At 57.4% G+C, this 69,051-nt stretch overlaps 1 protein-coding gene across 2 annotated transcripts; it reads left to right on the top strand.

Annotated features, from left to right (window-relative positions):
- The first annotated feature begins 13,153 nt into the window (after window positions 1-13,153).
- On the top strand, window positions 13,154-52,355 carry ATL2 (atlastin GTPase 2). 2 transcript variants are annotated; one of them, XM_056110502.1, is made up of 14 exons: window positions 13,154-13,311; window positions 36,553-36,797; window positions 41,531-41,665; window positions 41,736-41,840; window positions 43,893-43,943; window positions 44,179-44,235; window positions 44,866-44,958; window positions 47,194-47,332; window positions 47,871-47,998; window positions 48,535-48,591; window positions 49,143-49,214; window positions 49,546-49,977; window positions 50,984-50,998; window positions 51,084-51,283. In XM_056110502.1, the coding sequence occupies exons 1-14, from the start codon at window positions 13,194-13,196 to the stop codon at window positions 51,189-51,191; spliced, it is 1,755 nt and encodes a 584-aa protein (XP_055966477.1). In that variant the 5' UTR covers window positions 13,154-13,193; the 3' UTR covers window positions 51,192-51,283. The 2 variants fall into 2 exon arrangements, with proteins under 2 accessions (XP_055966477.1, XP_055966478.1); XM_056110503.1 differs by lacking the exons at window positions 50,984-50,998; window positions 51,084-51,283 and adding an exon at window positions 51,440-52,355.
- Window positions 52,356-69,051: the final 16,696 nt, after the last annotated feature.

Genomic DNA, 69,051 nt, shown 5'->3' on the forward strand with positions numbered 1-69,051 from the left:
CACCAGGAGTGATCTCTGAGCACAGAACCAGGAGTAAGCCCTGAGCACTGCTGGGTGTGACCCAAAAACAAAAAAAGAAAGGAAGGAAGGAAGGAAGGAAGGAAGGAAAGAAGGGAAGAAGGAAGGAAAGGGAGAAAGGAGAGAGTAAGAAAGAGAGGGAGAAAGTAGCAAAGTGCAGCTCAGGGTTTGAGTGATGTGGCCCGAGAGTAACAGCCAAGGAAGTGGCCTTAGCTGGAGCCTGTCCTTCAGGCTCATAGTCCAGGGCCTGCCCTGATAGCATGGCCAAGCCCAGCCAAGGACAGCTGAGAGGGCAGGAGATAACATACAAGAACAGCTTTGTAAGCTCTCCGCACTGCAGGAACTGCTCAGGTCCCGGGCCGGGCAGAGCTGACCGGGCAAGTGGGGCAAAGGGACCTCTCCTGTCGCCTGAGAGCTCTCCATGCTGGCTTTCGTGGTCAGGGTTGCTGGTTCCCGAACTCGGCCTGCGCCAGGCCTTGATAAGAATCTCGGGCGTGTGGCTGCAGGGACAAAGCAGAGGTTCAGCAGAGAAAACAGGCGCCTCCCTCCTTCCACTCCTCTGCCACGGGGGACAGCCACGGGGGACAGCCTCAGGGGACAGCCACGGGTCCCGCCGAGTCCACAGAGCAACTGTGCCGAGACCGGGGCCGGCCCAGCCTCTCTGAGTCTGGTCGCTCTGGACTCTGCCCCGTCCCCAAGGCTGGGACAGCGGCCTGCAGGGAGCGGCCTGGGGTTGGCCAGAGTGCGTGGGCCCTGGTGTCTCTGCAGCATGGCGTTACCCCGGGCTGGGAACGTTGAGCAGCTCGGGCAACACTCTTCTTCCCCACAGCACCTCTCCATACCGAGGAAGTGGAGGGTTTGGCTCAACCACTTGGGGGGCAGCTGGGAGAGCATGTGGACGTGCTCGTGAGGTTCGGTATCCCAGCCCCACTCTTGGGGAAGGTGCTTCCTGCTCTAGCTGAGCTGCCACAGTTGCTGGGCTCAGCCTTGAGGCCTGACCCACTCCCCCCGCCCCCCTGAGCCCATTCTCACCCCAGCTGTGCCCAGCCACCCTCCCCTTAAGATCCATCTCCCCTGCACTGGGGTGTCAGATTAGGGGTGTCTTTCTCGCCACTACCAGGCTCAGTGCCTGGCACATGGTGAGTGCCAAGTTGTTTGTTGAATGACTGAATGGCCCGTTTCTCCTGCATCTTTTCAAATGAGGGCGCCATCTCCCCAGCGGTGCTCAGGGGGTCTGGGGACACTCCCAGTGGCGCTTGGACAATTGGGTCAGGCTAGAGTCCCAGGCACAGGGCCACACCCCACAGTGTTTGGGGGAAGCAGGAGGTGCTGGGTATCGCCTGGCACGCCCCCCAACACCCAAGCTTTCCAGGTTTTCCAGGCCAGTTTGTTTCTCTCCCACAGGCCTCATCCTTCTTGCCCGCCCCACTGCTGGCCACCAGGTTTGCAGAATCTCCTCCCTGGACAACCTCCCTGGATGTTTTGGCTCCTGAAGCTCCCCAGCTGGCTGGCCCCTCGCTGGAGGGTGCAACCGCTTTGATAAGGTCACGGTAGCTTTTCTGCAGGAGAAATGTAAAGTCTCTCTGGGTCAGGAGGGCAGAATTTACCTGGAGGAACCGTGTCTGGGTGTTTCCATCCCCTGAGCAGTTCAGACGGCGCAGAACGCCCCTTCTTGCCACGTGGTGGGGGGACCTCTGGACTTGGGGGTCACCCGCATGCCGCCCAGCTCCTGGAAGTGCTGCTGACTCTCCCTTTGCCCTTTAAGATTCTGCATCTGGGGGCTGGGGGTAGGACGGGGGCTGGTGATCCTGAGTAGGAGCCCTGGGCCCTGGGGGGTGGCCGAGACCAAAATCAAACCAAAGAGGTAGGACAGGAGGGAGATAGCACAGTGGGCGGGGGCGTTTGCTTTGCACACTGCGGACCAGGCTGTATCCCCGGCATCCTGGATGGTCCCCCGAGCACCACCAGGAGTAATTCCTAAGTGTGGAGCCAGGAGGAACCCCTGAGCACAGCCCGGTGTGACCCAAAAAGAAAAAGAAAAAGGAGGGTTGACAGCATTTGCCTTGCACGTGGCTGACGTGGACTTGATTCCTGGCACCACGTAGGGTCCCCCCCACCCCCGCCACTCCAGGAGGGAACCACAAACTCTCAAGGGCTGTGGCATGAGTCAGGAGTAAGCCTTAACCAATGCCAGGGGAGGGCCAGAGACAAACAGAAGAAACCACTGGGACCTTTAGCTTGGGAGCTGGGAGACACACTCGAGGATGCGAGAGGCCTAGAGGCCTGACGCTCTGCAGGACCTTCCCGGGGCTGACAGCAGGGCGAGGCTGTCCAGCCGGAGTCAACCTTAATCGGAGCACATGGCCGTGGCAGCAGGCAGGTAGCCAGGGACCAGCTCCCGGGGCTTTGGGTGTGGAGGGAGAGTCTGTGCATGGCCTTGGAGCAGCGCACGCGCGCGCGCGCGCGCACACACACACACGGCGATCACATCTTCTAGGGCAGGACACGCTAGCCAAGATGTCCCCGAGGCTTTACACTGAGCTATCTGGGTCAGGAGGGCTGGGTGCGTCCCCAGGGCCGGAGAGATGAGGACAGTGAAGAAGAGCGACCACTTCTGTGGGAAGCCCTAGAGCTGCTGAGGAGATTCCCCCTGGGCCGCCCTGAGGCCACAGCACCGCCTGGTCCAGCTTCAGAGCCTCTGACCACCTGCTCCAGCTTCAGGGCCATTGGCTGTCAGCTCCAGCTTCAGAGGTGCTGACCGGCAGGGCTGACACTTGGGGGCAGCACGGGTTGGTGCGGGTTCGCCCCTCTCCTCCCTCCGTTCTCCCTGGCACACTGGCCACAGGGGCTGCGGGTGTGCTGGGAGCTGCTCTCTGGCATTTTGGTCCCTAGGAACCTGCTGAGGGCAGCTCGGCTGGGATGTTCATGTCCACTGGTTCTGAGCAGCATGAGAATTGATCTCTGCCGCCCAATTTCTCAGGGAGTCGTAGACTCCAATGCCGGCTGGAGTGAGGAACTGCTCTTTGCAGGAAAGGAGGGTCAGTCCCAGGCCTCACCCAGGCCTCTCGGGTCCTCACCTTCCAGGAGGGGACGAGCAGGGAGTACAAACAGGTTTTATTTAGAGAATCTGAGGAAGAGGAGGGAGAGGAGAGGAGAGAGAGAAAGACAGAGACAGAGACAGAAAGACAGATAGAGACAAGACAGAAAGAGAGAGAGAGAGAGAGAGAGAGAGAGAGAGAGAGAGAGGTTTCTCCAAAAGCGAAGAGAGCCTCAGAGCCTTGAATAGGCTAGAGGACAGACTTATATATAGATATCTTCTTGGGTGGCCTTGATCTGGAATGTTCTGGAGTTTTCTTAGGGCTGAACTGCAAAAGTTATTCAGATGAAGAGAGGGGTTGCGAGTTCTGGAGGATTTTCCTTCAGACCCTTTCTGCAAGGAGGGTCCAGTCTCCTCGGGGTCAGCTGCTGGAGAAGGTCTAACAAGATGGGTCAGCCCTAGGCCTGGTGGCTTTACTTCCTGGGAACTTCACTGCCGTGAGGCCCTTCCCTGGCTATGGACCCGCCTATGGTACTTGGAGCCCGCAGATGTAGACGGGGCAGCCTGAAGCCAGCAGAGGAGAGCTGGGGCTGTCCGGGCCCCCGAGCCCTGCCCCGGCCGGGTCTGCGCCCCTTCTACCCCCATCCTTCCTTCCTCAGTCCCCACACAAAGGCTGCTGGATCGTCCAGGTTAGCCGGCCACATGTCAGGTTCCAGCTCCTGCTGGGGCCAGGGGCCCTTGGTGGCCAGTGGAGGTAGCCTTCAGGTTGCAGTTTCCTCTCCATGTCTGTCAGAGAGAGGCACGCGGGTTGTGATTGGGACTGCAGGTACCCAGGAGGAGAGGGAGCTGGGCCGAGCAGGAGTGCCACCATCAAACCCAGTTGGCCATGTGCCAAGCCAGCGCCCTCCCCGCCTCGAAGCTGGCTTCATAGAAGGGAGTTTCCCACCGTCTGTCTAGCCTGGCACTGTCAGGGGGAGAGGCTGGACTCGGATGCCCTTCTTCAGATTCTTATCACGATCTTTAGCTTCCTGATGGGTCCGCCCTTCTCTGGGTGGTACCTCAGTTTCTACTCCTTCAAAGTGCTCAGAATTTCCGTCTCAAAAGGATCAGCTTTCCTGTGTTTGGGCAGCTTCGGGAATGGTGACTATGCAATTTTCTCTCTCTCTCTCTCTCTCTCTTTCTCTCTCTCTTGTGGTTTTGTGGTGGAGGGCAAGCCCAGTGATGCTCAGGGGTTACTCCCGTGCTCAGGAATTACTCCTGGTGGTGCTGGAAGGAACATAAGGGATGCCTGGGATCAAGCCTGGGTCAGGCAGATGCCCCACTCACAGTTCTATCTCTCCAGTGACCAGGCAATTTCCTCGGCATCTTATTATTAAAAAATAAACAAACAAACAAACCCTAATCACCAGCAATCTCCGATCCCAATCTATCGGCCTCTTTTGGGGGGCAAATGGCTGCTCTGGCGGGGGTGAACCCCCCCTGGAGGGGTCCAGGGGACCACTGTCCTTGCCGGAGTTGGTTCATGGCAGCACCCCCAAGGCCTCCGGACTCTGCTGAGGTTTGCAGGTAAGAGGGAGCAGCCCCCAGGGGACTCTGCTCACTCGACACCTGCGGGTCTGGGACATGGTCATCCCAACTCCCCTCTGGATCAAACCCTCTGGCCACCGTGAGGACCAGATGGTCATTGAGGACAGGAAACCACCAGCTTCCAGCCAATAAAGTTCTTTCAAGGGCGGAAGACCACGGCAGATGGGCACTTGCCTGGCAGACGGCCAGGCCTGGTTCCATCCAGGTACCACATGTGGTTCCACAGCCTGCCAGGGTGAGCCCCGAGCACAGAGCCAGGAGTGAGCCCTAAGCACAGAGCCGGGAGTCAGCCCTGAGCACAGAGCCAGGAGTGAGGCCCAAGCACAGTCCTGGGAGTGAGACCTGAACACGGAGCTGGGAGTCAGCCCTGAGCACAGAGCCGGGAGTCACCCCTGAGCATGGAGCCAGGAGTGAGCCCCGAGCACAGAGCCGGGAGTCAGCCCTGAGCACAGAGCTGGGAGGGAGCCCTGAGCACTGCCAGGCATAGCCCTGAAACTCAGAAACAAACCAACAAAGCAGCAAACCAATAGAACTCTTTCTCCTTAGTCCCATCTCTGACTGACGGGCCCCAGGGACAAGGACCAGGCGCCTCTGGGCAGGAGGACGCCTCCAGTGGGGCTGTGTGGGAGTAAGCCCTGACTGTGTGTGACACAGTCCTGGGCTTGTCACCTGGGTCACCTGTCAGGATGCTGGCGAGGAATTCTTATCACTGTGTCACAGACAGCAGCTACTGCATGTTCACCATGTGGCATGTATGGGGGGGGGGTTGTGTGTGGTGTGTGAGTGGTGTGTATGTGGTATGTGTGTTTTATGTGTATACGCATGAAAGATAAGGGCTGGCTTCTGTGTGTTGTATGTATCTGTGGTATTTGTATTGTGTGTATGTGTGTTGTATGTGTTATGTTTGTGGTGAGTGGTATGTGTATCGTGTGTGTGGTATGTGTGTTGTGTGCATGTGGGATGTGTATGTGTGGTGTGTATGTGTGTGGTGTGTATGGCATGTCTCTTGTATGTGTGTGTGTTGTGTGTATGTGGTGTGAGTGGTGTGTGCTGCATGTATGTGGGGTATGTGTGTGTGTGTGTGCTGTGTGATAGTTTGTGGTGTGTATATGTGTGTGGCTTGCCTCTTGTATATGTGTTGTGTGTATATGTGTGTGGTGTGTGTTGCGTGTATGTGGTGTGAGTGTGTGCGTGTGTGCCCAGTCCCTGGACTCCATCCCCTACCCTTAGCAGCAGATCTGCCCGGGGGCAATGAGGAAACGCACCTGCACTTTTGCAATCACACTTTTTTTCTTTCTTTCTTTTTCTTTTTTTTTTTTTTTTTTGTGCAGGGGGTCACACCTGGCGATGCACAGGGGTTATTCTTGGCTCTGCACTCAGGAGTTATTCCTGGCGGTGCTCAGGGCACCTTATGGGATGCTGGGATTCGAACCCGGATTGGCCACGTGCAAGGCAAACGCCCTACCCGCTGTGCTATCGCTCCGGCTCCCAATCACACTTTTCTAGATTGTCCAGAGAACCCAGGACGCATCAGGGTCAGGAGCCTGCAGTTCAGGTGGCTGAGACGGTTGCGCGTTCACTGCTGCCATCCCCTGGGCCTCATTTCCCCACCGATGGGAGCAGTTAGGAAACATGGGCACGCTTGCAGTATTTGAATGTGGTTCTTGGCTGCGTTTCACTTCCAGGTAGAAGCAGGTCTGTCTTACTGGGCAGCTCCCTCCCCCCGCCCTCCCATACCCCCACAGGTCTGTCTTCTGTCTTTCCGGGCCATCCCTCCCCCTGGCCCCACAGGTCTGTCCTCCCCCGGGCCGCCCCCTTGTGTCAAACCCACCCCATGAGCTGAGGCAGCTGCTCGCTGAGTTCCACCATGAGGAACAGTTTCACCTGTTCTGTTCCTGTTTGTCTGTGGCCACATCTGGCAGTGGCGGGGGCGGGACGGCTCCTGCCAGCTGGTGGGGGCGGGGAACCAGGCCTCCTGCATCAAAGGTGAGCTCGGGACTTTTGCTCATACTTGCTCTTGAACTTCCCACAGCCGGAACTCCCAGTGCCTGCCCGAGCTCAAAGGGGAGGGGCTCTCTTGCACACGGCCCCCTGGGAGCTCAGCGGGGCGGGCTCCCTTGCACGCCGCCACCCTGGGCTCAATCCCTGACACCCTGCACTGTCCCCCGGGCACTGCCAGGGGTGGTCCCTGAGCACCACCAGGTGTGACCCCCAAACAGAAAAGGAGGTGCAGAGTGTGGGCCTTGGGGGCTACCTCTGCTGTGTGCTGTGGTGCTAGACCCCCGTGCCTGTTCTGGCTCTGGATCAGTGACACATCGCCCCCACGGACAGTCCCCCAAGGGGCTTCCTCTTCCTTCTTTGCTGAAGGCACGTGGGTTTCAGCTTGTCCGGGAGTAAGTCCAGCCATGGCATTTCGGGATCAGGCTGGAAACGGACCCTCGAGACCTTTGCCAGGTGGAGGTTCCTGCTTTCCGCCGCCCTCATGGTGCGAGAGAGGTCTCATTCGCCAGTCCTGGGTGGCCTCGCCTTCTCATTTGATTGTTTTTTGGTTTTTGGGTCACTCCTGGTGGTGCTCAGGGCTTCCTCCTGACTCTGCACTCAGGGTTCACTCCTGGCAGGACTCAAGGGACCACACAGGGTTCCAGAAGCTCTGCCTGCTGGACTATCACCCCAGCCCCAAGCCATCCTGTTTGAGCCAGAAGGGGCTCTCATGGACCTCAGGATGCTTAAACGATCAGGGGTCCCACTGGGCCCAGTCCCGTCAGCGTCTCTTGGAGGGGACGGAAGCCCAGAGGAGCCGCGTTTGGACCCTGGATCAGGCCTGGCTCCTTCTGTCCTGCAATGTCGCTGGCACGGAGGCGGCGGTGGGCACTGAACTCTGTCGCTCTAGGGTTGCCGCCGCTGCTGCTGCGGTCACGTGACACAGAAGGAGGCCACGGGACCGAGTTTGCCCAGGGAGGCAGCCCTGAGGCCCGTGGGAATGTCCTGCCCAGGCTCTGCAGAGTGGGGGGGCGGGGGGACCCTCCAGAGAGGAATGGCAGGAATCCTTGGCCCGCCCCAGCCCGCGCTTGCATTCCACACTCAAATTCCACACTCTGTGCTCCGCATTCCGCACTCCGCACCTGAGGGAGTCCAGAACCTTCTAGGGCTCCACGGCCCTGGGCCCTGGTTCCTGCCCTGTGAGCTGGGCCAGGATGGCACTCCAAACTCAGTGTCCGGCCTCCCTCCACTGTGTCCAGAGGGAGAGAAGACGTCCTCTCCGCCACAGCATCTCCAGATAGCTTGTCCCCTATTTCACTGATTTAAAAATCTGTCCTAATTTTCAGGACTATTTCTGTCCCTTCCTGAGGGAGAGGGTCTGATGCGGTGGCCCATTTCAACCTGCCACGGGCTGACGCAGGTGCACCTTCTCCTGGTGCCCAGGGCAGGCCTTTCTGTGAGAACCTCCACATGCCCGGAGCTCAGAACACATGAGGTTCTGCTCAAGTGCAAGGGGGGGGGGGCAGCGCCCCTGCCCGGTGTCCCTGCCCAGTGCCCTGTCCAACTCCCCAGTCCAGTGCCCTCGCCCAGCGCCCCTGCCCAGTACCCTGGCCCAGGACCCCCAACCCAGGACCCTGCTTTCCCCGAACTGGGAAGCAGCACAAGGGTAGCATTTCCTGGCGTGGGGAAATGGACAGGAAGAAAACTGGACCCTGAGAAAATGTGGGTGCTGGGACCCTGGACTAGGTCCACACTACCTCTGCACTGGCACTTAGGGTGTATGTGACACACCTGTGTATGAGCGTGTATGTGTTCATGTGTGTGTGCTCACATGTGCGTGAGAGCGTATGGATGAGTGTGTGCTTGTGATGTGAGTGTGGAGTGCATGTGTGTGTTGGGCGTGAACGTGGTGTGAATGTGCGCTGTGTGTGCACATGTGTGAGAGTGTGTTGTATGTGCATGTGGTGTGTGTGTTGTGTGTGCATGGGTGCGTGTGTGTTATGTGTGCATGTGTGTGTTGTATGTGCATATGGTGTGTGTGCACATGTGGTGTTGTGTGTGCACATGTGTGAGTGTGTGTGTGCATGTGCAAATAAATAGAGGTCACCTCAGGGATGGAGAATTCTGAGGGCGCTGTCGGGGGGGACATTTGTGCTGCCAGGGAGCCAGCGTGGGGGTGGGGGTGTCAGAAGAAAGCTTGGGTGTGAGCGGATAAAGGATTGGCTGCTCTCCAGGAGTCAAGGAAACAGGCTGATTGTTGGGAGGCTGGTGTAGACATGATCCCCATCTTCAAAGAGGCCGAAACATGCATTTCCCGGCCAGTGGGTTTCCCATCGCTCCTGAATTCTCCCCAGGGTAGAGTGTCGGGAACGCCCTCCGCTGAGGGGCCCAGAGAGCAGTTTTCTCAGGCCATGTTTGCTTTTCTGATCCGGCTCAGCTCAGGTCTCGGTCAGGAGACTCTCCAGGGGGCTTTGTGACCTTCATTCCAAATCCAGCTGTGAAGAAGCCACTTCCCTGACAGGGGGCTTCCCGCCACCCCCACCCCCCAGCCCTTAGATCCCTGGAACTGCAAATGGTCCCCTGAGCCCTACCACGAGTGATCCCAGAGCACAGAGCCAGGAGTGACCCCAGAGCAAAGAGCCAATAGTGATCCCTGAGCACAGAGCTGGGAGTGAGCCCTGAGCACAGAGCTAGGAGAAGACTAAAAAATAAGTAACAATAACAACACCCCCAAAACAACAACCCCCCAACCCACTTTATACCTTTTTTCTAGTCTTTTTTCTTTTAACCACTTTTTCAGGCCAATAACAAAGCAGAGATGCCCCGACAAAGTGAGAGCCCAAACCACGCAGACACATGAGTTGGCCTCCTGCCCGGTGAGCTTCAGCCCATCCCCAGTTCTACTGGGGATACTGTGACCTCTCAGGCGAGCATCTCTGCGATCACCTCACTCCGTGGCCTCCTCTTCTCGGTGGTGATTGATAAGCAGCACAGAAGAAAGGTGAAGGCATGCAAAGACCCTTCTTGTCATCCCATTCTGAGATCTGAGTCTTGTCTGAACTCTACTGTATGATGACAATGTTCCAGTGCCAGAATTGGTCTTCCTGCTCACCTGGGAAACTCAGCATGATGCTGACCACAGAATCCTCCCTTCGCGTCTTTATCATCCATCCATCCATCCATCCATCTATCCATCCATCCATCCATCCACACACCCATCCATCTATCCATCCATCTACTTATCCATCTGTCCACTCACCTACCCATCCACTTATTCATCTACTCACCCACTCATCCACCCACCCATCCATTTATCCATCCATTGACTTATCCACCGTTCATCCACCCATCCATCCATCCATCCACCCACCCATCCATCTATCCATCCGTCTACTTATCCATCTGTCCACTCACCTACCCATCCACTCATCCATCTACTCACCCACTCATCCACCCACCCATCCATTTATCCATCCATTGACTTATCCATCGTTCATCCACCCATCCATCCATCCATCCATCCATCCATCCATCCATCCACCCACTCATCCATTAGTTGACTTATCCATCTGTCCATCCAACTACTCGCCCACCTGCCCACCCATCCATATCCATCACCATCATCATCATCATCACCGGGATAGATTCCTTGATCCCGATTTCCCTGAAGACCTAGAGCTATCAGCCTACATTGTCTTGGTGCTCATTGTTTCAGACGCGGCCAGTGGGAGCCTTTCAGGCTGACCGTGTGTCTTCTCTGTTCTAGTTTGCTGTTTGGAGTCCTTCTGTAAATTTGCCACAGAAACGCTGCTCTGGAAATGGCTTGTCTCTACCCTGGAATCTGTCGTCTCCACGGGACCCCTGCTGCCTCTCAGGGGACAGTGATCTGAGTCTCAGCCCGGGAGATTCCTTCCTCTCTGTCAGGGCAAGTGCATGTTGCATCTCCGTGGGGGGGCGGGGAAGGGACATGCCCGCCTCTCCCTGCAGCCTCACCAACAGAGTCCCCAGAAGCTGAAGCTGGCAAGTTGGCAGTTTCGCCAGGATTATGGGCAGCGGTGGTATCTGGGTGTTCCCATTACTGTGTCTCTTAGCATGACTGAACTGGAACATGTGTAATTTCCATTTTTATCTCTCTCTCTCTTTTTAAAATTGTCTGTGGATGACTTCAGACCATTTTAATAGGTTTTGAAGAATTTAAAGTTAGTTGGCAGAAAGAGTTTTTAATATAATTTATACCAACTGAGGCAGAGTCCATTGTACTTGCTATGAGTAAACTGTGCATTCTTCCTGCCAGGAATTCCCCCCATCACGGCTGGGGGGACTTTGGGACCCAATTGCTAGCCTGCAATTGGGGTAATTGGCCCAATTACAGTCCTGCTGCTTGGGGCTAATTCATGCTTTAAATGCATTTTATTTCACATCAGAGACCTGAGCTGAGCCGAATCAGAAAAGCAAACATCATTTTCTGTCTCATCGTGTAGCTTTTGGGAGGGCCACACCCAGAGTTGCTCAGGGCTTACTCCTGGGTCTGTGCTCAGTCATCCTGGTGGTGCTCCAGGGCTCTATCTGGTGCTAGGTATTGAACTGGGACTGGCTGCAAATGAAAAGTGAGGAGTTTCACCCCCTCCTCTCCTTCTGGCTTCCCCTCTAGGACTTTTGAACTCCTGGTGCCTTTGTTCCTCACTGCAGGAGAGAGGAGAATGGCAACAGCACTTAGTTCTTGGGACTGTGAAGTGCCTAGTCTGTGAAGTGCCCTGTGTGGGGGACAGTGAGGATCCCCTACAAGTGAGCTAGTTGCAGTCTGAAGGCACTCAGTATTCCTTGACTTCAGAATTCTGTTCTGGGGTTGGTTCTAGACACGGAGAATTTTGCATCTGGCAGCATTTGGTGAACCAGGGCTAGAACCAGAATCGCCGGCCATTCTTCCATTCGTTCCCTCCAAACAGATTTTCGAGGATCTCCTAGATAGAAGATGCTAGTGAGGGCACTGGAGAGAGAGAGAGAGAGAGAGAGAGAGAGAGAGAGAGAGAGAGAGAGAGAGACAGACAGGCAGACACGGGGGGGTTGTGGCAAGAGAAAACCCAGGAAACCATTTGTGGTTTCCCTTTATCCTTATCTGTCTCCTCAGCACCTCCAAGTAGCAAAAGTAATTGGTTAGATCAAAAAGTGAAGGGAGAGGGGCTGGAGAGATAGTATAGGGAAAGGGAGGGTGCTTGCCTTGTGGGTGTTACCATATGTAGTCTCCTGAGTCCCACAAGGTACTCAGCAATACCCTGAGCACAGAGCCAGAAATAAGCCCTGAGCATGGCTGAGTGTGGCCCCAAAACAAAACCAAAAAAAGCAGATAAAAAGAAGAGAGAGAGAGAGAGAGAGAGAGAGAGAGAGAGAGAGAGAGAGAGAGAACAAAGTTCTTTAGGGAAACTGAAGATGGAAATCACCACCAGGGAAGGCTATGTCCTGGGGCCTACTCAGCTACTGCCAGGATGCAGTGGGCTCAAGAAGAATTAGAAGACAAAAACCACGAATAAACCACTAGCCCACCACAATGCCTAGCTGCAAGCGTCCTGACACCCTCACTTCCCAGTGACCAGGTGAGGTCAAAGGTGTGGTCTGGATTCTCTCTTTTCTGGAGAAAAGGGTTTTGAATGCAGCTGATGACCTGGGCAAATCATAGAATTGGAATCAGATTTCATGCAGGCCTCCCTCATAGCGTCCTGAACTTTCTAGAGGCGGTCCAGGGGCCCCCAAAGAATCTGCCACTGCAAGGAAAGACCAGCAACAAGTACTGATCTAAACTTGGTGTCCTCCGGCCAGTGCCAGGCGCCAGTGGTGTGCAGTTGGCAAGGGTGGGGAGGGTCTCGGGGGCTGGAGCGATAGAACAGCGAGTAGGGCTTTTGCCCCCGGGGAAGAGCTCTGCGGTGGGGTGGGACAGCGCGAGAGCGGGCGCGAGAGAGCAGCCTCAGGTGCTGCGCGCGAGTCCACGAGCACGCGGAAGAGATGCAAAGAGAACTGGGTTACAGGGGGCAGGGACCTGCCTCGCACGCGGCCGGCCGGGGTTCGATCCCCGGCGCCCACGCGCACCGCGGGGAGGGATCTCTGAGCGCAGAGCCAGTGGTGAGCGCCGAGCATCGCCGGGTGTGGCCCGAAAGCCAAAGGAAAAAAATAGCGTTAAAAATCGGGGTAACGAGACAAGAGCGAGAAACTACTCCAGCCTTACAAGGGGGTGTGGCCCGAGTGGGGCCGTGGGAGGCTCGGCCGGGGGCTCGGCCGGGCGGCCGCGGGTGGAGGCGGGGAGAGCCGCGACACCCGAGGCCGGGGTGGGCGGGGCTCGGACGCAGGGGGCGGTGCCAGGTCGGCTTGGGCGTGTCGGAGGAGTGTCGGGGGCGGGGCTTCGACGGCGCCCGGGCGCGCGGCGCGGGCGCGGGGCGGGGCGGGGGCGGGGCGCGGGCGGGCCCGGAGGCGCGGCGGAGGGCGGCGCTAGGACCGGCGGGCGCCGCGCCGGCCCCCGGGCGCTTGATAAAGCGGCGGCGGCGTTTGACGTCACGGGGAGTTAATTTTAAATCAGAGCAAGATGGCGGAGGGGGCCGAGGCCGCGCGGAGGCAGCCGCCGCTCCCGGGCTTGCGGCGCCGGCGGCCGGCCAGCGAGCCCAGCGCCGCGGCCAACCACGTCTCGTCCACCAGCAGCCTCGGTACGGGCGGGGGCGCGGGCCGCGGGGCGCGCGGGGCGGCGGCGGCGGCGGGGCTCGGGGCCTATGGCGCGGGCCGCGGCGCTCGGGCGGCGGGGACCGGGCGGCGGGGACCGCGGGCGGCGGGGACGGCGGGGACCTTGGGCAGCGGGGACGGCTGGGACGGCGGGCGGCGGGGACGGCGGGGACGGTGGGGACCGCGGGCGGCGGGAACGGCGGGGACACCGAGGGCAGCGCCAGGACCGCGGGCGGCGGGCGCCGGGGACCGCAGGCGGCGGGGACACCGCGGGCAGCGCCAGGACCGCGGGCGGCGGGCGCCGGGGACCGCAGGCTGCGGGACACCGCGGGGACGGCGGGCGGCAGGGACGGCGGGCGGCGGGTCGCGCGCCGTCACCCGAGCGGGGTCCCGCGCCCCGCGCTCCCGGCGGCGCAGCTGCGTTGGCAGCGGGCGCGGGGTGTGTCCTCGCGCCCTGACACCCCTATTTTTAGGAGTTTGGTATCTGATCTCCCGGGCCCGGGTGGGTCGGGCGCCCGCGGCCCGAGGGGGAATCTGGGCGACCCTTGAAGGAGAAAGTTTCTCCCGGGCGTGGGGGTCCCGGGGGCTGGGGCGGGGGGCGGCGCGGGAAACGCCCCGAAGCCCGGAGCAGCTGGCAGAGGTGGGGCCACGCGGTCGAACCCGGCCGGCGTTTTCTGTCCCGTCCACCCGGCAGCCGCTCAGCTGCCCTGGGCCCGGAGGCCGGGCGGGCTCCCGAACCCAGACGGGTGGCCCCTCCCCACCCAGGGCGCCGGGGTGCCTCTACTCTTTGCTTTTCAGGTCTGTGTTTCTGTTTTCTGTCAGTCCTCCCTCCTCCTGGCCTTTGGGCCACGGCTTTGCTCAGGACTTCGTCCTGACCTGAGGCCAGGATTGACCCAGGCCGGCGGCCAAAGAGGGCGTTGCTCCAGGCTGGCCCCTTCCCTCCTGCACCAGCTCTCTGGCCCGCGGATTTATTTATTTTTTCTCAAGGCAGCGTTGTGGGTGCAGTTTTTGTCTTTTAAGTACTTGCCTTATTAGGAGAAGCATAACTTTGGGGCTCCGTCACCGCTCCCGGCCCTTCTCTATGCGTGGGACCTTGAGCAGAGAGATGCCTTTTGGAGATGTCGATGAATCCAGCACCTCACTTATTTCTTAATTTTTCAGTGTTTGAGTCACACCTGGCGGAACTCACGGTTGACTCCTGGTGGGCTCAGGGCACCCTGTGCAGTGCCAGGGATCTAACTCGGGTCAGCTGTGTGCAAGCCTGACATCCTACCCCCTGTGCTTGCTCAGTGCCAGCTTTCACTCTTCCTGGAGCCTTTCCCAGATGACTTCCTCTCCTTGACAGCCCTTCTTCCTCAGAGCTGGTGTTAATATGTCACAGCGTGTTCGTGTGTTGAAGCAGACACATGCACACACACAGAAGCACTGATTGTGGAGGCAGCTTCTCTTCTGTGCTCTGCCCAGTTAAGGCCCAGATTTTCCAGGGGGGTGGGGGGGGGCCACTCCAGGGCTCTTGGAAGAACTTGTGTCTTGTGAGAGAATCCTTGGGCTCTTAGGAGTGGAAGATTTTTGCCCCGATGAAAGGGGCATTATATGACTTCGTAGGTTGGTGAGACTCTATGAATTCTGGCACCAAATCCTTTATTTCGGGGAAAGAGAAAGGTAAAAGATTCTGATTTTATTTTGCCTTGGAGTGTGGTTATTTCTATTGTGAAGGGGCTTTAAATTCAGGTGAAAGGTTTTGGCTATTTACAAGTGAAAGTGACTTTCTTGACATTGTTAGACTTTTCTAACGGAAAGAAAGGCCTTTCTTTGCTTGTATTCAGCAGTTGCTAAGAAAGCCTGGATGGCTGTTGGCCTATTTGTTGGTAGAGTTTAAAACAGGGCTTGGGAATTTAGTTGCAAGGTGCATCCTTAAGAAAATAGTTTCTGCTCACTTGGGGAACCTGTCAGACCCACACAATTGCCAGCAAAGCCGTTTGGCAGGTTCTGGAGCCACAGGCGGAAATGCAAGGGGCGGGCACGGGCAGGGGAGGCGAGCCAGAGCTCTGGCGAAGACGCTGTCCTGGCCGCGGGCCGTGCGCTCTGCCCTGGCCTGGCAGTCCACGATAGGACAGCGGGGAGGGCGGGGAGGGCAGGCAGGGAGGGCGCTGGCCACGCACACTGCCAACCGGGTGCATCCCCGACGGTCCATATGGTTCTCTGAATGCAGAGCCAGGACGTGACCCCTCTCCACAAAAGCAAACACCGGACAGTCGCCAAGGAGGGTGAGGTGCTGAGTTTCTAGCCAGTCCAGGTGTGCGCTTCGCATTCCCGGCAGGAGCGTGGGAGCGGTGAGCCCCGGGCAGACCCTGCCACCCCCTCAGCTCAGCTCTGCATCGTCCTCAGCAGCCTCCTGACTTCTCTGGGCCTCAGTAACGGAGCCAGAAAAACGCACTTGCCTGCCAGAGGAAGGCGCGGGACCGTGCTTGGTGGAGCCCCATAGAGCATGTCTTTAACATCACGCCTTGGTCTTGCCTTGAAGGAGTTGAGATGGGGGGTGAGGGCGCTGGGATGCGCCTTTGGGTCAGACGCCTCACTCAGGTCACTGCTGGCACTCGGCAACTTGGGGTGTGCACGGACCTCTTTGGTTTGAAATTTTCGTGGAGATGGTGGGGGAGTGGGTGGGTCTGACTCAAGTGGGTCACGCAGGAGAAGTAGGCGGGGAGTTGTGCAGGGGAGCGGGGAGGGCGGCATTGGAGAGAAGTGGGAATAGTGCAGTCAGACCTCAGTTATGCTGATGTGGAGGAGAGGAGGGTCAGAAGTGACTGCCCAGACAAGTACAACTAATTCTTCCAGGTGCTTCTCTTTTGGGGAGGTTGGTTGGTTGGTGGGGTGGGGTGGTGACGGTTGGGGGTAACTCCAGGCTTTGCTCTCAGGAATCATCCCTGGCAGTGCTCGGGAGACCGTATGGGTTGCTGGAGATAGAACCTGGGTTGGCTGTCTGCAAGGCAAATGCCCTACTTGCTGTGCTGTTGCTCCAGCCCCTCTTCAGATGTTTCTGTGTATAGCTGTGAGGTTGGTTCTAAGTGTGGGTGATAAGAACGATCAACATTTTAGGAATTACTTTTTTCATTTGGACTATACCCAGTGGTGCTCAGGACTCACTCCTGGCGCTGTGTGCAGGGTCACTCCTGGCATGGCTTGAGGGATCATATGGGGTGCTGAGGATCGCACCTTCTCTTCTACCTTCTGGTGTTCTGTGGGGAGGAGCCCTGGGGAGAAGGCTGGGCACGCCAGTGCTTGGCACCTCTCCCTGGAGGTACTGGGGATCAAACTTGGGACCTTGCACAAACACGGCGGCATGCACTTTGCCCTCTGAGCTGTCTCCCTTCCCTGGAAGCTCATCTCTATGTCCTCCTCCCAGGTGGGGGAGGTCAGCGCCTTGACTGGCCAGGCCACTGCCTTCTGACCACTGCAGGCCCATCGGGGCATCCCTTGCTGACCTGCCAGGAGAACCATCGTACAGTTTTTATTTTTCTGGCACCAGAATCTCCAGCAGTTCCTGAGAACTCGCTAGTGAAATACTTAACTGTTGAAAGATGCTTATCTCGGCTCATACGTCCATCATTTCATTGCGCAAATTATAGTACTTTGATTCTAGGCAAGCTGGATGATGGAGGTGGGGAGGAGGCGGCCGCATAGTCCCCTCAGGGTCGGATGAGCTGGCGTGCTCCAGGGTTTGGTAAACTTGACCCTTGTCTGCAAGGTCGAGGAGCAGAGAGGCTGCCAGCTGGGAGCCACGCGCTCTGCTGTGGGCAAAGGTTCCCTGCAGAGCTGGGTGAAGGTTTAAGTGTATCCCTGCCTGGATACTGTGTTCCTGAATCCTGCTGTGCTACGGGGCTCCTTGCAGGGACAGTGAGTGCTACAGTGTGTCTGTTTTTGACTGCTTTTGGCTGGGGCTCACAGTATAGAGCCCAGGCTCCTCTGTTGTGTCTCGAATAGTAGTTTGGGTTTTGGATCACATCTGGCTGTGATCAGCACTTCTGACTCTGTGCCCAGGGATCAGTCCTGGCAGACTTGGGGCCGGGGCATCAGCCTGGGTGGGCTGTGTGCAAGGCACGCATTTCACCCTCTGTTCTGTGGCTCCCACTGTGTCTTTCCAAAGGTGAGACCGTGAGGGCTGGAACTGGTAAGCTGACAAGGTGCTCCCGTGACTCTCCCAAAGGGTCCCCCAAACACCACCAGGAGTAAGCTGGAAGCCCTGAGCACGTCTGTGTGTGGCCAAAGAAAGAGAACTTGAACTAAGAAATTTTAAATTAAAACTTTTTGGGTCACACCTGCAGGTACTTACAGGTTCCTCCTGGCTCTGCACTCAGGAATCACTCCTGGTGGTGCTCGGGGACCATATGGGATGCCCGGGTTAGAACTCAGGTTGGTTATGTGCAAGGCAGACACCCTTCCCGCTGTACTGTTGCTCCAACCTCCTTAAATAAATGATTTTTGCCCATGAATAAAATGTCCAAGCATCTCATCTGTTTTCATTTTGATAAATCTGCATCTTACAGGCTCATTTCGGTCATGTCGCAGAACAGAATCTCACAGTGCCCACACCAGGGCTGGGATTCGATGGGGCTCAGCTTCTTAGTTTGAGGGTAAGGCAGCTTCCAAGAGGAGCACTAAGGGAGGGGAGAGGTGGAGCGAGTGGGGGGAGCGGGGTCCAGCGGGGTGAGCAGGGGTACGGGGGGCTGCCTCTCTTTGTTGAGGAAGCACATGGGCGCTTGGCGGTCTGTGGCCCAGAAGCGTGGCTGAGTGATGGGCAGGACGCACTGGCCTGCGGGGCTGCCGGGGCTTCCCCTCCCGTGAGGCGGTGGGGAGACCGTCTTTCACCAGACCCGTGGCTTTGAAGTCTGGACGCCTGTGACCTTCGGGAGGGACTCAGTGTGAGGACCAGGGAGTAATACCGGCCACAGGAAATGGCAGATCGATACCTCGGACGGCAGTTCCTTTGGTTTCTGTATTTAAACTATAAGGTTTATCTAAATGGACTGGGCACATATGAATATATTTTACACTGCATTCATTCTGTCATCATCATTTTGATTCATACTTATTTCTTATGTTTAGAAAAGAGAGAAATACTCTCTAACATTTGTTATAAAACAGACATTTTGTTTTTGGGCCACACCAAAAAAGTGTGCTCAGGACGCATTCCTGGTTGGCTCAAGGGACCATATGGGTCACTGCATACAAGGCAAGCACCCTGCCCTCTGCACTACTGATCCGGTTCCTATTATGAAACTTTAAAAACAAATAGCAAAATGTTAAGAATTGAACAGTGTAGACCCTCTGTTCCCAGCGTCAGCCCACTGCTGACCTTTTTTTGGTGACAGCTGGCTCTATGCTCAGGGATCACTCTAGGTGGGGCTCGAACCTGTGCCAGGGAGACTCCCTCCCCGCTGTCCTGGCTCTTGGCTGCCCTGCCTTCCTGCAGAGGGCCCTGGTCTGTCTCCCTGCCGCGGGGCGCCTGGCCCACTGCTGCCCCAGCTTGGGTGGGGGCCTCATTCCAGGTTGAATGGCTCCTCTTGACATGCTGGAGGGGCAGAGACATATCTGGAAAGTCACCCTGGTCCTTGGATTTGGGGCAGAGGGATGTTATCAATAATATCTTTAACACTTCTTTTTGTCAGCTTTTTAACTCGTTGAACTGATGGGAACTGGCCCTGTGGGGTTTTGTCTGGGGCTTGGAGGGCAGGAAGGTGGCAGGCCCCGTGATATGCCTCCAGAGATTCGGAGGGCGTAAGAAGGCTCCACCGAGGAGGGCCGCGGGGCCCCTGCCCACGCCAGCACGTGGGCTCTTGCCTTCTTCTCAGGCTTTTTGCTTTTTATTTCAAAAGCAGCAAATCTATTGTCAACCCTCTACAAACAATGTTCAAATGTAAAAAAGTCCTTTTCGCTGGACCCGTGCTGGCGGCAGGATGGGTGCGTGGTGCGGCCAGTGCAGTGAGCTGGGCACGGCCCTGATGGCCAGCCCTTTGGGGAGCTGCTGTGCAAAGGGGCTGCCTGGAGGAAGCGTTGAGTCCTGCCCAGCCGGCCTTCAGAATGGCTGCTTGGATGTAATTGAGGAAAATGATGAACTTATTCTGGTTGCTGACGGTGACACCTCCAGGGTCCTCTGGACAGTTCTCTGAGTAGCCAAGTGTTGCCCTTGGTTTCACTCCTGGCTCTGTGCTCAGGGATCACTCCTGGAGGGCCTCGGGGACCGTATGGGGTCCTGGGGATCAAACTTGGGTCTGCCATGTGTAAGGCAAGTGCCCTGCCCACTCTACTGTCTCTCCAGCCCTGCGTTTGGACTTAACTGTAATTTTTTTATTTACTTCGTAGCTTTCTTCATTATCTTTTCACATGTGATTAAGTGACCTCTGCAACATGGTTATTAAATGACATTATGGATTTATTTTTTTGTGGTTCTGTAATCATGTATTATGGTTAATATATGTATTAAATCCTGACCTTTAGGACAAGATCTCAAAAGTGGAGTTCTGGGGGAAGTAGCATAGCTATTGGCTTTCAAGGAGAGGCTGTCCATCAGCAGATACCTTCAGAAACGTTGAACTCAGTTCTCTGCGGGGGTGAGGTTGGGCTTTGTTTAAAGTATCTCTGTCGGGGCCGGAGCAATAGTCCAGCCGGCTGGGTGTTTGCCTTGTACATGGCTGACCAGAGTTTGTTTCCGGCATCCCATATAGTCCCCTGCACGCTGCCAGGAGTGATTCCTGAGTGCAGAGCCAGGAGTAACCCCTGAGCATCACCGGTGTGACCCAAAGAGCAAAACAAACAAAGAGAAACCAAGCTCTATTTACACAGTGGGTGTTACTGTTTAAAAACAAGTATCATCAGAAAGGGGAGCCTTACTGCTTAATTTTCATTTTGGGGGTTACGAGTTGATTCAGAATTTTATTTTATTGTTATTTGTTGTTTGTTTCTTTGGGTCATACTTGGCAGTGCTCCAGGCTTACTCCTGACTCTGCCCTCAGGGATCACTCCTGGCTGGGCTCAGGGGGCTCTAGGCAGTACCAAGGATAGAACCTGGGTTGGCAAGGACAGCAAGCACCCTGCCCGCTGTACTACATTTCTGGTTCTTGATTTAAAATTTTAAAATGGTAGCTAAATGTGGTTTCTTTCTTTTTGGGGGGAGGGGGCCACACTTATCGATACTCAGGGCTTACTCCTGGCTCTGTGCTCAGGGATCACTCCTGGCGGGCTCGAGGGACCATATGGCATGCTGGAGATTAAATTTGGGTCAGCCGTATGCAAGGCAGACCCCCTACTCTCTATACTATCTCTCCAACCTGTGGTGTCTTTTAATTAATTTGAGTTTCAGATTATTTGGCCATCTCTGTTAGTGTTTCTGTTACTGTTTTGTTAAAAACCCTCAGGAAATTTTTTTCTGATTTGCTTTTAAATTTCGTGGTGTTTTACATGAATATGTCTTTTATAGGAAATCTAAAATGGTTTCTTATGAGTGTTTTTCTTAAATTGGTAAAGACTTTCAACTTGCTATTTTAGTGCCAGTTTCTTCTGAATCTAGATATATTTCTGGAATGTTTTTGTTTTTTGCTGTTTTAAATTCTTTGTGGAAATTGTATTTCCCTGGTGCTGGAGTGTGGGGACCCGCCAGCCCCACTGGTGTGGAGGGAATGCCAAGGTCAGTGTGGGGAGGGCCAGAGACGTCAGGGGGCGACTTGCTGTGCTGGACCTGCCCTTTCCATCCTGCCTGCAGGGTCATCTGAGTGCAGCCCCGCCCCCTGCCCCCCAGTAATCTCCACCAAGCTTCATCTCTCTTAACCTTAGACATTTGGTTTTGGGGTTGCGCCACCCCCTGGCGTGCTAGCTTACTCCTGATTCTGTCTCAGGGATCCCTCCGAATGGGGCTCAGGCCATACGGGGTGCCGGGGATTAAACCCAGGTGGGGCACGTGCAAGGCAGACGCCCTCCCTGCTGTGCTGTTGCTCCAGCCACAAACCCTCCACATGTGTTTTGTTTTTAACAATGTATTGAATCACCGTGAATTATAGGCACAAAGTTATTCATGATTGCGTTCCAGGGGTCCAGTGTTGGAGCACCAGCACCAGCCCTTCACCAGTGCCCCAGCCCCCCGCCAGCTGCCCCTCTGCCGGCACTTTCCCCTGTTTGTTCCTGATAGGGCTTCAGGCGTGGCTCTTTCCTTCCCTTCTCACCTGGTCCTGGTCCAGAGTGACTGCGTCCCTTTGTCATTGTCGCGGTGGTCCCATCCCTGACCTAGACCCTCCTGCACAGGACAGACTTCCCACTCAGTCCCGTCCCGCTCTGTTGTCTGGATTATTCCCGCCCCTCTCCGCCCCCCTCCCCCGCTGTGTCTCTTCCTGCAGGGGCTCTTGACAGCTGCCCAAGCCAAGGCAGCTGTCCCTGTACTTGCGGTCGCTGGGTCCCTGTGCTAGGAAGTGCTACCGACTGTCCCCAGAGCACTCTGGGAAGTGGGAAGTTCCTGCATCGCCCTTTAGGAAGCCTGTAAAGAGGGATATGGGAGTGCTGGGCCCAGAGAGATGGCTCCAGCCACCCCCCCCCCCCCAACCCCAGGCTCAGCACCCACCCCCGCCCAAAGACTCCGTCTCACTGTTCCGCATGGTCCCCCGCGGGTGCTGACTGCTGCCTTCTCTGCCTGGCCCTGCCGTGCAACTGTCCCTTCTCTGGCCACCCCTGTCTTCCTGCCAGTTCCTGGAGCACAGCTTGGATGCCCTGTGTCCAGGGACGCTGCCCGGCACCCTCTGCCTCAGGCCGGAGGCTGGCCTACCCCAGGTGTCCAGTGGAGAGTGAAGCTCGAGTTCGCTCACTGCCTGGGAGGGCTTGGGCACAGCCCCTGGGACAGCGTGGGCAGCACCGGGAACGGGCTGTGTGAGCGCCTCCCAGGGAGGGGTTGTTTGACAGCAGGAGCTGCCCAGACAGGGTAGGAATGGACAGATGCCCCCCATGGCTTTTGGTTTGGGGGTCGCAGCGCCAGGACTTCCTGAAACAAGGCTGACTCCTGGCTCTGTGTGCGGACCCTTGGCCGCTTTCTAGCTGTCGACTTGCCGCGGCCCACCTGTTCCCTTGGCAGAGCTGGGCGCTGGCTGTGCGTCCTGACCCGGCAGGCCACGGAACGTGGGTCCTTGCACACACTTCCTCGGAGCCGGGGCCTCCTCTGTATCCGCAGGATGAATGACTTCCGGGATGTCTGGTCCCCAGGCCTCAGGAGTGGTCTTCGAGCCTGATGTGACGAGGGAGCAGAGCCCAGAACCCCCCGGCCCCCACCCCAGATACACAGGTACAAAACTGTCTGTGACTGGGTTTCAGTCATACAGTGCTCCAACTCCCGTCCCTTCGCCAGTACACGTTTCCCACCACCAGTGTCCCCGGGTTCCCTCCCGCCACAGCACCTCTCCCTCCCCCGCCCCTCTTGCCTCTGTGGCATACACCTCTCTCTCTCTCTCTCTCTCTCTCTCTCTCTCTCTCTCTCTCTCTCTCTCTCTCTCTCTCTCTGCGCCCCCCTCCCCCGGCACTGTGTTTGCAGGACAGATGCCGGAAGGGATCATGTGTGTCCCTCCCTCCTTCCAGCACTCAGTTCTTGTCCAGTGTGATCCGTTCCAATAGCCACTGCCCTGGTGCTCCCTCCTGTCCTGAGCGCCCCCTCGTGGTGGCTTCCTGCCATGGGCCAGCGCCACGCTGCGGCCCAGCTACAGAGGGTGAGCTTGGACCATCGCCAGTTGCTTAGTGCTCACTCCTGGGGGGCTCTGTGGGGACGATACATGGCCCAGGGCCAAAGCCGGCTCTGCTGTGCGCAAGGCCACGCTTCCCTCATGGAACTGTCTCTCCAGCCCCCCAAAGGGGTTTTTAAGAACTCGTACTGCAGGTCAGTGGGTAGGTAGATGCCTTGCACACGAGGTTTTGTCCCAGATACCCCAGGTGGTCCCCCGAGCATCTCTGGGAGTGACCCCTGAGCACAGAGCCAGAAGTCAGCCCTACCTGATCATCCCAGAGCTAGGAATGGGCACTGTGGCCACGGGACAGGCTAGGTTGGGCGTGATATCGCTGCCCCTCACCCAGCCGGCTTCCCTGTGGAGTCAGTTCTGACCCAGTTTTGGAGTGCTTCATTAAAAATGATTGTAGCGTAGTTCAATCTTGTAAAATGGCAGAGAAAAATGAAGTTGGTGCCCGCATGCCGGTGGCAGGTGGTCCTACGCCCTCAGATCTGCTCCTGTCGGGCCGGAGCCACCCCGGAGTGCTCAGGGCACTTGTCTCGCACATGGCCAGCCTGGTTTGATTCCCGGCACCTTTGGTCCTCTGAGCCCGCCAGATGTGACCCCGAGCATGAGCTCCAAAGCAGGAACAGAAAGAGCCGTCACAGGCCTTCGAAAGGACAGGAGCAGCGGAGTCCAGCCGGGGGTTCTGGCTGGGCTGCAAAACCTGTTTTCTAGTTTTTAAAATCATCTTAGCATTTTTCGTGTCCCCTCCCCCCATGAATAATAACATAATATTGTGTTGCTTTTGAATTTTATTAGTAAGTGGCTTTAAACTGTGTGTTTGTGAATTTTCTTTTCCATTCTGTAGTGACTTTGAGGCTTTGAGGTTTATCCAGTTGTACACATTTAGATTTACTAATTTCAGTTTCTTATTTTGTGGTTTACTCAGGGATCTTTAGATTGTTTCACGGTGGTTTTTTTTTTTTTTTTGGTGGTGGGTTTATGTTTGTAATTACAAACAGTACTGTAGTGAACCACCAGCCTCGTCTTCCTGAGTGCATATGTGAGAATTCCTGTAGCACAGAAATATTTACCCAGACAGGAAATGAAAAGTTCTGTGGGACAGAACAATAGTATGTTCTTCTCCCCCATGTTACTTAAGTCAGGTCAGGAGAACCCTCCACGGTGACCTGGGAAGAGATTTTCTGTCAGACTTCCCTTTAGACAAAAACCAAGAAGAGGGTCCCAGAGCTGGTACGGGCTGTGGCCACCTACAACCACCCCCAGTTCAGTCCCTGGTGTGTATTTTCCCAAGGGCCGTGGCACTCTGTCTCTCTCTCCTGCCGCTTGCGTTCGGGGTCTCCACTTCCCCCACCCTGGGGAGGCCGACAGTGATGGGCAGGCGAAGGAAGGAATGAGGGCCAGGCTGGTTGGTATCAATCGCAGTTTATTCCAATCTCCTCTCCATTCTCCTCTGATTCTTGGTCGGTCGGTCTGTCTGTCTGTCTCTCTCTCTTTCTCCTCCTCCATCTTGCATCCCCCTCATTCTCCTTCCGGCCTAGTTTATATAGCAATCAAGTAGGGTGGGGATACAAAGGTGGGTTAAGCATTAACAGATCAACAAAGAGAGGTAAGGCCACTCCTCCAGGAGACAAACTCAAGAACACAACCTCATCTAAGAAGATTACTAGGAGATCTGATCGTCGATTTGCTCGAGCGGGCCCAGTAACGTCTCCATTGGAGACTTTGTTGTTACTGTGTCTGGCATATCGAATACTCTCGGTAGCTTGCCGGACTCTCCGAGAGGGGCGGAGGAATCGAACTCGGGTCGGCCATGTTGGCCGCTTGTAAGAAGGTGAACGCCCTACCGCTGTGCTATCGCTCCAGCCCTTTTATCAGGGCCTTATCTGCTGCTCGAGGGTGGGATTCCACTCAGGGTGTGTTGCTTTCTTCTTTCCCCAGCTAGTAAATCACTTAAACAGTTGTAGTAAATCTACTTCTAATATTTCTAGCAATGTCATTCTGTTTGAGCACAGTAAGTGATATATCAAACTTAAAGTTTGGTTCTTCCTGAGGACATTTCACTATATATATATATATATATATAGATATATATATATATATATACACACACACACATATATGTATATATATATATATATATATATCTCAGACCTCAGTCCTCAGGCCAGGTTAGTCTTCCCAACCTCAGCTGGGCCCTTATCCAGTCACCTCTTTTGGTTCATGACAGAGTTTGTCCATGACTGTGCTCTTGACTTATAGCTAAGTATTGTGGTGCTTTGGCCTGGCCCATTTCGATGCCAGGGTAGCTCATAGCTTGCCCTGTGTCCATTTAGTCCCTCGTCGGGACCCTGCTTTTGGGGTGCTAAGGACTAAGGGCAACTGAGTTAAGAAAGCAGTAAATATTATTTGGAGTCAGTTATTATTTGGAGTAAATATTATTTGGAGTCAGTTAACTTCCAAGTTACAAAAGCATAGCATTAACTGTCTTCCTGTGTCCATACAAAAAGGACATTGCTTTAAAGTTGTACCGTAGCACTGTTCTCCCGTTGCTCATTGATTTGCTCGAGTGGGCATCAGTAACATCTCACAACAAATTGTGAGACTTGTTGTTACTGTTTTTGGCACATCGAATACGTCCTGGGTAGCTTGCCAGGCTTTGCCGTGCGGGCAAGCTACTCTCAGTAGCTTGCCGGGCTCTCCGAGAGGGTCAGTGGACTCAAACCCGGGTCGGCCATGTCGGCCGCAAGTTCAGTGTCCTTAGAAGGATCTGACCTTACAAGTTAACAGAATGTGATTAGGGGAAAAGGCGAATAACTGGTTGGGGAGGAGAGTACAGAGAAGAGTTTAGATAAATGGGAGTGACTCAGGAGCACTGTGATGAGTGTAACCCAATAAACCTAAGCTCCCTGTGGCAAGGGAAAAAGGAAAAACCAATGTTATCCTGCACCTGGCACCAGGTAACATCCTCCCAAGTCCCACCAGGAGGGATTGCTGAGCACAGAGCTAGGAGTAAGTCCTGAACATTGTCAGGTGTGACCCAAAACAAAAGAAAAAAAATGTCGAGAAGAGTATTAGTGAGGATTTGGAGCCTCAGAACCTCAGTAGAATTTTTGGGATTCTGTCTTGCTCTCAGAGTTCCCCCAGCTGTCACTTATTCTGGCTTCTCTTAATTACTCAGTGAAATTCACTTTCACAAGCTGCAACATCCTTGAAATGTCTGATTTCAGCCTCCAGCCTGAGCCCTGAGTCTTTTGCCCATCACCTGCCTTGGATGGAGAGTCAGCCCAGCCTCACCCAGGCCTCTTGGGGCCTCATCTTCTTGCAGAAAAGAATTTCAGGAGCAGTGAAGTAGAAACATTTTATTTGGAGGTTTTGGGAAAGGGGAGAGGGAGAGAAAGGCAGAGAGACTGCGGGCTTCTCCAGAGATGGAGAGAGCCCCAGTACCCGTCTCAAGAGGGGAGACGCGGCTGCCACATGGGCTCAGGGCAGTATATGCTGGTGAAAGTCTTATCAGGCCTTAGTTCCTGTGTCTGCCGGGTGGGCTGTCTGCAGCCTTGGGGCTATTGGTTTTATTACTTGCTAGGAATTCCATTGCCATGGGGGCCCTTCCCTGTCTGCCTGCCTGCCTGCCTCTACAGCAGCTTACAGGAGTGTGTGTGTGTGTGTGTGTGTGTGTGTGTGTGTGTGTGTGTGTGTTTCTTGGCACACCCAGCGTGCTCTGGGCTGACTCCTGACCCTGGCAGTGCTCTGGGGTCCTTATGGGATGCTGGGGATTGAACTCGTGCAAGGCGAATATCCTCCCTGTTGCTCTGGCTCCAAAAGAATGTTTTTGGGGCCTTCCCAGTAGCACTCAAGGGATTGTGGCGGTGCCGGGGGCTCACGGGGTGACATCTGCCGTGCTTAGAGGCCCAGGGTGCAGGGTCCAGCCGGGGGTCTGCCGCAGGCCCCCAGGCCCCTCAGCCATCCCCCTTCTCCCAGCTTCACAGTTTAACCCCTCAGTACACCCAGGCTCTAGCGTGTGTCTAGAAACTGGTTAATGATTGATAATAAGTTTGAAAAAAAATCTTTTTGTATATTCCCTTGTAGTCTGTTTCTCAGGTTATTTCGATAAATGCATTAGAGCATGTTCAAGCAGACTGTCTCCGTGTCTTTAACTGGGAAGAGCGAAAATCGGTGACATCAGCCCTGTTACTATGGAAACAGGAGTAGAGTTCTGGTGGAAGAGGCCGCGATTCTTACAGGAGCTCCACTTTGGCTCCTGACTGGATAGTAGTGAAGGCAGGGGCGGAATTGCACCGAGGATGCTTCACCGCGTTTAAAGCCTGCTGATGTGGTCGTGTGTCGTGGCTGCCTGGGGGACAGCTGGTAGCCGGCGTCCCCTCACCTGCGTGCCCTGCTCTGTGCCCGAGAGATCTTGCTCTCTCAGCTCTTGTTCTGCTGGGGTTGTCTCCTGTGGTGCTCCACAGGCCTGGGGCCCCCCCGCTCCCTCTGGCTGCTGGTGCTCACCCCCCTCATCCCCCACTCCGGGCTGGGATGTGATGGGACCCGCTGCCGCAGGACCCTTGCACTCCATCGACTCTCTCCCTTTGGCTTTGGGGCCACACCCAACAGTGCTCATGGCTGACTCCCGGAACTGTGCTCAGGGACCACTCCTGGAGGGGCTCCGGACCATTTGCGATGCTGGGGACCAGACTGTATTATCTCTCCAGCCCTATCTGGTTTTTTGTTTTAATTTTTTTGGACACACTGGGCGGTGCTCAGGGCTTGTCCTGGCAAGTGCCCTACTCGCCATCCCGTCTCTCCAGCCGCCCTGTTCTTAATGGCATTGTTTCATGGGCACAAATGGTGAGCTAAGACCTTCCATTGCAGTATCTGATTGTCTAACAACTGCTTCTGTGCTTTCAAAGAAGAAGTATTTTCTTGAAGTGCGCGCTTGCATCTGAGTGTTTTTGCTGAAAGCCGTGCCTTCTGGGATGGGGTGTGGCGCGGCCTCACTTGGCTCCGCTGTGCGAGCTCGCTCCGGCGCCGGGTCTGGGCTCACGTCTGTGAAGCCGCACGTCTCGCCCTGCTGCTCTGCTGAGGCCTCCTAGCAGTGCTCCCCACTCCTTCCTGACTGGGCCAGTGGCTGCTGTCAGCCCCCCCCCCAGCCGGACCCCAGAGAGCACGTGTCCGTCAGTTGCCCGCCCGGCTCTGTCCAGACGGACACGTGTTTTCCTTGCCCTTAAGTGTGTCAGGTCAGCCACATCCCCTCCAAAGCCTTGTGATGATAGGAGAGATTGAATCTTAAGTCCTCAGACTGAATTTTAGCCGTTTGCTCTAGAACTGGGATGTTCCCACGTGTCTTGGTGTACAGGCCCTAGGGAATGTTGCTTATTCTGTTGCTTAGAGTACGCGTAGGGCCGAAGTCCTTCTTTCCCAGCGTGGAAGCATCTTGGAGTTCTGTATGGGAGCGCCAGTGACTCCATCAGATCTTTTCATACTTGTTTCTCTTTGGGCCACATGTGACAGTGCTCAGGGCTTGCTCCTGGCTCTGTGCTCAGGTCACTCCTGGCGGGCTCGGGGGACCACATGGGATGTTGGGGATCTAGCTGGAGTCGCTGTGTGCGAGGCAGGTGCCCTTTCCCTGTGCTGTCTCTGGCCCCTCTCTGTTTCGGGTTTGTAAGCAAAATGTCCTCGTGTGGTTAGGTACTGAACATCTTATCAAAGAGCAAATTTGTCACACTGAGAATTCAAAACCCAGTTTCCAGAACCTATTGAGGTTGAAAGGAAGGCCCGTAGTGTGCTCAGTGCTGTGGGGCGTGCAGTGCTTGGCGGAACCCGGTCTCCTGCACCGAAGGCCTGCGCTCCAGCCCTTGGGCCCCTCTCTGGCTCTAGGAAAAAGACGCTAAATTGGATTTCAGCAGTATAGACTTGGTGGAAGCCCCAAGTGTTTCATCCGTTGATTATGGAATCTGACCTTCCTGTGTAATTATTCGCGAAGGGCATATTAATGAGAATTTCCCCCCTGGAAAATAATAAACTGGTGGAATTGCTTTATCTCTCTCTCTCTCTCTCTCTCTCTCTCTCTCTCTCTCTCTCTCTGTGTCACAGTATGTGTATTTTTTATAATGCATTTATAGAGCCCGGCAAGCTACCGAGAGTATTCGATATGCCAGACACAGTAACAACAAAGTCTCCAATGGAGACGTTACTGGGCCCACTCGAGTAAATCGACGATCAACGGGAGGGCCTTTACCTTTATTATATATATAAACACAAAATTTACATCTATAAGTAAACATGTGCCTGCGTGTGTGCTTGGTTTGGGGCCCATACTCGGCAGTGCTCAGGGGTGACTCCTGGCTCTGCACTCAGGGATCACTCAGGGATCTGCTTGGAGGACCCTGCAGGATGCCGGGGATTGAATCTGGGCCCATTGTGTGCAAGGCAAGAGTCCTACCTGCTCTACTATCTCTTCAGCCCCTGGGTTTTATGTTTTTTAAATCTGCCTTGTTGAAATAAAAATTATATAAAATTCACTTTTTAAAAGTACGGGCTGATGAGTTTTGACAAATGTACAGTTTTGTAACCGCCGCCTGCGCACTCGCACTCCTATGGGACGGTTCTGTGGCTTCATCCCTCCCCAGGCGCTGCTGCCTGCCTCAGAGCCACTTCTCGGGCCCCGGGGGTCTGTTTCTGGACACCTTAAGCTCTGCCGGGGCAAGAGTGTGTAAGTCAGCATTAGTGCTTGCAAGAGCACGTATTTCTGAGTGTGGGGTGGGTTTAGAATGTTTCCTTCCTTGTCATACTTGACCTTGTATTAGATGGACATTCATAAAGAACCTAAACTGTGTATCTGACACAGACACACATGATCATGTAACAGTTACGTGTACTATTGATCTGTTTCCTGACGGAGTTTTTCTTCATGAAATGGAGTTGATGGAGAGCCTCGTGTCAGGCCGTTCAGAGAGTGGGATCAGGTACATGTCAGGATACGCCCTTCTCCGGTAGAATGTGCTTTTGCCAGCAAGTGTAGGAGGCCTACATTATCCAAAGATTATGCCTGAGTCTGTTATCATCTGGCGTCTCCTTCCCTCCCTGGTGCGCTCTGGCTAGTGCCAGCGCTCGTGGAGAAGCGTTTCTCTTCAACACTGCTTTGCTTTTCCTGTCAGAGGCCCAGGCTGCTCTGCTCAGCTCCTTTGAAGGGCCCCTAACTGTAGGGTAACGTTGGGTTTGTCCTTCCAGCCTTGCTGCGGGAACTTAGGTTTATGGGGTTACACCCATCACAGTGCTCCCGAGTCACTCCCATTCCTCTGTTTATCTGTAAGCTCTTCTCTGTGCTCTCCTCCCTAGCCAGTTAAATCACCTTTTCTCCCTAATCAGATTCTGTTAGCTTGTAAGATCAGATCCTTCTAAGGACACTGAACTAGTATTGTAAGTTACGTCTTTTGCATAGTTTACCTTAAAGCGGTGTCCTTTCTGTATGGACACAAGAAGACAGTTAACATATGCTTTTGAAACTTGGGAGTTAATTGACTTCGAATAATATTCATTCTCGAACATCTGCTTTCTCGACTGAGTTGCCTTTAGTTCCTAGCACCCCAAAAGCAGGTCCTGCTGAGGGACTGAATGGACCCAGGGCAAGCTGTGAGCTACCTAGCATCGAAATGGGCCAGGCCAAGCGCCATAATACTTAACTGTAAGTTAAGAGCGTGTTCATGGACAAACACTGTCATGACCCAAAAGAAGTAACTGGATAAGGACCCTGCTGGGGTTAGGAAGACTAACCTGGCCTGAGGACTATGGTCTGAAATAAATAAGATGTCCCCAGGAAGAACCAAACTTTAAGTTTGATGTATCGCTTACCATGCTCATACAGAATGACATTGCTAGGAATATTAGAAGTAGATTTACCACAACTGTTTAAGTGATTTACTAGCTGGGGAAAGAAGAAAGCAACACACCCTGAGTGGAATCCCACCCTCGAGCAGAGCAGATCTCCTAGTAGTTGGAGTAATCTCCTTAGTTGAGATTCGTCCTTAAATTAATCTCCTGGAGGAGTGGCCTTACCTCTCTTTGTTGATTTGTTAATGTTCAACCCACCTTTGCATCCCCACCGAGGTGATTGCTATGTAAACAAGGCTGTAAAAGCAGAGGGGATCTAGGAATGAAGAGAGTGAGATGGGAGAGTCTGGGAGAGGCAGAGATGGAGTAAATGGCAACCAGCTTGGCCCTCTTTCTTCCTCCGTCCGGCCCTGGCAACAGCTGTCCCAGGGCGCCCGCGAACACATCCTTGCACGTGTATGTTTCTACACCTAACAGCGATGCAGGCGGGTTCCGAGGCTCTGCCTGGTCTTTCCCTTCTGGCTTCACTGAGGCTTGGCTTTCTGAAAAACCATTTTGGGAATCATTTTTGATTTGGGGTTTTTGTTCTTGGGCCACATCCAGCAATGCACTCAGGAGTCGCTCCTGGTGGTGCTCAGAGGACATAGGAAATGCCTTAGGACTTAGGAAACGCAGGGGTCAAAGGGTCGAAGCAGGGTCGCTGTGTGTAAGGCAGTGAACACCCTCCCCGAGGTCCTGTCACTTCTGCCCCTCCAGCAATGGTTCTGGGTGAACTTCTAGGTAAGTGACTGAAAACTCTTCGCACACTTGTGACTTGAGGCCACACTTCCCACACGTTCCCAGAACATCTTTGTTTGTTTGGGGGCCACACCTGGTAGTGCTGGGCTTATTCCTGACTATGCTCGGGTTCCCTGCGTGCCGGGAGAGGGAAGCCCTTCTGTGTGAGGCTGTGCCTATGTGTTGCTGGGGGCAGGTGCGGGTGGGGGCCACTAGTTCGTTGCCTGTGATCTCTGGGTCTCCTCCCAGTCTTGGTTGGAGAGAACCACCTGGTTTCTGTAGGGGACCGCAGGAACTTTAGGCTTTTAATTGAAAGTTTCACTTATTTTTTTTGAGTTGGGGGGCGCCACACCTGGCAGTGCCCAGGGGTCACCCCGGCTCTTCTCTCAAGGGTCATTCCTGGTGGTGCTCAGGGAACCACAGGGGGTGCTGAGAATCGAACCTGGGCTGGCTGTGTGTAAGGCAAGCGTTCAACCTGTTGTCCTATTTCTGGCCTTAATGTTGCGTGTCCTACTGAGTGTCTGCAGTAATTTTTTTTTTTTTTTTTTTTTTTGCTCTTTGGGTCACACCCGGCGATGCTCAGGGGTTACTCCTGGCTCATGCACTCAGGAATTACTCCTAGTGTTGCTTGGGGGACCATATGGGATGCTGGGAATCGAACCCAGGTCGGCCGCTTGCAAGGCAAATGCCCTCTCCCCTGTGCTATCACTCCAGCCCCTGCAGTAAATAAATTGAGGTGCCTCACGCTAGCTCATACAACTGGATTCCTTTCAGCATTAAATCCTCCTGTATGAGGTACATAGTGTGTGAGCTCTGAAATGTGCAAATCCATGGAAACCGTTGTTTATTCGTTTCGGTTTTAGGGCCTCGCCTGGCAGCCTCAGGTTGACAGCTGGTTCTGCTTGGTGGTCACTCTTGAGACCCTTCCCCACTTTGAGTGTGTCTTTTTTAAAAATTTTTTTATTAGTGAAACACCATGAGGTACAGTTGTAGACTTACAAATTTTTGTGCTTGGGTTTCAATTATACAATGATCAAGTACTCATCCCTCCACCAGTGCCCATTTTCCACCACCACAGATCCCAGTATCCCTCCCACCCCCCATCCCCTCATCCCACCCTGCTTCTGTTGCAGGGCATTCCCTTTTGTTTTCTCTCTCTTTTTGGGTCCTGTGTTTTGCAGAAGAGGCATTGAGTGGCAGTCATGTTTGGTCTATAGTCTCTCATCACGCATTTCCCATCCTGGGAGGATCCTCCTAATTGAGTGTGCCTTTAACTTCAAGCGGGCGCAGAGAGGACTGGGGTGACCTGCCCTGCTTGGCTCTGGCTGCCCTGCCCTTTCCTTCGCATTCTGGTTGCTGTGATGCTCCAGGCTGTCCGGTTCTTGCCTGGTACCTGGACCACGTCCACCTCGGTGTTGACTTCCCGTGTCAGGTCTGGTCAAGCCTTGAGCAGTACTCTGGAGTAGCCTGGGGAGTGCCTAGGAGCCGTTCCTTTTGGCCGGGGTGGGGGTGCTGACCCCTGCGTGTGAGACTGTCCCTTGGCTCTTGAAGAGCCGCCAGAGTTAACTGAGGGTTTGGGTACAGAGCTCAGTTGCTCGGCGGAAGGGGAAAAAGTTCCTTGGAGGATTTATTTGGAATAAACTATAGTTTGATTGCTTTCAAAGTGCTTTATTCTACTTGGTTCTCTTTCTTCATGTTTAATTTTGAATTGATATACTCTGTGATCAATACATTTATTGCGGATTTGTAGCACCTTTTTCTTGTATTTACTTGTTATTAAGCTTGAAGTTTGCTGACAAATTTAGGTCGATCCTAATGTCCACTATTGTTGGATATATGGATTTAGTAGATTTAAGATAAAGTGTTTAATTGAACATCAGTGAAGAAGACAGGTGTTGGGCCAGAGAGATACTAGAGCGGGTGAGGCACTTGCCTTGCCTGAAGCTGACCTGATTCGAACCCTGAGCACCTCCCGGGAGCACTCCGGAGTGCTGAGCCAGGAACAGCCCTGAGCACAGCTGGGTGTGGCCCCAGGACCACCTGCCCCCCATGTCCCCCCCATGGTGTTAGAAATGCTTTTTAGACAGTTTTAGGTTCATAACAAAGTTCTGCAGAAATTACAGAAAATCACGTGTACCCACCCCGGCTCACCCACACACATCCCCCACCCCCTCCCTGTCAGCCGCCCGTTCCCAGGAGACGTCTGTCACAGTGGGTGAACTGTCACCGTACAGCACTGTCATTGGCGCCTCTGGCCCCATTTGGGTCGGCTCTGATGGTGTGTCGTGGCTCAGGTCACAGAGGAGCGTTGCTGAGAATAGGGTCTGCTTGTCCATCCATGCCCTGCCTCAGTGCCCAGCACTGTGGGTTTAGTGTGCCGAGACGCTTGTGTCCCTGGACCCTGCTTAGTGGATCCTTGAGTTAACTGGGAGAGAGTTGAGGTGAGGCAAGTGTCCTTCGGCTTGCCACGGGCTGATGGGCACGGGTTCCGCAGGCCTGTGTCAGTGGCATTAGGGGGGCTGACTGCTCCCTGGGTCTGGCTTGTCACTCCCCACCGCCGCGTCGGGACTGTTGAGAATGACCCGCGAGAGCTGGGGACAGTAGCGCGTGTTCCTCGGGGGTCCAGGAACTGCGCAGCCGCTGGGACGGGGCTGGGATGGGGGCTCCTACTGCCGGGTTAAGAGTGAGGGAGGAAGGAAGAAGGTGGAGAGAGAAATGTGCTGCTCTAGCCAGCAGGACCGCGGCGCTCTTGGGCCGTGGCAGCTGCGAGCCCGGGCCAGGCAGCCGAGGAGTCTGGGGTGCCCCATGCTGGTTGGGCTGGCCAGCCCTGCGGGACAGAGGAGGCCCTGTCCAGACTCCGCTCTGATCCAGCTGGATGGCGTGGTCTCCCGTGCCCGACAGCTTCCAGGGCTAGGTGCCCTCGGAAAGTTCCTTTTCACGCTGTGGAACAGTTAGGAAGGATGAAACCTGATGGAGGAGGAGGTGGGTCCCCTCTTGAAAAGTCACCAGTGAGGGTGGATGGACCTGGGTGCGCCGTGCCTGTCAGGCTGCCTTGTTACCTGGCTTTGGATGAGGACCAGATGTGCCTCCTGTGTGTGTGTGTCTGTGTGTCTGTGTGTGTGCATTTGTGTACGTATGTGCGTGTTTTTGTGCATATGCATGTGTGAGCAGTTTTGCATATGTGTGTGCGTTTGTGCATGTGTGTGCACATGTGTGCGTGTGTGCGTGTGCATGTGTGTCCCTGTGCATGAGCGTGTGTGTGTGTGTGTGTGTGTGACTTTCCCAGGCCAGGCCCCCTGCCTGCGTGGTCCGAGAGCCCCTCGGGCGTGAGGACACAGGCCGGCTGTGTCTCTGCTCAGGTTCCCGCTAACTGCTGCTCTTCTCGGCGGGAGTGTGGTGTTGGGTTCAGAACCAGCCGGCAGGTGCGCAGTATGACATCACACTGACTCTAGGCCTGCTTGGCACAGCACTAGGGTCTTGTCATTTTGGGATGGATCTGCTCTCGGAGTTGCTGGAAAGTGACTTCCGGGGATGGAGTGTGCAGCAGGCGGGGTGGGGGGCGGGCACGCACCCGGGTGCTGGGGCTTGGTGGGCACGGAGGGAGCCCTGTGGGCCGGTTCCTCCGTGAGTGGAAGGGCCAGCGACACCCGCCAGTGGCCCTGGGCTGGCTGGAGAGTGTTGGCGGGGCAGCCGTCCTGCGCTCCCCTCCAGGATGGAGGAGCCCGCAAGTGCCAGGCCGGGGGGCTGGGAAGAGCAGGTGTGGAGACCCCTGGATGTTTTGGGGTGCATTTTGGAGGCAGCGGCGGGCGCTAGGGGGCATGCAGGAAGAGCAAAGGGGGGTGCTGCGCTGGACACTTCGAGTCTTGCCCAGGACTTCAGGACCAGGCGGGGCGAGGGGAGTGGCCGTGGTGGTCGGTGGGGGGATGGGCCGGGCAAGGCGGTGGGGGTGCGGGACGGGGCCAGGGAGGGCGCTCATTAGACCAGCAGGCCTGCGTCTGGCCGCCCAAGGTCAGTGCCCTGTGAGGGGCCCTTCACGCCACACTGCCAGTGGGGACTCGGAGACCCCTGCCCCTGCCCCAGCCCCGTCCTGCCAGAGCCACTTGGTGCAGTGGGGGGCGCCCAGCGCTGCTGCCTTCCCTCTGATGCAGGGGTTGGGCGTTTCGCTCCCCAGGCATGGGTCTCACCCTTTGTTCCTGTCACCCCAGGCTGCCCACTCACCTGTGACCTGGCCCCTTACTGAGCCATAGGACAGCGGGCACTGGCCTGCCCGGCACACTGGGCGGCTGCGTCCAGCCCTGTGGCCTCTCAGGCCTGCTGGCCATGGCGAGGCGGTCCCTTGCGGGTTCACAGTCTTCACTCTCGAGGGAACCGTGGCCACCTGAGCCCTCATTGTGCGGCTGCCTTGTCCTCACTGTTGACATCCCTGGTACCGTCTCTGGAGCTCAGTTGTGTGTCCTCCTGGGCATGTCTGGGCACAGTGGCTCTGACTGTTGGCTATGGGATGGTGGCCACCCTTGTCTCTGTGGGCAGCACTCAGCATGGCAGTGTGGTGGGATGGTGGGACCTGCCCGTGGTGGAAAGGGACAGGCTCCACACCGCAGGGCAGAGCCGCCCCGCCTGTCTCTGGGAGGAGCCCACACCTGGGCTCTGGTGGACAGCGGTCTCCCTACATTGGACTCTGGTGTCCGGGGAGAGGGCAGGACCGCAGGCGCCGCAGTGGCTCCCGTGTGTGTGTGTGTGTGTGTGTGTGTGTGTGTGTGTCCGGAGTGGGAGGCTGCTGGCGGGGAGAGGGTTAAGGGACCCTTGAGGGGGGGCTGGGCGTGACCCTGAGGACGAGTAACCTCCTTACTCGGGCTCTCCCTGCAGGTGAGGACTCCGGGGAGGATGAGCTGCTGGGCTCCGAGGAGGCCGTGCGGAAGCCCTGTCCGGTGCAGATCGTGCTGGCGCACGAGGACAGCCATGACTTCGAGCTGGACGCGGCGGCGCTGGAGCGGGTGCTGCTGCAGGAGCACGTCCGCGACCTCGGCATCGTGGTGGTGTCCGTGGCCGGCGCCTTCCGGAAGGGGAAGTCCTTCCTGCTGGACTTCATGCTCCGATACATGTACAACCAGGTGAAGAGCGGGCCCCGCCGCCCCTTGGGGTGGTCTCCATGGACTGCGGCCCGGAGTCGGCCTCTGCTCGCTCCCTCCCCCCTGCTGTGCGCTGTTCACCAGGCTTCCTGAGCTCCGCGCTGGTGGGCTGGCTGCCCCCGTCCCACGGTGCACCCCTGATGCTGGGATTCACCCGCACCGCTCGGCCTCGTGCCGTGGTGGGCCCGGAGCTGACCCTGGGTTTCTGCTCGGACCGATGCGTCTCCCTCCGCGTTCTCTTCGCCCTGCCTCTGCCCTCCCTGTTCCAGCTCGCGGCCAGCTGTGCTCAGGGTTACTCCTGGTTCTGTGCTCAGGGAGCCCCTGGCTGCGTGCCAGGCCAGTGCCCCTACCCTGCGGACGGTTTCTCCCCTCCCCTGGCTTGGACCTCTAAAACAAACCGAAAATTCCAGAGTGTTTTCCAGTGGTCGGGACTTGGTGGTGGTGTGTGGGGGGGTGGGATTCGATAAGCAGAAAGAAGGAATCAGGTGTTGGGCACATGAGGGAGGGTCGACTTTGGGCCCTGAGGGAAAGGGTCAGGCGTTGGGCATATGAGTCTGGTGTTGGGCCTTGTGGGGGAGGGGGGTCAGGCCTTGGGCACTTAGGGAGGTCTGGCCAGCCCGGCACTCAGCAGCGTGTCTTTGCGGCCCGTCTTGGCCTGTCGGGCTGGCCTTGGGCTCTCCTTCTCCATTCTGGGGAGTTCCCCTATGTGGCCCCCACTGTGTCCCCAGTGTGTCCCCTCAGGCCGTCCCTGGGAGCCAGAAGGATCTCTCGGTTGGTCCTAGCCTCTCAGGGACGAAGTGGCACATGTCTGGGATGGGGGTTCCTCAGGCGGACCTGGTGTTTCCAGAGGGCGCGGCTGTGGGGAGCGGCTGCACGTTGGCGGGGAGGAGAGCAGAGAGGGGACACGGCCTCGGTGCGGGCCGGGGTCTCCTGCGCGTCTGCCCGTGAGTCTTGGCTCCTGGGCTGGTGTCTGTGTGTCACCCGACACTGACCCACTGCCCTTCCGTGAGGGACAGCTGTGTGGGCTGTATGGGTGGTGTGGGCTTGAGCCTGCTGACATCCAGGGGCGGCTGTGGGCCGTACGGTGTCTTGGGAGTGGTCTTGGGACCCGCAGCCCCTGTTCCGAGGGCCGGCCACACCACAGGTCTCCTGGTGGGACTGGAGGCTCTCGCCCTCCCTGCCTGTCCCGCCCCGTCCTGGCCCGGCTGCCCGCCCTTTCCTCTGTAAAGGGGGCTGTGCCCCCTGGGCCCTTTCTCAGACAGCCCTGGAGCTGCTCTGTGCGCAGTGGAAGTAGGTTTTATTTGACTCTGGGAAGAAAAGCAGAAGCCTGGGTGGGGGGCGTGGCGGTGCTCGGGACTCAGGAAAATGGGTTTTTCTTCGCAGAAGTTCTTTTCCTTCCGGCCTGAGATGGCGCAGAAGGGGAGGCCTGGGGTGGAACCAGCTTCTGCTGTGACCCCTGAGCACTGCTGGACATGGGGCCTCCTCCAGAAAAATACCCACCCTCTTCTTTTTTCCCTCCCCCCCCCAAACAACATATGCCCACGGTGTGTGGCTCTTCAGTGGCAGCCTGAGGCGCATCTGGGCTGGCCCGTCCGGCTTGGGGCTGGCCAGCCCAGCCTGCTCGCTGACCGGCCCCTCAGCACTTCACTGCAGTTTCCTGCTTTTGTCCCCTTTCTCTCGCCACCTCCTTGTGCAGTGCAGTGACCAGCTGCTGGGCTCTGGGTCGCCTCCTGTGGCTCTGCTCCGTGGAAGGCCATGCTCCCTCGCGAGCCCCGCGCAGAGCCGCAGCCTGTGCTGTTGGATGTTTGCTCATCCCCTGCCCCCATGGGCTGCCTTCCTTTCTCTTCCTGGGCCACACCCCGAGACGAGAAGCGCTCGGGGACTGTAGGGGTCCTGCGGCTTCCGGCCCCACCAGTCCCCTTGGCAGTGTCCCCTTCAGACGCTGGGACGGACTGGCCGAGTGTTGCTCTGCGGCCGCCCCGTCCCTGTGCTCCACCACCCGGACTCTGACTCCCTTAGAATGTGACCCGTAAGTGCTCCTTAAGGGAAACCGGATATCCTCCTTTAGAGAACCTTCCAGAGCTGTCTGGAGTGGAGGCCCAGGTGTCCGGGGCTCACAGGGCTCATTGCGCCATGGCATTTGCCGGAAGCACAGGCCCCAGGATCAGCTGCTTTTTCGCCTTGGGGCCTGGGAGAAGGGGCTTGGCCGGCTTCCTGCTCGTCCCCAGGAGGGAAACGTGCTTGGAGAAGAACTGTGTTTTAAAGTGCTTTTTAAATGTTGGGTGTTTGGGTACAAAGCCTGTGCTCGGCCCGTGAGCTGGCCTCGAGCCCGCCCACCCACCCGCAGTGTGTGTGGTGTTTCCTGCCGCCTTGCCGCCTGCAGCCCGTCCCCCACCTGTGCCGAGTCTCTGAACTCTGCCCTGGAAGCTGGCACCCCCAGCCCGCTCTCCGCACCCAGCCCTGCTCCCTCCTGCACTGGGCTTGGCCTCAGCCATTCCTACTTTTGCCATCCATACTTCGGTTGTGCCACAGTTCCCTGGGGAGGGAGAGAGCGATGCTGACGTTTCTCTATTGCCCTTCAGTCCCTGCCGCTGATGAGCACCTGGGTTTCTAGTCTTGGGCTGATGAAGCGACCCTGAGTGCATGTGATTCTTGGAGGGGGTGTTCGGGTCACAGGGAAAAGCCAGGCTGACTGTGGCGCTGCGGTCCCCAGCAACCCCAAGCTGTGCTCGGGGCTCCCTCCTGGCGGGTCTTGGGGCCCATACGGGGTGCTGGGGCTAGAACCCGGGTCAGCCGCATGCATGGCCAGCACCCTCCCTGGCCAGTGTCCTCCCCGTTGTGCTGTCCCTCTAGGCCCAGGGCGTGTTTCTGAGTGTGTTGGACTGTGCGCCCAGCAGCACAGTCCACATGATAAATGAGACCATGGACTGTTTTGGGGTCCCCCAAGGAGACGTGATGACTTGCCGCCATGCGGGCGGGAGTGCAGCTGCCAGGGAGGTCTGTGGGAGTGGGGGAGGGTCTGATGCGTGCGCGCAGGGCCAGGGGCCACTCGGCACCCGCAGGTGGCTGCCAGCCTGTCTGCCCCGCCCAGGCTGCCCATGGCTCCTGCTGGCCCCTCTCACCCCTTCGCCTCGGCTCCCGCAGCAGGCCTGTCTGCGGGGCCGGTCCAGGGTTCCTTAGGTGGGCGTGGCCTGTGACACCAGAGAACAGGCCTGCCAGGGACTCATCCATGAAAGCCTGGGAGACCGTGGACTGTCTGTCAGGGCTAGCCGGGCTCCTCACATCACCCTCACCCAGTGGGCCCGGGGTGACTGTGTCCATGCTTACAGCCCGGATGTCTGTGTATGACTGTGTCCACGCTTACAGCCCATGTGTCCACGACTGAGTGTCCACGCTTACCCCTAGCCCCTGTGTCCAACTGTCCAGTCTTGGTTCTCTGCACACAGGAGCGTCCCAGGCTACACTGGGCAGCCGGGCCTCGGCTCTCCCCCACCGAAGCTTGACCCTTCGGGCGCTGGGTCGCCAGGCTTGTGACGGCCATCGGAGCCCTGAGTGACCATGGGCTTGTGGCCCTGACTCTGTGCACCCTCCCTTCCTTGCCTGTTTTCCTTCAGGCTGGGGTGTTTTGAAGTGAGTGCTGGTAGCTCCTGTCCCTGAGCCCCCGAGGGGCTGATGGCCAACGGGTCCCCCTGAGTTTCTCTTTGTTTCTCTCTTTGGGCGCCACCAGTAGTGCTGGGCTGGGAGAGGGAGTTGGGGGACATGCGGCCCCCTGGGTCCGAGATGGCTGCAGCCCTTTGACCCCGCCTGTGCGCTGGCACGGACGCCACCCTCTTCTTCCCGCAGGCTCTGATGGGGTCTGAGATGACTGTTGGGGTCTAGGTCCAAACAGGCCATTGCGGGAGGCACCCAGCGGTTCTGGGGGCTCGGGGAAACATGGGGTGTGGGGATCGAACCCAGGTTGGCCATGGGGAAGGCCAGCACCCTCCCCGCTGTGCTGTGGTTCCGGCCCTACTGTGTGGCTATTTTTATTTTTTAATTCATTGTTTTTGTTTTTTTTTTTTTACTTTTTCAGTCACACTCGGTGATGCTCAGGGGTTACTCCTGGCTCTGCACTCAGGAAATAATCCTGGCAGTGCTCGGGGACTGTATGGGATGCCGGGATTCGAACCCAGGTCGGCTGCGTGCTAGACAAATGCCTCCCCCGCTGCACTATCACTCCAGCCCCAGGGTCGCTATTTTAAAATCGACCTTTTTTGTTTTGCGTCACACCCACCAATACTTAGGAGTTACTCCTGGCTCTACACCCAAGACTCTCTCCTGGCAGTGCTCAGGGGACCGTATGGGGGGCCGGGATCGGAGCTGGGTTGGCCATGTGCAAGGCGAGCGCCATCCCTGCTGTCCTATTTCTCCGGCCCCATAAAGTTGATTGTATGTTTTCGTCGGAAACCTCGAGACGGAGTGAAAGTGTCCGAGTGTGTGGAGCCCTTGGGGCGGGGGTGATCCCGTCTCCACGGCCCGCTGTCTGGAAGCTGGTTCCGTGTGCCTGCACAGAAGGGCCAGGAGAGCCGGTCCCTGGGCTGGTGGGGGTTAAACAAGGGGTCCGAGCCTGCGAGAGGGGAAGCGGCCGCTTGGAGAAGGTTCTGGCGAAGCGGTCCGACACGCAGGGGGCACGGTGGGGCTGGGGGCCTCTGTCTCACTCTTGCTTCGTCCCTCAGACCTCCCCCGGCTGGATGGGCAGCGGTGACGAGCCACTGACAGGCTTCACGTGGCGTGGGGGCTGTGAGAGGGAGACGATGGGCATCCAGGTGTGGGACGAGGTCTTCGTGGTGGACAGGCCCGATGGGACGAAGGTAAGGGCTGCCGTGGGCCCCAGGCGCGGCCGTCCGTCCCGGGCCCCTCTCAGCCCCTCTGTCCCCGCAGGTGGCCGTGCTGCTCATGGACACGCAAGGCGCCTTCGACAGCCAGTCGACTATCAAGGACTGCGCCACCGTGTTCGCCCTGAGCACCATGACCAGCTCCGTGCAGGTGAGTCGGCCCCAGGGGCCATCGGACTTGTGCCTGCCTGGCCGCCTGACAGCCGGGGGTCATGTCCAGCTCAGGGAGGCAAAGTGAGTTTACATGACGGGCCGAGAGTTTGGGGCTCCTGCTCTGTGTGCGTGACCCTGCTGACTCTCCCCAGCGCCTGACTCCCGGGTCACTGAAAAGTCCGTTACTGAGGGGGTGGGCTTTAGGGCCAGCCGGCGGGCACGTTCAGGAAGGGTCTTTGCAGATTCTAAGGAAGGTCCAGGCTGTGCTGGCCCGAGGTGGGTAATGCCAGAGCTGGGGACGGCCCAGAGGTGAGCACGCAGGTGTGTACCCTGCAGCCCAGCCCCGCCCCTGGCACAAGCGTGTCTCCCCCCTCCCCTCCCCCCCCCCACCCTGGACACACAGGGTCCCGGGAGACGGAGGTGATGCCCTTGCCCCGTCTCAGGCTCTTGTGGCGCTGTCCCGTGATCTCTGGGATGGAAGTTTCCTGAGCATTCTTCCAGCTGTGAAGGCTGTGTGCGACGCAGGGAGATGTTTTTCTTCTCTTCTTTCTGGTGGGGTGGGGGCAACGTCTGCTGTGCTCAGGGCTTACTGCACCCTGGAGTCTCTTCTGGCGGTGCCCAGGGACTATATGGGACGCCGGACGGAGTCTGGGCTGGCTGTGTGCGGGGCCAGCGCCCTCCCCGCTGCCATGTCTCCGGCACCCCTGTGCAGAAGGTTTGGGTGCTGTAAGGAGAGCAGAGAGGCCCCTTGGTCCGGCTCGGGATGCTCTGGGCCCCACGGTCGCCCTCTGCGCCTGCCCTGCCTCTTTCCCCCGCCCCTTGAGCACAGTGTCCATGTGGTTGTGGCCCGCGTTCGCTGCTGGGCGCTCCGTGTTCTCCCGCGTGTTCTCTCGGCGTTGGACAGTGGCCCAGCTGCTTCCTGAGCCCTCTGCTGTGAGTGACGCCCAGGAAGGCAGCCCACAGGGGGTCCAGAGGCGGCCTCACTACTGCCTCCTCCCGGCCTCTGCCCTTTACCCCGCTCGTGGCCACGCCCAGCACCATCCATGGCAGGTCAGGCCTCTCGACGGGATTCTCATCCCCTGGCCAGGACCAGGCGTTTATTATGGCCGCAGCTAAGCCACCCGCCCCCCTGCCTGCAGCTGCTCCCATGAGCGCCCCCCAGAGCTCCGTGCTAGAAATGGGGAGGGGGGGTTCTGCTCAGGTGGGCTCGGGGCCCTGAGCCCGCAATGCTGGTCACGTGCACTCGTGGCAGGCTGCTGACCGCCGGTGGCTGTGTCTGCCTTGGCCTCCGTGTGGCCCGGCCAGATTTGCACGTACCTTCTGTGAGCACAGAATGTTCTGGCGGCGGTGGCCTGCTTCCTAAGACAGTCGCTGGCAGAGGTGACCCAAGCACATGGTAGGCCTGCCCGGGAGACTTCGCTCCTCCAAGTCGCAGCCTTCCTGGCTGGCCGCTTGCGCCCCCTGCTGGCACCTGCTGCCTAGGGCGGGGCAGGTCTTGGGATTGGTCAGCCAGGAGTGTGTTGAGAAGGGGAGAAGCTGTCACAGTGCAGGCCGAGGCCAGGTCGGCCTTGCTCCTGCTCACATCCACCCACCGCGAGATCATCCTGGGAGTCACCGCTCCCGACCCCTGTGATCGGGGCTTGCCGTGAGGAGACTTGGAGGGGCCTGTGGATGGACACTGCAGGGGGAGGCCGGGTGTGATCCCAGAGCACCAAGCTGGGAGTAGCCACAAACCAAAACAGGCAAAGCAACCGAAACGTGGGGGGAGGAAGGAAGTGGAGTAACACACACACACACACACACTCACACTCACACTCACATATACACACACGCACGCACACACGTTTGCCCGTTTGCCCGTGTGGCCTCTTCCCACAGAGTTCGCCCGTCTTCTTCTCCTAAATGCCTGTCCTGACTCTTGCTTCCAGCAAAAGGAAAACTCTCCCTGTGCCGCTGACTAAGGTCGTGGCGAAATGAGCCTCTGTGTGAGGCAGGAAGGTACAGCCGGGGATTCAGGTGAGACTGAAAACACCCAACTCTGTTCTGACAGGTGTACAACTTGTCCCAGAACATCCAGGAAGATGACCTCCAACACTTGCAAGTACGTACGCGTGCACGAGGGTTGCGGTCCTTTCTTGCTGCCTCCCGTGCGGCCCAAGCTCTAGCCATTAGCGTGAGCGGCAGTGGCGGTGGGAGCAGTGTGCTCCGTACTGGGCGGGCCTCTCGGTGCCCCTCTGGTGCCCGCCCAGAGACCCCCACCTCAGGGTCTGACACAGAGCGTTCCCGCGCGTCCGCGCTCGTCTCTGGGGCCCTTGGTAAGTGCTTTGCTTTCCCAGCTGTTCACAGAGTACGGGCGGCTCGCCATGGAGCAGATCTACCAGAAGCCGTTCCAGGTGAGCGGGCGTGGCCTGCAGGACAGTGACAGACGCTGGGCTGTGTATGTGGGAAGACCCGCAGAGGTGCCCAAAGACTATTTTTGGCTTTGGACTCTGGAGTGACCCCTGGCAGTGCTCAGGGGTCATGTGCAGTGCAGGGAGTCACACCCGGTCAGCCCGGAGTCAGCCAGCGCCTCCTGGCCCTCAGCCCACACCTCCGTCCACCCCCCTCGCCCCCCTGCCTCCTGGTTTTGGGGTCACACCCGGTGATGCTCAGGGTTCCTCCTGGCTCTGCACTCAGGGATCACTCCTGGCCGGCTCAGGGGGGCAGACGGGGCGCCGGAGATCTGACCCCGGTGAGCGGCGAGCAGGGGGCGCGCCCTCCCCCTGCCTTCCCTGTCTGTCTCTAGCCGCTCTGTGCCGTGACCGGACAGTGAGGAAGACCCTGCCCACGGCAGGTGGTGCCTCCCACCTGGTCCCCAGCCGGGATGGGAACCCCCCGCCTGGCACGAGCCGCGTGTGCCCCCAGACCAAGGCAGGGCAGAGTGAGCCCCTCCCCCGCTGCTCTTTGCAGCTCTGGGCCGGGTGCAGGGGGTGGGCGGCCGTGCCGTGCGTGGCTCAGTGCCGGGCCGTGCTCTGTCACCTCAGACGCTGATGTTCCTGATCCGAGACTGGAGCTACCCGTACGAGTACCCTTACGGGCTGGAGGGCGGGAGGCAGTTCCTGGAGAGGCGGCTGCAGGTGAGCCCGAGCTGGGACCCCCTGCTCCACCCATCCTGTCCACCCATCGCTCCATCCTCCCTGTCTGCCCTGTCCGTCCTGGCGAGGGGCCATGCCTGTGTGTGGCTGCAGGCAGCACCGGGGGGCGGGATGGCCCTCCCGGAAATGAGGGGCCAGCTCTGGCTCTCGGCTGGGAGAGTGGCTGGGGATGGACCCCCAGGGAGCCCCCTCGGTTGCTGGGCTGGGACCCCTCCTGAGCCTTGGTTCCTGGTCGTGCCCCTGCCCCGGGCCCCCTGTTCCTGCAGGGGCCTCCCCACCCTGGGCAGATGCGTGGGACTGTCACGGCCCGAGCGCCCACATAGAGACCCTCTCCCCAGGGAGGCTTTTCTCGGTCGCTGCAGGTTCTGTTTCTGGGGGCCCAGCTGAGGAGCGCCCTCCCCGCCGGCAGCCACTCCGGCCCCTGCTGTGATTCTCCTTCCCTTTAGGCCTGGGGGTACATGGGAGGTCTGGCCTTCAGAACTGAGAGTCCGACCGATTTTTCACTCTGAGTTGCTGGAAGGCACTTCGGACGCCCCTGCCCTCGCCCCGAGGTGCTGTCAGTTGACAAGAGTTTTTCTTTGGTTTGTTCAGAGACGTTAATACAAAGCACATGGGCCATCCCGGCCAGACTCGACCGTGTGTGGCACAGCAGACGGCTTTCAGCTTCCGGCCCCCGCGTCGGCCTCCCGGATGGAGGCGCCTCTGTCCTGTGGGGCCGTTTATTGCATCCCGTTGCCGTAGCCTCACTCACCCACGAGCGGTTCCCTCGTCCTGCTCGTGCTGGGGATCCAGGGAGATGGTGAAAGGCGCCTGGATGTTTTGCTTGTTTGTTTTGGGGTCGCCCCCGGAGGTGCTCAGGGCTTACTCCTGCTCTGCAGGAATCTCTCCTGGTGGGCTCGGGGGACCCAGTGGGGTCCCAGAGGTCAAACCCAGGTTGGCTCTCTGTAAAAAACAAGTGCCCTCCCCAGTGTACGATCTCTGCCCCTTTTTTAAACCTTTTTCAGCTGAAGATACTCTGGAAAATGCCCAGAGCACTGACCCTCGGGGAGCGCTGGGCTTCAGCCAACACTCGGCCGTTCCTTTGTCCTGGTGGCCCTTGTATTCCATAGCAGGTCAGGGCGGGCTCTTTATGACAGTCTGTACACCACAGCACCACCTGCTCCTCCGTCCTTGGTAGCTGATGGCTTCTGGTGGCCAAGACTGGAAAAATGGTGTGTGTAGGGCATGGTGTGTGTGCAGTGTGCAGTGTGTGTGTGGAGGTTGTGTGCGGTGTGTGTGGAGGTTGTGGTGTATGGTCTGTATGTTTGCATGAAGCATGGGGTGTGTGTTGTGTGTAGAGTGTGTGTGTGCGCAGGGTGTAGTTTGTGTGAAGGGTGTGGTATGTATGTGTAGGGTGTGGTGTATGTGTGTGGTGTGTTAGGGTGTGGTATAATTAGGGTATAGTGTGTGGTGTATGGTGTGTCTGGTGTGTATATGGTGCTTAGGGTGAGATGTTTGTGGTGTGTGCAGTGTGGTGTGTGTGGTTTGTGTGTGGTGTGTATATGGTGTGTGTAGTGTGTGTGTGGTGGTGTGCAGGGTGTGTGTGTGGTGGTGAGTGGTGTGTGTGTTGTGTGGTGCATATGTGATGCGTGTGTGGCGTGTGTGGTGTGTGTGTGTGGTGTGTATATGGTGTTTCTGTTTAGGGTAAGATATTTGTGGTGTGTGCAGTGTGGTGTGTGTGGTGTGTGTATGGTGTGTGTAGTGTGTGTGTGATGGTGTGCAGGGTATGTGTGTGGTGGTGAGTGGTGTGTGATGTGTGGTGCATTTGCGATGCGTATGTGGCGTGTGTGGTGTGTGTGTGTGGTGTGTATATGGTGTTTCTGTTTAGGGTGAGATATTTGTGGTGTGTGTGGTGTGTGTATGGTGTGTGTAGTGTGTGTGTGATGGTGTGCAGGTATGTGAGTGGTGGTGAGTGGTGTGATGTGTGGTGCGTTTGCGATGCGTATGTGGCGTGTGTGGTGTGTGTGTGTGTGGTGTGTATGTGGTGTTTCTGTTTAGGGTGAGATATTTGTGGTGTGTGTGGTGTGTGTGTGGTGCGTATGCGATGCGAGTGTGGCGCGCGTGTGTGTGGCGCGTGTGTGTGGTGTGTATGGTGTATGCAGGGTGTGTGTGGCGTCTGTGTGTCTCGGAAAAGCGATTCCGGTCGCCCACCCTCACCCTGTCTCCTTCTGCCCTCAGGTTAAGCAAAACCAGCACGAGGAGCTGCAGAACGTAAGGAAGCACATTCACAATTGTTTCTCAAATCTTGGTTGCTTCCTTTTGCCACATCCTGGTCTTAAAGTTGCAACTAACCCTAATTTTGATGGGAGACTGAAAGGTGGGGATTCCCATTCTTGCTGCACTCAGAATTACTCTTTAGACGCTAAGCGCATTAGCCAGTCTGGGTCTCGGGTCCGAGTGTCTGTCTGGGCTGGAGGCCGTCTGGGGCTGGTGGGCAGCCACCGTCACGCCCACGACCGCAGCCCTTAGCCCGTCAGTAGCTCGTATCCGGGTAGTTTAAGTCGCCGTTTTGGGGGGACGGTGTGATTTTTGCGTGCATATTTTAGATTGTTTTGACTGTGATGGCAAAAGGCTGGGCGGGGTGGGGGGGTGTGGAAAGCCCAGCAGAGTGTTGGGAAGCTGAGCCACTTGCTGCCCGTCAGGCTTGGCTGCAGCCGCGCGGGCGGTCTGGGCGGTCAGTGAGTGTCCGGGTGGAGAGAGTCGGGGGGTGAGAGGGAAGTGGGCTGGTGAACGGGGGCGGGGTGTTGGTAGTAAATCTGATCTATTTTGTACTCGTTTCAAGAGTTAGAATTTTATGAATTCTGAGCAGTGAACCAACATTTCACTAATCATTTGGCTAAATTTATGTCCACTAGATATTGATTCAGACTTTAAACAAGAACTCCAAAATCTGGTTCCGTTGCTGCTAGCCCCTGAAAATTTGGTAGAAAAAGAAATAAGTGGATCTAAAATCACTTGCCGAGATCTTGTAGAATACTTTAAGGTAGGAAAACGCTACTTTAAATGGTTTTGTCTAAGTAAGAACTAAGAAACTGTCTTTATGTTAAAGTGAAAAGAAAGTTCATTTTCTGCCTTGACTAGAATGGGTCCTTTTCTAAGGGCGTTGAGGAGATTGTAGCCGATTTGTATGTTTGTTTCCAGAACTGTCTGACGCTTCTCCAGCTCCTAGTGAGCTGTAGGGTCAGGCCCTCGTCCCTCCCCCCGCCCGCCCCCCGGGTCAGGCCCTCACCGTCCTGGGTCAGGCCCTCGCTGTCCCAGCCCCGGAGCCCCTTCCCGACTCGGGCCCTGGCCTGACTCCGGGGCTCTTGTCCAGAGCGGAGCCGCATCTGTGCAGAGGCTCCGCGGCGGCCGTGCGGAGACTCGTACCCTCACTCTCTCAAGTCATGGTGCGGGTGGGCTGAGAGCCGGCACTGGGCTGGCCGCGGGGAGGAGGGAGAAGTATCTCATGCTCGTTCAGGGCCTCTGAGTGCAGTGGGGACCGTCCGGGCAGGGCCGGGTCTCACTGCCCTGTGTTCTCAGGCCTACATCAAGATCTACCAGGGGGAGGAGCTGCCACACCCCAAGTCCATGCTGCAGGTACGGCCACCCCCGGGCCGGGGCCACGCCCAGCCACCTTCCCGCACCTCCCCTGTCTCCTCCCTGCCACTCACGTGGGCTTCTCATTGGTTTTCGGGGGTCCACAGCTTGCACGCCTCAGGGGGCTCGGGGCCCTGTGTGGCACTGTGCTCCGGGCCTTGCTTTCTCGCGTCAGGAGACCGGCTGCGTCTGGGGTTGCGTCGGGGTCGTGCTGATTTGGGGGTGTCTGTGGTGTTTCTCCGCGCCAGCCCCAGCTCCCCGACGGGAGCTGAGCCGGGCAGGGTCCAGCCTGCTGCCTCGTCAGCTTCCCTCCGTGCCTCCACTGGGCTGCTGGCAGCGCATGGGGGCCGCAGTGATAGACAGCAGCAGGGCCTTTGCCTGGCATGTGGCCGACCCAGGTGATCCCCTGAGCATCACCAGGGTGACTCCTGACAGCAGAGCCGGGGCCCTGAGCACCTCCTGCGTGGCCTGCCCGCCCCCTCCCCCCAAAAGAGAAAAATTTGCTCAGAAGTCAGGTTGACTGCGTAAAATCGGTGCTTTTTGTGTTTTAGGCAACAGCTGAAGCCAATAATCTTGCCGCAGTCGCGGGGGCCAGAGACGTCTACTGCAAGAATATGGAGCAGGTCAGTGGCATGAGAGTGGGGGTCAAGGCTCTTCACGTTCTGGGTCGGGTTCCTCACGCATGGCCGCGTCGCCGTTCAGGGCTGTGCTGCTAGTCCCAGCCCCACATGTGGGCCGAGCCCCACAGGAGCCCCGAGCCTCGCAGCCTCCTGCCAGGCACAGCCCCATCCTGCGCCAGGCCGACCCCCGAGCCCTGGACTTTTCCTGCCTTCACTGTGAGAAAGTCGGGTCTCCGCGTACACACGGCAGATGGGCTCGTGGTGATGCGGTCACCGTGATGGACAGTCCGAGCCCTGGGTGCCGTGGTGACCCCCCGCTGCCCTGTCCGTCCAGGTGTGCGGCGGTGACAAGCCTTACATCGCCCCCTCGGACCTGGAGCGCCGTCACCTGGACCTCAAGCAGGCGGCGCTGCGGCACTTCCGGTCAGTGAAGAAGATGGGCGGGGAGGACTTCTGCCGCCGCTACCAGGACCAGCTGGAGGCGGAGATCGAGGAGACCTATGCCAGCTTCCTCAAGCACAACGACGGCAAGAACATCTTCTACGCCGCCCGCACCCCGGCCACGCTCTTCGCCGTCATGTTCGCCATGTACGTGGTCTCCGGACTCACCGGCTTTGTGGGCCTGAACTCCATCGCCGTCCTGTGCAACCTGGTCATGGGGCTGGCCCTGACCTCGCTCTGCACCTGGGCCTACGTCAAGTACTCTGGGGAGTTCCGGGAGCTCGGGACGCTCATCGACCAGGTCGCTGAGACGCTGTGGGAGCAGGTGGGTACCGCGCACTGACCGTCTGTTGGGAGCGGTCCAAGTCAGGGAGCGTGGCCGGGCCGTCGGTCGGGCCCTGCGGGAACGCCATGCCCACCCGAAAATGCTGTGCCCCCTGCGGGGCCGCGGGGTCTGTGCTCGAGGCAGGCGCGTGGGCATGTGGGGGGCACGGAGAGCCGGCAGCTCGCTCTCCCAGCCGGCCTGTGCCCTGGGGCAGCTGGGGCCCTGGCCAGGCCTCTCCGAGGGAGCCCGGCCCAGTCTGTGTTTTGTTCCCATTTGTCAGCTAAGTGCTGTTGACTCCGGTCTGGATGCTGGTATTAGGATATTTGTCACGTTCAAGTTTTTCTCTTAAAAAAAAACAAAAAACAACTCACTGCTGGACCATGAGTGCAGCTGAGCAGAGCAGGTGCCCCCCCACGCAGGAACGGTTCGTCCACACCCCATGGTCCCTTTGAGCACTGGCAGGTTGACCAGGAAACACCCAGTGCCTCCTCACGGGAGACGGACACTGGGGCCAAGCACAGTGGGACAAATACTTGCTTGCTCATGGCCCACCTGGATTCCATCCGCAGCACCTCATATGGTCCCCCTGAACCCACCAGGGGTCAGGCCTGAGCAATACCGGGGGTGGCCCCAAAAATCAGAGAAGATGGATGAAAAGTTACCATGACCTCACGGAATCAGCTCTCTCTGCTGCTTGATTCTCATTGGGCTGCATTTGGAAGGGCTGGGCTTGGGGGCTCCAGAGGCCTGGGAGGGTCACCACTGCGTGCATGGGTGCAGGGGTGGCTACTGTGTGCGTGCGTGCGTGCATGTGTGCAGGGGTGGCCTGTGCGTGCGGGAGTGGCCACTGTGTGCGTGCGTGCAGGTGTGGCTGCTGCATGTGTGTGTGCGTGCAGGGGTGCCGAGGGTCTCATCTCGGCCAGGCAGGAGCCGTGCAGCTCAGGCAGGGGCAGCTCGCTTGCACAGCCTATCTAAACTCTCGGCCTTTCTCTCCCTCTCGCTTCAGAGGAGTCCCCGGAAGGTGAGCACTCAGTCCCAGGCCCATGCTGGGGGCGTGGCGGTGCGCAGGGCGGGCCTGGCTGCTAACGCACGGCTCCGTGTTTTAGGTGTTGTCCAAACTCTTGGAAGTCACTCGGCGGCGAGTGGCCCGCCGGGCCGCGTCCTCGGCACAGCGGCAGAGACTGGCGCCCAGCAGTAACAAGAAGAGAAATTAGGCCGTGTGCCCGGGCCTCTCCGGGCGGCGGGCGCGAGCGGGGCCTCCGCGGTGTCGAGCAGGAGGAAAGTCCTTTGTGTTGACGGCCGTGCGGCCGCAGGCTGCTTGGGGACCGGCCCCTTTTCATTTCTCGTGCCCCCACCCCGGGGGGTTTTCTCCGTGGCTTTGACTTGACGTTCTCCTCTCGTGTCCGGGTCGCCCGTCCCGTCCCTCACGTGTGTCTCTGTTTGCACATCTCTCGTCCCACAGGTGTTGAAGCCCCTGGGCGACAATCTGATGGAGGAGAACGTCAAGCAGTCTTTCCGGAACTCCCTCCGGGCGGGCCTCACCGAGCAGGTGGCGCAGCAGGCCCGGCTGAAGGCAGACTGAGCCGCCCGCCCTCCTCCTCCTGCTTGCTGTACAGTGAGAACGCAAATAAAGATAAACCAAAGTTTACAATCGACTCTAGGAGTAGTTTCGTAGAAGCGGCCCCGGCGGCCGGCCGCCCGCCTTCTCTCCCGCCCGCCCGCGCGAGTGCTAGCGAAGTCTCTTTAGCAGGAAATTTCAGGGAACTCTTCGGAGAAATCTCTAGTCTCTCACAGTGTCTTGTTGAGATTTTGATTTTGTAGCGAGGTTTTGAGTCAGTGCATCAGGAATCCCAGGGGGACGCCAGTGAGGCCCGAGGGGCCGGGCGGCCGGGCGCGTCCCCGGGCCGAGGTCTTGCCTTTTCAACTCACGAACCTGCCCTTCCGGAGCTGCCCGCGGGCCTGGGGCCGCGCGCCGGGCGCCTTCCTGTACATAGACTTGCCGTGGATTTCATGGGGGCAAAGTCCATCCACAAACGTTGCCTACAGCTCTGAGTTACGAGTGTTTGTACAGTCTGTAGCTTTTATTTTCTAAACCCACAGATAGGGCATGTACATGATTATAAATATATAAATACGATTTTGTATCCAAAGTTTTGTAGTCTATGGCAAAACCCGGTCCCGTGGTGGCCCGCGGCCCGTCCTGTGTGAATGCGTAGCCAGTTTGCAGTTTTGATATCTGTGTGATCCTTCTCCTCGAGCACCGCACTCGCACCCTGAGGGGATTCACTGGGAATGTTTATCGTGACCTTGTCCTCTGTTGCATTTTAAAGTTATTTCCTGTAATTTATTTTCAGTACATAATTAAAAAAAATCGTATCTATAAAATGCACTCGTGGCTGTTTTTTCAGGCGTCTCAGTCGGTGTCCGTGAGTGAAAGCAAATCTGTGACTCAGCTGAGGCTGCAGCCTCTCCCGAGGGCGGGTTCCTGGCGCCCCCCCCACCCCTGTCTCTGGCCGTCCTGGTCCCCGGGCCCTGCTGCCACCTGCCCACGGCCCCGAGAATCCCCCCCCACACCCGAGTTGCGGCTGCCCTAGGCTGTTCTCTTTGCCCGCAGAGGTGCCATCTGGGCTTGCGTGCAGGAGCCCTGCCGGTGCGCCCAGACCCCAGGGCAGCACTGTGCTTCTGGCGCAGGAAGGTCTGCATGGAGGGGTCTGGGTTGGCCTCGAGCAGAGCAAGCACACTGCCCACGGTGCCACTGTCCGGCCCCCCTTCCAGAGAGCGCTTCCCCTCTGAGCCCGGTGGGCGGGTGCCTCTCAGGAGACTGGACACTGCAGGCCGCGGGCTGGAGGGGGTTTAAGGGCCCGTCTCCTGTGTGGCCCGAGCCGGACGCCTGCCCCCCCCCCCCCCCCACACACACACACACGCACCTCCGCTGCCCTCAGAGTCAGGCTCTGAAACAGGCTCCCAGGCTTGGCAAGACGGAGACGCGCTTCCCGGGCGCCCAAGCAGCCTTGGGCTGAGAAGTGCACGGGCTGCTCAGGGCTCCTCCAAGCCCGTGTCCCTGGGTTGGCCAGGCCTGGGCACTGTGCCCCAGGCCTGTGAGGGGGCAGGAGCCCCTGACCCTGGCTTAGCCCCCCAGCCCTTCTCCAGCCCAAGAAGACTTGTCTGCCTTTACGAGGTGTGAGTGTGGGGGACACAGCCCTTCTCTGGGTGATGTATGATTGCTCAGCCGGGAGGAGGCCTGGAGAGCGGCTGGCCTCGAAGGGGCTGGCCGGAGCTGGGAGGCATCGGGAGGGCTCAGAGGACACCCGCCATGTGACAGCCAGCAGGGCTGGGGCCACAGCACTGCGCAGCGGGGAGGGTGTTTGCTTCGCATGGTCCCTGGCATCCCACGTGGTCCCCTGAGCAATGCTGGGAGTGATTCCTGAGTGCAGAGCCAGGCGAGCACTGTCAGGTGTGGCCCAACAGCACCCCCGAAAACACCCCCAAACCGAACTAGCGGCGCAGAGTCAGTGACCTCCCACGTGGGGCAGGCCCGGTGGCCCCGGCATGCGTCCTCCCCCCGGGGACTGCAGGCTGCTGCACATGGGCCCCGCGGGAACACGTGAGCTTAGCGCAGGGGCCCTCAGTGCATGCTGACCGCTGGCTGCAGGTTCCCTGTTGCAGGGATGCAGTCCCCAGCCTTGGGGGCACTCATGTGCCCCTCTGCTCTGGGAAGGGAAGCACACGCCCCCCACCCTACCCCCACCTCCTTGCTGTCCCCTCATTCAGGGCTGCGGCTCCCAGAGGCCAGACCTGGGGTTCCCACCCAGCTTCACTCCCCCAACACTGTGGCTGAGCCACCGGCCTGCAGTTCCCTGTGGGAACAGCAGGGGGCAGGCGAGACCTGTCTTCCCGCCTTGGTCCTGCGGCCTGGCTTGGTGCTTAGTATCAAGCCAGGCAGCACATGGAGGGTCCCGGTGCCTTTGAGTTGGGGCAGATTATTATGCCTGGCCGATTCCTTCAACTCAGCAGGGTGGCTCTCGGCGCTGCAGGGCCTGTGCGGGCTGAGGGGCAGGCTCTGTCCTTCTAGACTCTTCTAGAAGCGTCTGGAAGGTTGAAGGAGGCTGTTGAGAGCCCCTTCCTGGCTCTGAGAGCAACTGGCGGGGGGTGGTGGGGGGCAGGCGTCCGGCTCTGGGCTGGCTGAGCGCAGACTCGCCTTTGCCTTTCTCCCTCTTGTCCTTGCACAGGGTCACCCCACACGCCCGGGGAGCAAGTCCAATCCCGAGCTCTGGTTCAGGGGGTCGTGAAGCCCAGGACTCGGCCAGGAGTTGGAGCAGGGTGGGGACCCCTGAAGCCGCACGGGGGGCCAAAGGGAGCCAGGACCCGGCCGAGCACGGGACAAGTGGGGTTTGGGCAGGCCCAGGAGCCAGGCCTGGGTGCTGCCGTGCCTGGTGGGGCTCCCCTGCCAGAACCCGAGCCTGTCCAGCAGGCCAGGGCCAGCGCCACAATCTGCCCAGTCCCCCAGAAGCTTTCAGCAACACCCAGAGTCTCAGGAAGCATCTGTCCCTAGGGAAGAAATGTCCTCCAAGGCCTCTGAATGGGCGGAGAGAACGGGGAGGAGGGTTGGACTCCTGCTCCCCCACGGCACCTTCCAGTCCTGCTGGGGCAGCAGGGGACGGGCAGGCGAGGCCGTTCCCTCGGACAAGACGCTCCCTCACCGGCTGTGTCCTGCCCGCAGTAGGGAAAGTGTGTGTGTGAGATGCGCGCGTGCATATGATGCGTGTATGTACGTGATGTGTGCATGTGATGCGTGCACATATGTGATCTGTGTGGATATGATGTGTACACAATGTGATGTGTGTGCATGTGATATGTGCATTTGTGCACACATGTGACATGTGGTATACACACACGTGTATGCGGTACATGCATGTGATGCATGTGTGCATGTGTGTGATGAGTGTACATGCATGTATGTGATAAATGCATGTATGTGGTGAGTGTGTGCGTGTGTGTGGTGCTGGCCGGCCTCTCGGATGACCTGACAGTGCATAAAGGACTATTGTATTAGTGGCCTGGGAAGGAAATTGTGAAATCTTTCAAATGCAGCATTCCTGGGCCCACCACAAAGGATCTTTTATTTAAAATTTTCTTTTGTTTTGGGGCTGCTCCTGGTGGTGCTCGGGGGGGGGGGTACTCACTCCTGTGCTGGGGGTGTCACTGGAAGGGTTTTGCTGCAGCAGAAGCCGGAGAAGCCGTCCACCAGTCACGGCTGCGCCTCTCCTGAGCCACCTGCAGTGTCTCCGAGCACTTAGGAGCTGTGTGAGTCAACAGATAGACAGGGCTGACAGACGGACAGGGCTGACAGACGGATAGGGGTGACAAACTGACAGACTGATAGGCGGACAGGGCTGACAGACCCCCAGGGCACAGGGCCGACAGCGTCCCCAGATCAGAGGACGCAGCTGCTGAAAGCCCCGGGCACCAGGTGATCAGGGGCAGGCAGGCCTGTGCCTCTCTGATACAGACTGGGTCGGAGCATCGCGAGGGTCTGATGGCGGGAATGACGCCAAATACGCAGCTCACTCCCGAGAGAGAGAGACAGAGAAAGACAGAGACAGGCACAGAGAGTGAGAGTGAGAGAGACGAGAGACGAGAGAGAGAGAGAGACGAGAGGCAGGCAGAGGCAGAGGAGGGACAGAGGTGAGAAAGAGAGAAGAAAAAGGGAGAGAGGAGAGAGACGGGAGAGGAGACGGGAGAGGAAAGGCGGAGAAGGCGAGAGGAGAGAGTGAGGAGACGGGCAGAGGGAGAGGCGAGCGGGAGAGAGCGAGCATCCGGGTGTGAGCACCTTCCCCACTGTCCCTGCAGGCCCCGGGTGCTGGTAATGAGAGGGTGGAACCACAGGCCCACCCACGCCCTGGTCCAGGCCCTCCCCAGGGCCCCAAAGTCCCGCAAGCCGGGGGACGACCCTCACACCACGCGTGCCTGAGCTGGACAGCCGAGGGGTCTGGGCTGCTCTGAGCAGAAAGCAGCCGGGCCAGCGGGTCTCTGAGCACTGGGAGAGGCTCAGGGAGAAGTCAAAGGGACGCAGAAGTCACAAGCGGAGGAAGGGCTCAGCGGGGAGACTGGGAGAGCGGTGGGTGTCGGGCACTGGCCAAGGCGCCATCTGAGAGGCCCCGGGACACACGCCCTCGTCAGGACAGCCAAGACCCCGGCGAGGGAAGCGTTACGGAGCAGCTAAGACACAGAGCGCACTGACGGCCACTGAGAAGTCTCAGATGTGTCACAGCCATCCGGCTTATGGTGACCAGCAGGCCAGAAGCCAAGTCAGGACCCCAGGACGGCTGGAAGCACAGACGAGCGGACGGCAGACAGGCAGGACGCTGGTTCACTCTGCCGGGCCCAGCAGAGGCACCTTTCCAGTATCCGAGCGAAACCCACCTCCTGGGAGGCCCCCGAGCGTCCTGGCCCCGAGCAGCAGTGCCGCTCCTTCCCGGGGAAGCTTGGCTGGACAGGGAGAGGAGAAGGCGTGGGGCTCCTCTCAGGACGCCTGGCCAGGCTGCGGGTTGTGAGGGACAGAGCGTCCTGAGGCCTGGCCGGGAGGAGCTACCCCATCTCACCGGTCCAGCGGCTCCAGGACATCCATCCTAAGCGTGAGTGTGTGTGTGTGTGTGTGTGTGTATGTGTGTGAGGGATGCCTTGGGGAGTGTGTCATTGTGAGAGTGAACATGAGTGTGTGTGAGTGTCTGTATCAGGTGAGTGTCAGAGTGTGTGAGAGTGAAGGTGAGTGTGTGTGTGAGCATGAGTGTGGGTGCACGTGTGTGTGAGCGTGAGTGTGTGCATGTGTGTGTGAGTGTGAGTTTGAGTGTGAATGTGTGAGTGTGGGTATATGTGTGTGTGTGCACGTGTGTGTGTGAGTATGAGTGTGTGTGCATGTGAGTGTGGGTGCATGTGAGGATGAGTATGAGCATGTGTGTGCATGTGTGTGTGAGCGCTTGCCCGGTGCCCTGGACACTTCCTGCTGGGGTCAGGCCTGCTCTCCCATAGAGCCGTGGTGGAGATTATCCCAGGGGATTGTGTGTGAGTGTGCACACACCACACACTTGTGCACACATACCATAAATCCCCCTACACATGCATATACCACACACTAAACATGTGTACACACCACACCCTACTTTTACACACCACACAAGTGCACGCACACGTCGCATACACTCCACACCCTCCCACATTCCGACATATGCACACGTGTTCACAATACACCACATGCCCCACAACGCACTCCCTACAAGTGCACACATGTGCACACACCACACACTTGTGCACATACACCACAACCACATACTATACACATAGGCACATATCACACATGTGCACATGCCCACACCTTGTAACACCACAAACACATGCCACACACACCCTACACATACCATGCACACACCACACATGTAGCACACACATTCCTTACATGGCACATGTATGCACCACATCTCCAGATACACAATACCACAACTCCCTATATATCCACATGCATGTACACCAATACCGTGCACACACCCGTACTGCACACGCACACATGTACACCCCCTGTGTCCCTCCTCTCCCGAGGCCCTGGGCCGTGGCAGCCCCGCCCAGGAAGCTGCCGGGAGCTGCCAGGTCAGGCTGCGGCCACAGCTGTTTCTCATCGCCGGCCTCCCACGGGGTGTGAGCTCAGGGCCATGGACTCGGGCTGGGGCAGGCGTCCGCGAGGGGCGGCGCCCCCTGTGGCCTGGGGGGCTGCGGTGTCGGGGTCTCGGCCCACGCTGGCCTCCAGGGGGCTCCACGCTTGCTGCCGTCCCCGGTGGCCACCTCGGGCAGACTAGCCCAGGGCAGGAGTGGCCAGGTAGGCGGGACGTGAAGCTCCAGAAAGGAGGCGGAGGGGGGTGTGTATGAGGCCAGACAGACACCCACGCGGGGGACAGAGGAGAGGCCTGGGGGCCCGGGGGCCCTTGGAGCCTCTGTGGTGTTTGAGGGTCCTAACTGCTCCCTCAGGCTCTGCTAGAGGGAGCCTGGGGCTGGCCTGGCTCCTGGGTGTCGAGTCCCAGGAAACTGGGTGCACGCTCCCTGCCGGCCCCGGGGCTTGGCTCATGCGGGTGCGCTGGGTGCTGACGCTGCTGGACACAGTCACACCTCAGCCCGGGCGGGGGGGGGGGGGGGCGGGGGGGGGCGGGCCCACGCTGCACACAGTCGCAGGCACGTGGGACAGGGCCCAGCCAGCCTCGGTGGCAGCTTCAGGGCTGGGCGGGCCGCTTGGCTGCAAGACAACGAAAAGGAAGACTGGTCAGTGCAAGAAAGGACGGAACGAAACCTGCCCCTCTTGGGTGGGGCTGGAGGGTCTCGGAGCAAAGGCGGCGAGCGGGGAGGCAGCAGTGGGCTCTGTCTGTGGCACCCCAGTGATGAGGTGACGGAGGGGCAGCAGGGAGCGAGTGCACGGGACAGCGAAGAGAGGGGAGGGGAGAGTCTGTGGGCAGGAGGGGGCGGGCAGGGCACCAGGCGTGCAGGTGGTGGAGCCGCTGCCGGAGAGCTGAGCCTCAGGACCACAGAACAGCAGGCAGGAGAGGGTCCGAACCACAACAACCAGACGTCAGACATGCCCGTCCCGACACAGCCTGTTGCGTCTGCGGGCATAGAAGGGCGTGGTAGGGGACCAATATCCGAGGACAGGAGAAACGGGGCCGGCCCACGGCTGGCCCACGGCTGGAAGCTGCCACGGGATGGGGGGAGGGCAGTGAGGGCAGAGAAGGGACCACCAGGACAGCGATGGTGGGAATGATCCCTCGGGACAAGAGCGGGTGCTGAAAGGAGGTAGAGGGACATGCAGGATAGCCTCAGTGCCCGTTGTACCCGTCCGGCAAACCATAATGCCGGGAGGACGGGAGGGAGAGAGAGACAGAGAGAGACAGAGAGAAACAGAGACAGAGAGACAGAAGAAAAGTGCCTGCCATGGAGATAGAGGCGGGGGACACGTACACTGGCGAAGGGACGGGCTTGGAATGCTCTATGACTGAAACCCAGTCAGGAGCAACTGTGTAACTGTGTCTCACGGTGATTCAATTCGAATCAAGTGTACCAGTGCAGGGGGCAGGCTGGGGTGTGGCCGGGCAGGGGAGACATTGTGGAGGGAGTGGATGCTGGTGACGGGAGAGTGAGGGGCAGGCATGGGACGCTGCCAAAGCCCGACCACACATGACTGGGTCACAGCGGTTGGAAGCAAGGCTCCGGGCGGGGCTGTGGGGACTGGGGGCCCCCTGCTGCCCTGTGGTGCCTGTCCCCGAGGACCTGCCCGGAGGGGCGGCTCAGCCTCTGCTCCGAGGGAGACAGGACAGCCCCCCCCCCAGCAGACAGGGCAGGGAGGGAGGGAGGAGGGTCGGGTCCTTGGGGGAGAGGGGACGTGCTGATGTGAATGTACAGTTCTGCTTTTGTTTGGTTTAGGGACCACACCCTGCAGTGCTCAGGGATCACCCCGGCTCTGTGCTCAGGGCTGACTCCCGGCTCTGTGCTCAGGGCTGACTCCCGGCTCTGAGCTCAGGGTCAATCCCAATTCTGTGCTCAGGGCTGACTCCCGGCTCTGTGCTCAGGGCTGACTCCTGGCTCTGTGCTCAGGACTGACTCCCGGCTCTGTGCTCAGGGCTCACTCCTGACTCTGTGCTCAGGGCTCACTCCCGGCTCTGTGCTCAGGGCTGACTCCCGGCTCTGAGCTCAGGGTCAATCCCAATTCTGTGCTCAGGGCTGACTCCTGGCTCTGTGCTCAGGACTGACTCCCGGCTCTGTGCTCAGGGCTCACTCCCGACTCTGTGCTCAGGGTCAATCCCAATTCTGTGCTCAGGGCTCACTCCCGGCTCTGTGCTCAGGGCTGACTCCTGGCTCTGTGCTCAGGGCTGACTCCCGGCTCTGAGCTCAGGGTCAATCCCAATTCTGTGCTCAGGGCTGACTCCCGGCTCTGTGCTCAGGGCTGACTCCTGGCTCTGTTCTCAGGGCTGACTCCCGGCTCTGTGCTCAGGGCTCACCCCCGGCAGGGTTCAGGGACCATGTGGGGTGCTGGGGATAGAACCCGGGTCTGCGGTGTGCTGAGCTCTCCTGGCCCCTTGCAGCTCCCTCCCAGCAGAGACACAGGCCTCGGGGTGGTGGGGGGGTATTTGGCTGCACACAGCTCCCGTCCTGGCACCATGTATGGGCCCCGCGCACTGCCAGCAGTGATCCCTGAGCACAGAGCCAGGAGTCAGCTCAGCACAGCCAGGCGTGCCCCCCGAGCCCCCTCCAGCACTGCCCCAGTAACAATAACGCGGGTCAGGGCCCTTCCCTGATGCCTAATAGCGGTTTCCTCCTGGTCTGCTTCAACTTCAGCCTCCGTGGGCAGGAGACTGAGCAGGACGCGGCTCTGGACAAGGCCGGGCTCGGGTGCCCACCTGAAGCCCCTCAGTCCCGGAGAGGCCCGGTGCTCCAGCCAGCCCACCACAGACCCGAGGAGCCCCGTCCGTGGGCAGCCACAGACGCGTCCTGCCAGATGGCGTCTTGGCGCAGGGCAGTGGGACAGAGAGGAGCAGCGCCGGCCTTCCCCCCCGTCTGCGTCCCAGTGCTCTTGGTCACGCGTGGTGCCTGCGGCCGAGAGGTGCCTTCTCTGGGGCAGTGAGAGGAGCGTGTCCCGGCCTCCGAGCTCACTGCCTTCCCGCGCGTCTTGGCCCCCACCACGCGTGGACCCCTTGGAGGAGGGTCCACGTGGCAAGCCAGCTGGATCCTTCGTGCCCCTGCCCGGGGCTGCTGCTGGAGTCCTGGGAGCGACGTGCTGGACGTCCCCTCCCGACACTGCCCCGAACAGGAAGGCCTTGTCTGGCAGGCCCAACCAGCGCGTGAGAAGCAAAAGCCCTTCCCAGCGGGGTGAACCCGCGCCCACCCTAACGAGGCCCGACGGAGCCCCGAGCCCATCTCCCTGCCTGTGCTTAATCGGGCTGGACAGGGCCGCCGAGAGCCAGGGTCCTGCCGGGTCGTTAAGGACCATGGTTGGCTGGGTCGGTGCGTCTCCGCAGGCTGGGGGGCACTTGTCCACTGTCGTGTGACAAAAACTGGGCTTTGATCTTGGCCGCCAGGCTGGGCTGGGGGCCGGGCAAACGAGCTCCAGAACCTTTTAATGGCCTCGCATTAATGGCGTCAGGGTTAAAACAACAGTCGCGGCTTCCTGCTGGGTCTTATTCTGGGGTCTCTTGGGGGGCCCCTGCCACAGGAGGGTTGCAGATGGCCCTGCCAGGACCCCCGCTGGCCCGTCGGAATCAATCCATCCTCCAGCAGTTGCCCAGCGTTCTCCACGGCTGCCACTCACCCTTCCTTCCTTCCCTCCTTCCTTCCTTCCTTCCTTCCTTCCTTCCTTCCTTCCTTCCTTCCTTCCTTCCCTCTCTTTCTCTTTCTTTCTTTCTTTCTTTCTTTCTTTCTTTCTTTCTTTCTTTCTTTCTCTCCTTCCCTCCTTCCCTCCCTCTCTCCCTCCCTCCTTCTCTTTCTTTCTTTCTTTCTTTCTTTCTTTCTTTCTTTCTTTCTTTCTTTCATTCTCTCCTTCCCTCCTTTCCTCCCTCCCTCCCTCCCTCCCATCCTCCTCTCTCCCTTTCTGTCTATTTCTTTTTTTGATTTGTTTTTGGGCCACATCCACTGGTGCTCAGGCCTGCCTTCCTTCCTTCCTTCCCTCCTTCCCTCTCTCCCTCCCTCCCTCCTCCCCTCCCTCCCTCCTTCCTTTCTTCCCTCCTTCCATCCTTCTTCCTTCCTTTCATCTTTCCTCCCTCCCTCCCTCCCTTTTTTTCCTTCCTTCCTTCCTCCTTCCTTCCTTCCTTCCTTCCTTCCTTCCTTCCTTCCTTCCTTCCTTCCTTCCTTCTTTCCATCTTTTCTCCCTCCCTCCCTCCCTCTTTCCTTCCTTCTTTCTCTCCCTCTCTCTCTCTCTCTCTTTTGTCTTTGGGCATTGCCTGCCTGTGCTCAGGGGTCACTGTGGGTCTTCTGGGGTCATGCCCGCCAGGACTGCCATCTCGGCCCCGCAAGGCCTGCACTCTGCCCGTTAAACTCTCTCCTTGCCCCAATCATGGCTTCATTGCTTTGTTCTTTGGGCCACACCTGGTGGTCACACCTCTGGGTTACCACTGGCGCTGTGCTCAGAGATCACTCCTGGCAGTTTTTTTGTTTGTGTGTTTGTTTTGTTTTGACAGTTTTGGGTTTTTTTTCTTACAAATTTATTTACTGAGTCACCATGAGAGCAGTTACAAAGCTTTCGGGTTTAAGTCTCAGTCATACAATGATGAAACAACCGTCCCTTCACCAGTGCACATTTTCCACCACCAAAACCCACAGTATAGCCCCCATCCCACACCCTCCCCTTACCTGTGGGGCAGATGATTTCCACATTACTCTCTCTCTACTTTGATTACATTCAATATTCCGACACCAGACCCACCATTATTATTTGGGATTTTACCCCAACACTCACATCTGCCCGAAAGGCAACATTTAGACAATTTGTTTTCTATTGCTGGTTATGAATACCCACTGTGGCCGCGCGATTTTGGAATTCTGAAATCTTTTTTTTTTTTTGCTTTTTGGGTCACACCTGGTGATGCACAGGGGTTATTCCTGGCCCTGCACTCAGGAATCACTCCTGGCGCTGCTCAGGGGACCATATGGGGTTCTGGGAATTGAACCCGGGTTGGCCGTGTGCAAGGCAAATGCCCTACCCCTACCTGCTGTGCTATCATTCCAGCCCCTATTTGGAGGTTTTTCTTTTCTTTTTTAAATTTTATTGAATCACCATGAGATAGTTACAAGCTTTCATGTTTGGGTTACAATCACAGAATGACCAAACATCCATCCTTCCACCAGTGCACATTCCCCACCACCAATATCCCCGGTATACCCCCCCCTCTTTCCCACCCTCCCCTGCCTCCATGGCAGACAATATTCCCCATACTCTTTCTCTACTATTTGGAGGTGTTTCAAGGGAAAAAGGAAGAGGAAGTGGGAAAGAGTGGAGAGTAACGTACTCATGAGAGAACCCGGTCTCTCATTGTTGTTTTGATTTGCGACCAGAAAAAAAGGGACTCTCTTTCACTGTTGGTGGGAATGCCCACTAGTCCAGACTTTCTGGAAAACAATATGGACAGTTGGACAGTCCTTCAAAAACTAGAAACTGAGCTTCCATATGACCCTGCAATACCACTTCTGGGAGTATATCCCGAAGATGCAAAAAAGCACAGTAGAAATGACATCTGTACCTATATGTTCATTGCAGAACTGTTCACAATAGCCAAAATCTGGAAACAACCCAAGTGTCTTAGAAGAGATGACTGGTTAAAGAAACTTTGGTACATCTACACAATGGAATATTATACAGCTGTCAAGAGAGATGAGGTCATGAACTTTGCTTATAAATGGATAGATATGGAGAATATCAGGCTAAGTGAAATGAGTCAGAAAGAGAGGGATAGACATAGAAGGACTGCACTCATTTGTAGAGTATAAAACAACATAACATGAAGCTGACAACCTAAGGATAGTAGATACACGGGACAGGAAGATTGATCCATGGCTGGAAGCCTGCCTCATGAGCAAAGGGGAGAAGGCAGCAGGAATAGATAAGGGATCACTAAGAAAATGATGGCTGGAGGAACCGGTCGGGATGGGAGATATGTGCTGAAAGTAGGTAGAGGACCAAACATGATAACCTCTCAGGGTCTGTATTGCAAACCATAATGCCCCAAAGTAGAGAGAGAGTATAGGGAACATTGTCTGCCATGGAGGCAGGGGGAGGGTGGGAAAGGGGGATTACACCGGGGATATTGGTGGTGGGGAATGTGCACTGGAGGAGGGATGGGTGTTTGATCATTGTGTGATTGTAACCCAAACATGAAAGCTTGTAACTGTCTCATGGTGATTCAATAAAAAAAAAAAGATAAAATCCAAAAAAAAAAAGAGAGAACCTGGTCTTCTCCCTGCACACGAAAGCATTGAAGGTACACATCACAAGAGGGGAGATGCGGGCGACACATGTGCTCAGGCACCACATGTGCTCGGCCACATAGCCGTGGGCAGCACTTATGCACATATGAGTGCCCTTCCTTTGTTCAAGGTGGCCTTTATAGAGTTTCCAACCTGCCACCACTGGGGCTTCTTCCTAGGTCAAGGTCCGTCGCTAAGGGGGTTTGGCAGTGGTGATGGTCTTGTTTGAAATTCCTTCCCTGGCCTTACTTCCTGCTGGAGCTTCTCTGTTGCTGTAGACAGGGGAGGGTCTTATCAGGCCTTAGTTCCTGTTTTTTCCCTGTTCTCTGCAAGGTCAGCTCTTGCCAGTGCCTTGGGAGGGGCCTTCCCCATCCTGCCTCCATCAAGCCCACCTGTGACGGACCCCAGGCCCAGCCCCTGCGGACAGTTCGAATCCACCCGTGAAGCTCACGCCTGGCCTTGGTCTCACTCCGCGTCTCCCGGACCCTTGTCCACCCTCCTTCAGGCCGGCAGGCAGAGCCATCGCCTCCAGCTTTTAAAAAGAAGCCAAAGGGGCCAGGCCGAGGCCTGTCCAAGAGGGACTGGTCAGGAGCAGGATTGCCAGCCGGTGCCAGCACAGGAAGATCAAAGCCATCCCCACTTCACACGCGTTTACGAGGAGACAAGACGCAGCAAAGATTCTCCAACGGGCTCGTTGTTTTTTTTTAAATTTTATTGAACCACCTTGAGATACAGTTACAAAGCTTTCATGTTTGAGATTCAGCCATATAATGATCAAACACCCACCCCTCCACCAGTGCACATTTTCCACCACTAACGTTCCCAGTATTCCCCCCCATCCCAACCCTTCCCCCGCCTCTGTGGCAATTTCCCCCATACTCTCTCTCTACTTTTGGGCATTATGTTTTTTTTTCTTTTGGGGTCACACCCGGCGATGCACAGGGGCTACTCCTGGCATTGCACTTAGGAATTACCCCTGGCAGTGCTCAGGGGACCATATGGGATGCTGGGAATTGAACCCGGGTTGGCTTTGTGCAAGGCAAACGCCCTACCCACTGTGCTATTGCTCCAGCCCCTGGGGCATTATGTTTTGCTCAGATTTTCCTACCACCATTCAAGCCTGCCTGCCAGGGGCAGACGCTAGAGAGTTTATTTTCCGTTGTTCATTTTGCATATTATGAGCACTTGCTTTTGCAGGGCACACTTCTGGAATCCTAGATTGTAAATGGTTGGGTTCGGAGAGCAATGGGCTTTTTTAAATTTATTTATTTTTTAGTGAAACACCATGAGGTACAGTTGTAGACTTACAAATTTTTGTGCTTGGGTTTCAGTTATACAACGATCAAACACCCATCCCTCCACCAGTGCCCATTTTCCACCACCATGGATAATATCCCTCCCACCCCCATGCCCCATCCCCCCGTCTCTGTGGCAGGGCAATCCCCTGTGTTCTCTCTCTCCTTTTGGGTGTTGTGGTCTGCAAAAGAGGCATTGAGTGGCAAACATGTTCAGTCCATAGTCTAGTTTCGACATGCATCTCCCCTCCTGGGAGGATCCTCCAAACATCCTTTATTTGGTGCTCCCTTCTCTATCTGAGCTGCCCTTTCCTCTAGGATACCCGGCTGGCCTCTAAGTTATGGAGTAATCCTCCTAGTGCTGATCTCAGCTATTCTTGGGTATTAATCTCATACTTTGTTACTTTATATCCCCCAGATGAATGCAATCTTTCTATGTCTATCCCTCTCTTTCTGACTCATTTCGCTTAGCATGATACTTTCCATATTGTACCACTTGTATGTAAATTTCATGACTTTATCTTTTCTAACAGCTACATAGTACTCCATTGTGTAGATGTACCAAAGTTTCTTTAACCAGTTGTCTGTTCTTAGGCACTCAGGTTTTTTCCAGATTCTAGCTATTGTAAAGAGTGCTGCAATGAATAAACAAGTGCAGATGTCACTTCGACTATACATTTTTGCCTCTCTGGGATATATTCCCAAGAGTGGTATTGCTGGGTCAAATGGGAGCTCAATTTCTAATTTTTTGAGATTCGTCCATACTGTTTTCCAAAAGGGCTGAACCAGTTGGCATTCCCACCAGCAGTGAAGGAGTGTCCCTTTCTCGCCACATCCGCACCAACATTGGTTGCTTTTGTTCTTTTGGATGTGGGCCAGTCTGAGGTGTGAGATGGTATCTTATTGTGGTTTTGATCTGCATCTCCCTGATGATTAATGATGTAGAGCATTTTCTCATGTGCCTTTTTGCCATTCGGATTTCTTCTTTGAGAAAGTTTCTGTTCATTTCATCGCCCCATTTGTTGATGGGGTTGGATGCTTTCTTCTTGTGGCATTCAACCAGGACTTTGTATATCCTTGATATCAACCCCTTGTCAGATGTGTATTCGGCAAATATGCTTTCCCATTCTGTAGACTGTCTTTCTATTTTGGTCACTGTTTCTTTTAAGGTTCAGAAGCTTCTTAGTTTAAGATAGTCCCATTTATCTATCTCTGTTTTCACTTGCTCAGCCAGTGGCGTGACATCTTTGAAGATACCATTAGCTTCAACGTCATGGAAGGTTTTGCCAACTTTGTCTTCAATGTACCTTACGGTTTCTGTTCTGATGTTGAGGTCTTTAATCCATTTTGATCTTACTTTTGTACATGGTGTTAGGCAGAGTTCTGAGCCCATTTTTTGCATGTAGCCATCCAGTTTTGCCAGACCATTTGCTAAAGAGGTTTTCCTTACTCCACTTCACATTTCTTGCATCTTTATCAAATATTAGATGATCATATGATTGAGGGGAGATGTCAGTGTATTCAACCCTGTTCCATTGGTCTGCAGCTCTGCCTTTGTTCCAGTACCATGCTGTTTTAATTATTACTGCCTTGTAGTAGAGTTTGATGTTCGGGAGGTTGATTCCTCCCATTTTCTTTTCTCCAAGAATTGCTTTAGCTATTCGTGGGGGCTTATTGTTCCATATGAATTTCAGGAGTGTTTGCTCGAGCAATGGGCTTTTTTAAAAATAGAAATCGACCTTTATTGCGTGGATACTAAGAAATGTATGGAGACCCCATCGACAGGGACAGCGCCCGCCCCCGTCCCAGCCTGCCCAGGCCCCACACCAGCTCCAGCAGCCCCTGGGACCGGGGACTTATCAGACAGAGCCCAACTGGGCCTGAATTGACACTCTGATTTTGAACTGTGCAAGAAAATAGGTCCCTTAAAAAAAAAAGAAAGAAAGAAAGAAAGAAAGAAAGAAAGAAAGAAAGAAAGAAAGGCAGTATGGCTAAACCACCCTCTGTTACCTAGAATTACAAAAAACAAAACCCGAAATCAACTTTGTGCTGGGGAGAGAGTTGGAAACAGGCCCAGCCCTTGGTGCTCCCAGTGCCCGCCGCGCGTGGCACAGATGCAGACCCGGCTTTGCCATCATCGGGCTGTACTCTGAGCAGCTCTGGGAAGGCCTCAGGTACCTGCTGCATCTGGGGAGGCTGCAGCCCCCAAGCCTGGTGTGGGTCTCACTGGCTCTCGGCTGGTAGAGCTCCGGGAGCCCCAGCTTTAAACAATGTCTGAAAAACGGGGGTCCTTTGAGCCAGCTCTTGCGGGCTTTCAGGAGTGGAGGACGCAAACTCCAAGGTCACGGGGTGGAGGACAGTCTTCACCCCTGAACCCCAGCAGGGGAACGGGGTGCTTGGATGCCTCCCAACAGCTGAACCTCTGACACCCAGGGGGATGGAGGGGCCTGAAGCTGGAGGGGGGCTGGGTGGGCTTGAGGGGTGGGAAATGGCTCCCACGGTGGCTGGTCACGATGCCATGGGGAGTGGAGGGGAGCCAAGGCCCCCTGGGTCCTCCACTGCGCCCCCTTTACTGGCCAAGGGCAGCCCCGAGGGCGAGCCAGGGCAGGGTCAGTGCAGGGAAGTGGCCTCTGGGGGGCGCTGGCTGGTGGCTCCTTCTAGTTTGGCTCCTGGGGCTCTAGAGGCCCAGGCGGCCGTCCCCGGGGCTGGTGGGGAGCAGGCCCCTGAGGCTCCGTCGCTCCTCCCAGCTGCTCCCCCCTCCCCTGGCCCAGCCCCTGCAGCAGGTCCTGAGCCCCGTCTTGGGCCTGGGAGAGGCTGAGGGGGACCTGGGCGCAGCCTGAAAGGTGGACACCGTGGAGAGGGCCCTGGGAGCTGCAGGGCCCTTCCTGCCCTGTCCCTGCCCAGAGGAGTGTCCTGAGGGTGGGATCCCCAAACCCCGCTGGGACAGGTCTCAGGGGAGGGGGCAGGGGGGGCGTAGGAACCGGAGGGCAAGGGCATGTGTGTGTCTGCATGCGTCTCTGTGTCTGTCTGCTGTGTGTGTCTGAGACTCTGTGCTGAGTGTGTCCAGTTGTGTCTGTGTGTGACTCAGTTTGCCTGTCACTGGTCAATAACCTGGAGAGGTCAGCCTATTTCAGGCAGGGTTTGGGCGTGGGGCCCTCTACCCAGGAAGCCTCTCCACACACACACACACACACACACACACACACACGTGCACGCGCGCGTGCATATGTGTCCACTCATGCACACTCACATACACATGCATGGTACACCACTCACACACACGGGCCCATCCACACACGCACACTTTCACACTGGCATGCACGGTCACACACATGCACGATCTCACACACATCTGCAAGCATGTGCACATACACAGTGCATTCAAGTTCCCCCTTCTCAGGCTCACCTCGTTTGCTGCTCAACGCTGCCCCTGGGACCAGCCCCTTGGGGTGCGGGACCCCGGCGGGACAGAGTCCGCCTCCCTGTGACCCCGAGGTGCCCAGCCCGTTCTTCCTGGGGCCCCTGGGAAGGCCCAGCTGTGACGAGAGGGCGGAGGGGCGGCAAGGGCGGCTCGTCTGGGTACCCTGGGTGCCCCCTCGCCTGTGCCCCGAGAGTGTGCTCTGCCCCATCTGATGGAGGCGACCCCGAGCTGCCCAGGCGGGCCGGGGCTCCACAGGGCCCTCCCTTCCTCCAGGCCGCTCTGACCTTTCCACAAGGCCAGGGTGCCGGGGAGGCCCGTGTTTGTTTGTCTCGGGCCCCACGAACCCTCGGAGCTAACACAGTAAGAAGCTTC

This window comes from Sorex fumeus, unplaced genomic scaffold (assembly GCF_029834395.1).
Source record: "Sorex fumeus unplaced genomic scaffold, SorFum_2.1 ptg000010l, whole genome shotgun sequence".
In the NCBI taxonomy this organism is placed as follows: Eukaryota; Metazoa; Chordata; class Mammalia; order Eulipotyphla; family Soricidae; genus Sorex; species Sorex fumeus.

What these genes read in the sequence shown, in the direction of transcription:
- ATL2 (XM_056110502.1), top strand. Translation starts at nt 13,194, where the DNA reads ATGGCGGAGGGGGCCGAGGCCGCGCGGAGGCAGCCGCCGCTCCCGGGC. An exon ending in CCATGACCAGCTCCGTGCAG is followed by an intron (nt 41,841 to 43,892) that starts GTGAGTCGGCCC and finishes CTGTTCTGACAG; the next exon opens with GTGTACAACTTGTCCCAGAA. An exon ending in ATCTTGTAGAATACTTTAAG is followed by an intron (nt 47,999 to 48,534) that starts GTAGGAAAACGC and finishes CTGTGTTCTCAG; the next exon opens with GCCTACATCAAGATCTACCA.